Source organism: Sceloporus occidentalis, unplaced genomic scaffold (genome assembly GCF_023333645.1).
Source record: "Sceloporus occidentalis isolate IW3139 unplaced genomic scaffold, rSceOcc1.0.p SCAF_6, whole genome shotgun sequence".
Classification (NCBI taxonomy): domain Eukaryota; kingdom Metazoa; phylum Chordata; class Lepidosauria; order Squamata; family Phrynosomatidae; genus Sceloporus; species Sceloporus occidentalis.
The window spans coordinates 6,874,796-6,946,884 of NW_028316986.1; the positions used below are offsets into that span (position 1 = coordinate 6,874,796).

Sequence of the window (72,089 nt, forward strand, 5' to 3'; positions counted from 1 at the left end):
GGAAGTTGAATGGAATGTATAAAATAGATCTTGTCATCTTGCAAGGTTGGAGGATCTGCAGATTGTCCAATACCAGTGAGTGGTGGGTTTCCATATCAAGAAGATGGTAAATCCACTACAGGTTTGTGTTTGACTTTTAAAGGAACTATCCAAAGTGCACATCATAAGTACATTGGGAACAGCTCCAGTAAAGTTTGGACTCAAACCCAGAATGGATCCACATGAGCCTGGACAGCCGGCAGGGGTCTGGTGGCTTCCATGTCCACAGGGATGTTGAATCTGTTCTGGGTTTGAGTTTGAACTTCATGGGAGCATTCCAAGGACACCGTTCCAAATGTACCTGTGATGAGCACTTTGGGTATTTCCTTTAAAGTTCAAACTCAACTTTGTAGTGGATTTACCATCCCCCTGATATGGAAGCCACTACTCATTGGCATTGGACAGTCTGCAGATTATCCAACCTTGTAGGACAACAAAATCTATCTTATATATTATTTAATTTATATCCTACCTATCTCCTGGTATGGGATTCAAGGCAGCTTGCAACCATTTAAAAACACAGTTTGCTGTTGCTGTGTGCCTTCAAGTTGTTTTTCACTTATGGAGAACCTAAGATGAATCTATCATGGAGTTTTCTTGGCAAGTTTCTTCAGAGGGGTTTGCCAGTGCCATCCGCTGAGGCTGAAAGAGTGTGACTTGTCCAAGGTCACCCAGTGGGTTTACATGGCTGAGCCAGGATTAGAACCCTGATCTCCAGAGTCATAGTCCAATGCTCAAAGCACTACACCATGATGGGTCGAAAAACATAGCACCACTAAAAATGCAAAAACAGCTATTACTAAGTATTATTATTTTTTAAAACCCTCTTAATACAAAAGTTGAAACACAACACAATCTGAGTTAGAAAACTCATTTAAAACATAGAAACACAGCAAACACAGCAAACTTCAACCCCTCTTTAAAAGCTCTATTTGCCACAGCATATAGTTTAATAATAATAATAATAATAATAATAATAATAATTTGTTTTATTAATATACCGCTATTCCAAAGAGTTTCCCTTATCCTAAATGCTTGGGTCTGGATGTTTTTTAGATTTCTGATTTTTCCAGATTTTGTAATATTTGCTTATACATACTGTAATATCTTGGAGAAGGGACCCAAGTGTAAGCATGACACTCATTTATGTTTAATATGCACCTTTTAATCATAGCCTGGTGATAATTTTATGCATAACATTTAAAATAATTTTGTGCATGAAGCAAAGCTGCAGTATTTCAATATGTGTCAGGATCATGGGCCAGACATGATCTTGCCCTGCGTAATTGCTGTGCTTGGGCATATGTGTGCTAATGCAGGATGACAAGCTATACTATCTTATTGGTGATGCACGGAAAAGACTCTTTGCCTAAAGATGAGTCCATCAAAAGTAGAGAATTTGTACCCCCTTCTCCCATCTGTTGACAGCGTATGAAAATTGGAGACTCCAGGCTAGGCCTTGAAGTCTGACAAGTCTAACTGGCAGATATGCATTCTGTTCCCCCAATGTATTCAGCAGAAGAGTGGTTTAGTGCAACCACCTTGTAACTGCACTGAACACAGGTTTACACTTTGCAAACACAATGTAGGATGTCTATATTTGAGTATGCAAAACACAGGTTGCATGAAACCTTGATGAGGTTCTATAATGGTTTCCAAAAGCTAAACCCAGCCCACCCAGTGAAAGAGTGTGACTGGCCATAAACTGGACATCATTTAACAAGGGAACACAATGAGAGGGCATAAACCCAGCTGTGTCAGTTTGTTGGCACAATCTGTTCTGACCTTAAGGCCATGGTAGTTAAACAGATACAATTCACAGGGAAATTGGAGCAAGAGGCTGTGGGAGTGGAAGGTTTTAAGAAATGGGATTGCAGTTTCTCACGCTCAGATCTTGAGGGAGGGTGGTGGGGACTTCGTAATGGAAAATTCAATTGTTTCATTTTTAAATATGCAACAACCACGGATGTTCTGTGCTCAAATAACATATGAAACAACAGAGATTAGGAAACCTACTTTTTGGAGTAGTTGCTGGTGGCTCCCATTGCTTTCTCTCTTTCTCTGTTCTGGGTTTTACTCTAGACTTAAAGAGAGCTGTCCAAAGTGCTGAATCTGTTTTCAGTAAACAGATTCACTGTGTCATGACATGGATGCCATCAATCATTGCTGCTTTTTTTGTGTGGAAAGAAACAGCTGTTCTACAATTGCCTAATAGACATGGCTTACTAGCCATGCTAGCTGGGGACTGTAGGAGTTGTTGTCAAAAATGTAACTTTTCCAAGCTCCATAGAGCAAGGTGGCACATACAAATTTGTCTTTTGGGTAGTCCAGGGTATCCGTACAACTCTCCTCCAGCACCACATTTCAGATGAGTTGATTCTGTTCCTATCAGTTTTCTTCACTGTCCAGCTTTCACAACTATACATAGAAACTGGAAATACAATAGTGTGCACAATCCCTTTGGCATTCAATAGCTTTACACTTCAGAATCCTGTCTCATTCCTTCATAGCTATCCTTCCTAGTCTTCTGATTTCTTGACTGCAGTTTCCAGTTTGAATAATGAGTGAGCCAAGGTAAAGGAAATCTTTGACTTTCTCAATGTCTTCATTGGCTACTTTAAAGTTATGCAGATCATCTGTGATCATTATTTTTGTATTCTTAATGTTCAACTGTAAACCTGCCTTTGCATTTTTTTTACCTTGACTTTCTTCAGTAATCATTCCATTCATTTGCTGATTTCTGCTAGTTAGTAGTGTGGTGTCACCTGCATTTCTTTCATTGTTGATGTTCCTTCCTTCAGTTTTCATTCCTCCATCCTCAGAGTCTAATCCAGTTTTCCAAACTGACAGGGTGATAAAATGCAGCTTTTTCTGACTCCCTTGCTAATTGCAAACCACTCTTTTTCTCTATATTCTCTCCTAACAGTGGTCTTTTGTCCTGAGTACAGGCTACACATTAGAACAATCAAATGTTGTGATACACTGGTTCCTTTAAGAGTGAGCCATAGTTTTTCATGATCTAAATAATTAAACGCTTTGCTATAATCCATTAAGCACAGTCTGATTTTCTTCTAATATTCTTTGGTCCATTCTTTTATATAACTCATGTTTGCAATATGATCCCTTATACCTCTTCCTCTTCTGAATCTAGCTTGGACATCTGACATTTCTTGCTCCACACATGGTAAAAGTCTTTGTTGGAGAATTTTGAGCACCACTTTGCTTGCAGGAGTTATTGTAATCTCTGGTGGCCCCTTTCTTGGGGGTTGGAATGTATATTACTGTATATACTCATCTACAAGTCTAAAAATATATGTCCAAAAATTGATCCAAAATTCCCAGGTCAACTTATTTATGGGTCAGTTTGGTAATGTGATAGCAGCTCTTTCAGATTTCCCCATGCAGTGACTTTCTCTCTTGAGCCAAGCAGAAAGAGTCCTGGGTGATTGATTGATATTGCTGTTTGTTTAAGAGTCCTTTTCCCACCCAAGAGCCTGGCTGAAATGAAAGCTGAAATGATGGAGCTTATTGCATGGACAAAAAACTCATCTGCACCCCAGTGGCATGCAGCGAGGTTGTGAGATGCAGGTGGGAATTATTGTATGTAATTCCACTGGGCAAATACAGCGCGGCTGCATCCCGGGTCCCAGGCGTGCTTTGGAGACCACGTTTTTAAGTCAGAAAGCTCCCAGCTTTGAAAAGCAGTCTCCGAAGCGTGCCTGGGATCCAGGATGCAGTCAGGCTGCACTCGCCCAATGAAACTGATGGTGAACTATGTGTGATAATTCCTGCCTGCATTCCACAACTCGGCTGCATCCTGTTAGGTGCAGTCAGTTTATTTGTCCATGCGATAAGCTTCAATGAAGCAAAAATCAGCAATAGAGTCTCTCTTGCCATATGCACACATACATACACTGAAGGAGCCTCCAAGTTTTGCCCTCAACCCATCCATGGGTCATGGCAAAATCCATAATTTTGGCCCCAAAACCTGACCTCGACTTATACATGAGGTCAGTTTATAGTTGAGTATATAGGGTAAATTAACCCAGTAGTTTTGCAAACTGAAATTTATCTCTGCTTAGTTTAAATCACCCCAGAACTGGCTAAGATGGCTGCCACTAGTATGACACAGCTCTTGCAACTCAAATAGACCCATGGATTCAACGGGCTCTACATAAATGTAAACTCACCATACAAAATTGATTCAGTAGGTCTGCTCTGGTTGGATCTATCAATAGGATCCTGGTGTAATTTTGGGGTGGGGTGTCAAAGAAAGTGGTGAACAGAAGTCAGCACAGAGAAGTTAAAAATAGCTGTGAACAGTTACAAAAGTTGTAAACATGAAAGCAGCTTGTTTTAGTCCATTGAGGCTTTGTGGGCATGCTTTGTTTTCCACTGAAGTGGCCACAAGTCTAACATTAGCTCAGAAGGAACTTGATTGCCAAGTTATTGGCCCCTGGACTCTAAGAGCAGACCAGCCCCTCTCCCAGTTTACTGTTCTGATGTTGTCGGCAGGAAACCACGAAGAGAAGTCAAACTGACAAAGCCGACATGCTTTATTAGAGCATTTCTGTAGGCGGGTAAGTTTGGCAGATTAAAACTCTTTATTGATACTGTCGCTCAAAGAACACTCCAAGTCTTTTTTCTTCTTTGGTAGCCCTGGAGGGCTTCTGAGATTTCAAGGGAGATGTTTTGACCCATATCTGCAAGGAATACTCCAAGGTGAGAAACTGAACTCAATGCAAAGTGGCAAACCATTAATGTTGGCTTTTCTCAAATGTGGTGCATGACAGCATCAAGCGAGGGCTAGCAACCGGGGACTTGGATTAAAGAGTAGATTCAGTATTCGGGAATCAGCTCAGCTATTGCCTTAATATATGACCTTGCCTCGGCCTTTTATTTTCTGTCTGTAGAAATGGAAATGATTGTTACAGCCGAAAGAGTCCCAAAATGTCTCTCTGTGTGTATATGCCTTCAAATCAACTGTCAACTTTTGGTGACCTCATTAATTTCATAGGGTTTTCTTAGGCAAGGGATACTCAGAGGTGGTTTTGCTGATTTCTTTCTCTGAAATGTAACCTACAGCACTTGAGATTCCTGGCTGATCTCCCATCCTAGTGCTAACTAGGTCTGCCCCTGCTTAACTTCCTAAATCAGGTGGGATCTGGTACTTTCAGTGTATTTAGACCAAGTACTTGGGGAAAGAGCCAGTGTGTCATGTAAAAAAGGAGGAAAGGAGAGGGAGAAAAAAAAGGAATGTGGCAGCACCTTTAAGACTAGCTGGTTTTTATTTTAGCATGAACTTGGATGTAAACCCAATTCTTCAGCTGCAGTACAAAATGATATTTCAGCCTCAGGTATAAAGTGTATTTATACAGTTCTGGGAGTGGGACAGAATGTAATAGGAGCCAGAATGATGCACATGATATTCCTTGCTTTACATTTTCAAAGGGCTGAGTAAGATAATACATGTTTTTCATTTCTTTACAATGTTTGGTAGTTTGAGTACTGAACTAGGATTTCAAGGGACAAAGAATCCCTGTGGCTATGCAAACCCACTGGGTGACATTGAGAAATAATAATTATTATTATTTATTATTATTATTATTATTAGCCTGCCTCTCCCTGCGGATCAAGGCGGGTTACAATAAAAATAATAAAAATACACAATACAGTAGGTCATAAAATTTCACAATCCCCAACCCATTCCCAACATAAAGTATAACACTTAAATTACAAATTCAAGAAAAGGACAGTCAAATTACAAATTCAAGTTAAAATTAATTAAAACAGTTAAAAGATAGGGCAAGTCACACTTTCTCAGCCCCAGAGTGAAGCAAAGGCAGCACCCCTCTCTGAACAAATCTTGCCAAGAAAACCCTGTAATACGTTTGCCTTAGGGTCACAATAAGTTGGAAACAACGTGAAGATACATGATAACGACAATGTAGATACGTCCTCTGCTAACCATAAGAATCAGATAACTATTGGAGTGCCAAATTAGAAATGACTTGAAGGTACACAACAGTGACAATGACAACAAACCTAGAAACAATTCACTTCCAATAAAGTTGCATTGAATTCCATCTGTATACATTCTTCCATCTCTTGAACATATTTTGGGACTTTGAACTTCATCAGCAGGTAATGTAAATTCATTCATTCTTTCTCTTCTACTCTCTCTTTCTCTCTCTCCTCTTACGTCTTTTAGAAACATGTATTCCTATTAGTAATGGAGTTTTGGGTTACTACAATGTTACAAATGTGGGGACTGGAGGAAAATTTCATTTGTGTTGTTTTGTATTTTCAAGTCATTTTTGATTTGTGGCAAAGTTATCACAAAGTTTTCTTGGCATGATTTATTTGCAAGGGGTTTGTCATTGCCTTCCTCTAAGGCTGACAGAGTATAACTAGTCCAAGGCCATCCACTGGGTTTCCAAGGCTGACCAGGATTCAAACCCTGGTCTTCCAAAGTCCCAGCCTCAAACCACTACAGCATGCTGTCTCTCTAACATTTCACTGAAGGGCAACCGTTGTTGTTGTTGTTGTTGTTATTATTATTATTATTATTATTATTTAGGAGGCAATGCTCATGGCTACCCCTACATTTGTCCATTTTATGGAGATAATTCTGGCTAACTTGGCTTCTGTTGCAGAGTCAGCCTTACCATTAGCCACAGTGTGGCATCTGCCTAAGGTGGCAGGTATTGGCTGTCTTGAAAGAGAAGCATAAGGCTCATTAACTGAATTGTGATTACTCAGTTTTTACTGTAGACATGCTTTTGGAGTTAGGGTTAAGACGAAAATTTTCTTTTCTTTTTTAATTTGTTTTTCTTTTCTATATGGTAATTTTATCTATTCCTCTTTTAATTGTTGTTATCTTAGAATGTACGCCTTGGGCAGGCTTTTATATACTCTTTAATTTTACCGAGCCTGTACAGCGCTTTAGAAATAAAGTTTAATAATAATAATAATAATAATAATAATAATAATATTGGTGGGCCCTGGTTATTATGCATCTTGATTTTGTGGTGGAAGGGGCTGCAATTTGGACTGCAAAATATCTTAGATGGGCTTTGATCTAGCATAGAAGAATAGAATCATAGAATCATAGAATCGTAGAGTTGAAAGAGACCACAAAGACCATCCAGTCCAACCCCATTCTGCCATGCAGAAAATCTCAATCAAAGCATCCCCGACAGATGGCCATCCAGACTCTGCTTAAAGACCTCCAAGGAAGGAGACTCCACCAGACTCCATGGGAGTGTGTTCCACTGTCAAACAGCTCTTACTATCAAGAAGTTCCTCCTAATGTTGATGTGGAATCTCTGTTTCTAGAGCTTGCATCCATTGTTCCGGGTCCTGTTCTCTGGAGCAGCAGAAAACAAGCTTGCTCTCTCCTCAATGTGACATCCCTTCAAATATGGCTAGCCCAAGGCCATCCAAGGCCATCCACTGGCTATCATATCTTAACCGTATCTTCTCTGGGCTAAACATCCCCAGCCCCCTGAGTCGTTCCTCATAGAGCATGGTTTCAAGACCCTTCACCATTTTAGTGTCCCTCCTTTGGACACACTCCGGTTTCTCAACATTCTTTTTGAATTGTGGTGCCCAGAACTGGACACAATATTCCAGGTTGGAAGAGACCCAGTCCAACCTTATTTTGCCTTTCAGAAATACACAATCAAAGCCTTCCTGACAGATGGCTATCCAGCATCTGTTTAAAAACCTCCAAAAAGGAGACTCCACCATTCTCTGAGGCAGCATATTCTACAGTTGAACAGCTCTTGCCATCAGAAAGTTCTTCCTAATGTTTAAGTGGAATCTCTTTTCCTGTAGTTTGCATCCATTGCTCTGTGTCCTAGTCTCTGGGGCAGCAGAAAACAAGCTTGCTCCTTCTTCAATATTTAAACATGGCTTAATTTTAATATTTAAAATTATTTATTTAAACCTTTCAAATATTTAAACATGGCTATCATGTCCCCTCTTAACCTTCTCCGTTCTCCAGGCAAAACATATCCAGCTCCCTAAGGCATTCCTCATAAGGCATGTTTTTCAGTTTGATAACCTAAAGAGCCTACACCGATAATTTTAAACATCTAAAACTGGTGAATAATTGATGATCCTAGATAGATCTTGGGAATGTCAAGAACCCAAGTCAAGGATATCCTAAAGGATAAAATATCAAGGATAATATAAATATGAGTATTCCAGGAGACAGCCATTTTAGTCTGTTTTAGCATAAAAAGACGCAAAGAAGTTCAATAGCACCTTTGAACATAACTGAGAAGAAGGCATTTTAAGGATACGCTTCCTGGAATTAATCATTTAATCAGACACAGAGAAAGTTTATGCTAAAAATTACTAATTGTGAATGTTAACAATTCGTTTATTCACATTCAGAAATTATATATCTCTTTTTAGCATAACATTCATGAATACCTCATGGAGTGTGTCATTCTTCGCCATTCTCATTAACATATAAAAAATGTACCACATTCTGGATGTTTGGCTTGAGCTTCACTTAATACAAGATTGTGCAACTTGCAGCTAGTGCTTCCAAAATATTTTTTTTTAAGGAGCATACATGGTAGATCATTATAAGAAACTTGGCCAGCAAAACAAGGAAAGGATGTATTTGTGGGTGTATTATTAGTAGGACGAATTGTGGATTCTATTTGTGTGTTGTTGTTTTTTAAAAAAAATCTGTAAGGCCTGAAAAACAGAATTAAAAAATTAAAACAGCTAAAAAATGGCAATTCTATTTTTTGTACAACTTTACAGTAGTTAGTGAATGAACTATATATTCTAGAATATCTCAGCCAGCATGAACACTGAGGAATTTGGAGATTTCTAGTTTTTAAAAACCTCAAAAAAACCAAACATAGAGAGAGAATGACTTTTAGCATTTTGATGACTCTTCTGCTGGTTGTTGTACGAAGAACCAGTTACATTTTATTCTGGTATATCAAGGCTGATGTCTGTGTGTTTCTTTTCTTTGCTATATATATTAATGAGAGATTACAGCTGCTGTCACATGGAAGAATTAATGCAGTTTGACACTGCTTTAACTGCCATGGCTCCATCCTATGGAATCCTGGGATTTGTAGTGTGTTGTGACACCAGCGCTTGCTGACATTGAAGGCTAAATAGCTCACAGAATGACGAATCCTAGAATCCCATAGCACTGAGCAATGGCAGCTGAAGCAGTGCCAAGCTGTGTCCATTCTGCAGTGCAGATGCAGCCTACAAGTATACCTCAGGAAAAGAAGTAAGCGTGCTCCTGGGCATTACTTTTTTAAAATGCAAAAGCTGGCAACCCTAAATGATACTAACCTGGCAGCCCTACTGAGGGAGAATCAAGGGGGTATCCAAAAAGGACCATCAAGGTCTTAGTGGATCTTGGCTGATTGATAATAAGAAAGGCAATAAAAGGAAGTCAATAGCTCCTATCCATGGTGTGTGTGTGTGTGTGGGGGGTGCCTTCAAGTCGTTTCCAACTTATGGAGCCTCCTTCTTTGGAGGTCTTTAAACAGAGTCTGGATGGCCATCTGTCAGGGATGCTTTGATTGGGATTTCCTGCATGGCAGAAGTGGGTTGGACTGGATGGCTTTGGTGGTCTCTTCCAACTCTATGATTCTATGATTCTATCACAGGGTTTCTTCAGAGGGAGTTTGCCATTTCCATCTTCTGAGGTTGAGAGAGTGTGACTGGCCCAAGGTTACCCAGTGGGTTTTCATGTCAGAGCAGGGATTCGAACCCTGGTCCCCGGAGTCATTGCACAATGTTCAAACAACTATACCACACTGGCTCTCCCATCAAGGTTACTTCTTTGCTTTTCTAGCTGGGTCACCCAGTCACCTGATTTTGGTTTGCACAAAATCCTGCAGATAGCAGTATCTGTTCTTTTCCTTCTTTTTACGAAACCAGGCTGGAGTTATCTGATGATCAAACCGGGTGGTTTTTTAATTTTCTTTCCCATCAACAACAAAAAATCTCATATGCCCAGCCCCCTAATTGATACACAAGTGGAAAATGTTGTGACGCTAGTTGATGCGATGGCAAATCCGAGAGCGCTTGTTTTATTATAGCAAAAGGCAGAAATACCTCAGCTCCTCATGGGACACCTCAAAGTCAGGTTTGTTTGGTGGTATGTGAAGCCTATTTAGAGAGCCAGCATAGTGTAGTGGTTTGAGTGTTGACTCTGGAGGCCAGGGTTCGAATCCTCGCTTGGCCATGGAAACTCACTGGGTGACCCTGGGCAAGTCAACCTATCTCATCCTCAGAGGATGGCAATGGCAAACCTCCTCTGAAGAAACCTGCCAAGAAAACCTCATGATAGGCTCAACTTAAGGTTTCTGAAAGTCGGAACCAAATTGGAACAAGAATAACAACAAACCTCATTTAGATCCAGGATGGTGCAATGGTTTCAGAGTTGCAGAATTAATGCAATTTTACACCATTTTAATTGTCATGGCTCAATGTTATGGAATCCTAGGATTTGTAGCTTGTTTGAGCTCCAGAGCTATCTGACAGAGAAGATGCTAAATAACTCACAAAACTACAAATCCCAGAATTCCACAGCTAAAGAGGTATCAAACTGCATTAATCATAGGACTCCGGAAAACCAGGCTTCAAATCCCTGCTCAGCCATGGAAAGGCACTGACTGACATTGAGCACTTCCCACTCTCAGCCTAAGAGGAATAATAATAATAATAATAATAATAATAATAATAATAATTTGTATTCTGCTTAATCTCAAGGAATCCAAGCAGTAAAAAAAGATACAGTTAAAAGAGAAATGCTTTATAAATTCCAAGAGCCCCATCGCTCCCTGCTGTCATAAAAACATAAAGAGGGGGAAAAGAGGGAAGGGGAGGCAGGTCAACAAGGACGTGGGGTTAGTTGGTTTGGTTGCTGCGTGCTCCCTCTGGAGCAAAAACGGGTGTCTCCAGCCCGCCCTCTCCATCCAGTCCTTTTGTCTCCCATTGACCATCATTAAATCTGAATTTGTCATCTCATCTCCATACCCACAAATGTTGCATTTCTATTGCTTTTCTCACATACAGCCTGCTTATATAAGTCTGTCCCTGGATCCTCCACTCCATGCATCTGAGAAAGTAGACTGAAGTATACAAAAGCTTGTGCTGCCAGCTTCTTTCTTTCAGTTAGTCTCAAAGGTGCTACAAAATCCAGTTATGAGATTGTACTTACTTACTTTTGTTTTATTTATATACCACTATTCCAAAGATCATAGCGGTGAACAGCAAGTAAGCTAATTAGCAAGTAAGCTAATTTCCCCCAACAGTCTGGGTACTCATTTTAGCTCCCTCCTCGGAAGGATGCAAGCCTGAGTCGAGCTTGGGCCCTTTTGCTGGTCTTGAACTCGCAACCTTGTGGTTTTGAGTGAATGGCTGCAGTACAGGCATTTAACCACTGCGCCACCAGGGCTCCATTGTAAGTCTAATGTACAACATCATCGTGGATTACCAGGATGCCTGGCAAGTTTAGCCACCCTACTAGATATTTCCTTTCAAGTTCCAACTATAGCCCAGAGTGAATTAAATTGCCCAAGTAATATAGAAGCCACCAGCTACTACTGAGAACTTTTCCCCGTCTACTTTATTTTACCTTTGACAGTAAGCAATTTAGAAAAGTTCAGAACTGACATCCAACAAAAATAAGACTAAATAAAGAGAAAGGGTTAGTATTTTGAAGTACAATGTCATGTGTTAAATTTGAATGGCAAAATGTGACATTTTCTGAAACATCTGTTTTAGCTGAGAAAAAGCACACGTCTAAATAGCCATGCCTAGCAAACTCGTCACAGAAGTCTGTTCTAAAGCAATCTTGTTTGCCTTTCTTTCAGGGCAGGATGGGTCTATGCGGAAGCAAAACCAGCACCATTCAGAGGCCGAAGAACAGTTCAATATATAAGATGAAACCTCAGATACACCTGAGAAAGAAGTTTCCTCCACCTGTCCCACCAGTAAGGAATCTTCTCCAAGACCAATAGACCAGACATGGGGAAACCTCTAGATGTAGTGGGATTCTAATTCCCATTAGCCCCTGCTAGTAGCGATCCTTTCAGAGCCTGGCCCTGAGCCTAAGGGTTGGGACTCCATTCTCAAGTTCTCATGGTAAAGGGAAGAAATCTCAGGAGCATCCCCTTCAACATTAACTATGTATTACTTATTAAATTCATAATAACATTTGAAAAGTATTTAAATGGTTTCTGAAAATAGAGACAGAAGATGAATCTGTAAAAGGGCACGTGATAAGATGAGCCCAAAATTTTGGACATAATGTTCATATGGGGGAAAAAATAGGGGGAAATGTGGTCTAAAGACATAAAATTTACTTTGGGCAATGATTTAAAACAAAACCTGCATAAGATGATCTATAGGCGGTATCTAACTCCAAGTAAGTTGTTGAAAATGTTTAAAACCAATATTGCAAATGTCAAGATAAGGAGAGCTAGTTTTTTGATATGTGGTGAATTTGTAAGAAGGCAAAAAGTTACTGGTCTAAAATTTATATATTAATCCCCAAAAGTTTTAAAGGTAGATTTTAAAGGTACTGTTACCAGAAATATTTTTGCTGGGTATTATGGACAAAGAACTGAGGAGAAAATATGGATCACTTCTTTACTCTGATGTGCCTTGGCACTCCCTAGACCAATGTATAGTGGGACTGAAGACATTGATTCTGATGTGTATCGGACCCACTGTGTACTGGTCCCAATATGCATCAGTCACTTCATTGGCTCTCCTACTTAGTACATAATAGCAGCCACTACAGACCTTCCCAATTCTAATTCCCACAGAAATAAATCCCCAACAGGATTCCAGACTTAATTTTCAAGTAGAGAAATATGTTCTTTTTAAGGTCCAAAACACACTGCAGCAATAATCCAGTCTGAGACCGCTTTAACTGCCCTGGGTTAATGCAAGGGAATTCTGGGAACCATAGTTTTGTGAGACATTTAGCCTTCTCTGTCAGAGAGCTCTGGTGCCACACTATACCGTTCCCAAGATTCCCTAGCACTGAGCCAGGGCAGTTAAAGCAGCCTCAAACTGGACTATTGCTGCAGTGTGTTTTGAACCTTAGACTTGAGCTGGCATCCTGTGCATGACACTGTTGTTGTGTGCCTTTGGGCCAGTACAGACAGCCCTTTAAGACACTCTCGTCACTTGCTAGGGTTGCCTTGGGGCAGTGCTTCCAGATGCCCCTCAAGCCTAGCATGTGATGAGGGCGTCAAAATGGCAGCCACGGCGTAGCAAGAACCTGCTTTTCATGGGTTCTTTTTACTCCGCAGGGAAGCCACACGGTTTGGGGGCTGCAGCTTCCCTGCGGAGAGAAAACAGGCGCCAGCAGGGCACTGTTTTTAGGTGCTCTGTACCATGCCTTCATCATTTCCAACTTATGGCAACCCTAAGGTGAACCTATCCTGTTGTTTTTCTAGAGCTGAGAGTGTATGACATGCCCAAGGTCATCCAGTGGGTTTCCATGGCTGAGTAGGAATAGAACCCTTGTCTCCAGGGTCATCGTCCAATGCTCAAACCACTATGCTGGCTATAGCAGGCTGGTATATTTGTGATATGCATCAGCATAATGTTGGCATATGTGTTTATTTTATTTTATTTTTTGGTCATTCTGCTGAAGGCTGGTCATTGTGGTAGAAGGAATTCACTGCCTCTCTCATGCAGCCCTCCCCCACTCCCTTAAAACTTACCTGTCTTTTGTTGGCTCCTGCTGCACCCCCCCCCCCAATATAGTCATGTAGTTGCTGGTGGAAATCAGGGGGTAGGTGAAAAGTGTTTGCCTATCATCCCATGGCCAGATCAACATCATAGAATCATTGGAAAGGGCCACAAGGGCCATCTGTTCCAAACCCCTGCCATGCAGGGAGACACAACTATAGCATTCCTGAAAGATGTCCATTCAACCTTGGTTTAAAGAACTCTGGGAATGAAGAGATATCATTTTCTTAGGCCTCCTGGGGAGAGATATTGGAGGATAATGTCATCATTGTGTATCTGTCTATAGAAACATAGTGCTGTCATGAACTGGGGTGTCACCTGGGAAGGGTTCACATTTACCCCTGTTGCTCTGTCATCAGGCTTCCTCCCCAGGGATAAAGCCCAGTGACGGAGCAGCCAGGAGGTCCTCATGTTCACCACTCCTGCATCAAAGGGAGAGCAGGACTTACCTGGGAGTCACCCCTCCTCTGGAGTGTCTTCCAATGCAGTTTGCACCCCCTGTACACACCTCAGTGATGCCACTGGACATACACATATGCTTTTGGCTGCCCCTGATCTCTACTGGCCAAAATATGGCCAGTGAGGAGTGGCAGCAAAACACAAGTGGGTGTTAAGGGAGTGAGAGGACAGACAGGTATAAGTCCACTTGGGTGGAACATTAATACCCCACCACCCTCTGCAGGATTGTGGCCTAGGTCTCTATTATTTGAAAGATATGTTCTGAGATATTGTCATTGATATTTAATGATATTACACTACTTTAAGTATAGTTGGTATTAGTATATAGTAGTATGTAGTAACAGTAGTAGTATGATAGAATTATAGACTCCTAGAGATTGAAGAGACCACAAGGGCCATTCAGTCCACCCCCTGCCATGCAGGACCTCACCATGAAAGCACACCTGATAGATGGCCATTCAGCCTCTGTTTAAAAACCTCCAAAGAAGGAGACTTTACCACACCCAAGGAGTGTCCCAATGTTGAACAACTCTTACTGTCAGGAAGTTCCTCTTAATGTTGAGGTGGAAACTCGTTTCTTGTAGCTTGCATCTCTTATTCCATGTCCTGTTCGCTGGAGCAGAAGCAAACAAGCTTGATCCATCCTCAGTATGACAGGGCTATCATATATTAACTGTCTCTTCTCCATGCTAGTAATAGTAGTATTTGGTAGTAGTGGTAGTAGTATTTTACATATAATATTATATTGATATTATTTTCACCAGGGCCTGTCACAGGGTTTTCTCTCCATATGGCAGAAACAACCTGAAAGATGCACCAAAATATATGAATGAGCAATGAAGTCCCAATAGCTTTACAGAAGCTTTTCTTGTGGTAGAAAGAATCTCACTTGTTGATAGAGATCTGCTCAGTGGACTTCAGTTTTGGACTCGCTCTGAATATTGTCATGATAGAGCATCCTAGCATTGGAAGGGGCTTCATGGGCCATTGAGTCCAACCCCCTGTTGAGTGAAGGATCTTCAGGTAGAGCATCCCCAGCAGGTAACTGTCCAGCCATTTGCCTTTTATAAGTCACCATCAGGTCATAACTTAGGCCCTTTCCAGACAGGTCTTACGGGACGTCCTTGTTACATGCTAGGGTTGCCTCAGGGTGCTCCGCCCACATGAGGCCTAACCCTAGCATGTGACAAAGGCACAATCATGGTGGCCTCCCATCCACACGGGGGCCACCATGATTACGACACACATGCGCACTGCCTCCAAATGGAGCAGCACGAATGTGATGCCCTTGCGCCATCCCAGGCCACTTATGGTGACCTAGGTACGGTACGGGAAGGAACTCCAAAATGGAGCACCTTCTAGGGGAATGCCTCGTTCTCACAGCCACCAAACCAAATGGCTGTGGGAATGAAGCCAGGAGAAAGGGGCCGAGTGGCCCCTTTCCCTCCTGGCAGCAGCTCCCAGGCAGCTCCCAGGGTGTTCAGGGGCATGAAACTGTGGCTGCCCTGGCCCCAATCCGTGCTTCAATGGAGCGGCTGCAGGTTGCCCCAAATGGGCGGTCTGTATCCCGCCAGTGTGCCCAGGAGCTAGAGATACAAACTGTATCTTTAGCCATGATCACCACCATCTTCACAGTCAGGGCAGGGACTGGGGTCTCCCAAATAGCAGCAGGAGTGTGAAAGTTCTTTATGGTCCTGCTGAGCTGGATGGGACCTCTTGAAACCACAACTTGCTGCCACCAAAACAACTTGCTGCCACCACCCAATGATTAACCAGTTGCACCTCTGTAATGCATTGGGGCATTGCTGGGATTTCTACTGGTATTTGCCAACCCAGCGAGGAACTAGCCAAGCCACGGTCCAGGAACAAGGAGTGCCAAAAGGCAGAGTACCTAAGGGAAATTTTTATTCTGGGAAGACAACCCTGATAAATGGAAGGACTCCCATTTATCACAATGAGGTTTCCCATTGGCCAGAGATCCAGGATGGCAGCCATATGACTTTAGGTCCAAAGGTAGCTGTGCTTCTGGTTATCTCTATACCAGGGCCATACCTTCCAATTGTCCCAGTTTGGCAGGGACAGTCCTAATTAATCCTCAGTCATCCCACTTTGTTCAACTGCTTTAAAAATGTGCCAGTTTGGGGCAGGTGGGAATAATCCAACATCATTTGTAGGGTTATAAGTTTCCAGCCCTAATAAATAATAATATGGCATTTGCTAAAGGTGAATACAGAGAGCCTATGAGATGTAATTGTTTGAGCATTGGACTAGGACTCTGGAGTCCAGGGTTCAGATCCCTACTCGGCCATGAAACCCACTGGGAGACCTTGGGCAAGTCACACTCTCTCAGCCTCAGAGGATGGGAATGGCAAACGCCCTCTGAAACTTGCCAAGAAAAGCCTGTCACAGGACTTTTTCTTCAGACTGTGGAATGACCTGTTGGAAGAGATTCAACAGCTGAATACACTGTCCGAATTCAAAACAGCATTGAAGACCAGTCTCTTCCAGCAGGCATAGCCAGATGATTTTAAGTGGTGAATTTGGAAGTTGGATTTTAAATGTGCACTGCTTTAAAATGTGTTCCTTTTATTTGTCTTTTTAAAGGGTTGCATGATTTATGTACTTTGATAGGTGTTGTTCCTTGTTGATTTGTTGTTGTTCTCCACCTTGATCCGTGGGGAGAGGCAGAAAAGAAATTATTATTATTATTATTATTATTATTATTATTATTAAGTCAAAGGCTTTCTCTGAAGATGCCAGCCACAGATGCTGGTGAAATGTCAGGAATAAACTCTTCTAGAACATGGCCACATAGCCCAAAAAACCCACAAAAATGTATTATTATTATTGTTGTTGTTGTTGTTGTTGTTGTTGCTTTTCCGCCTCTCCCCATGGATCAAGGTCGTTGTTGCTGTTGTTGTTATTGGTTCACCTTAGGATCAGCATAAGTTGGAAACAACTTGAAGGCACACAACAACAGCAATTTAAATACAGCTTCTGCTAATCATGGGAATCAGATAATTATTGGAGTGCTAAATTATGCTCCCAATACAGCATTTAGCAATGAAGTGATATCCAGATAGCTTCATGGTTATGGGACAGAAGCGAAGGGACAAAGTCTAAAGCACTGATGTCACATGGCATCTGTTGTTTCTTTCTTTCTTCTAAAGGGCAAACCACGCACAGTTGCCAGTCCTGCTGACCATCCTTCAGGCAACGGTGAGAACCCTTTTTTAATTTACCAATTTACTTATGGGTCCTAGTGGCTCCCTGCCTTGCCCCCAAATAAACAGTGAAGCAAAGGAAAGAAAATAGAACACAATGAAATGGAATGTTGAAAGAAAACTGGGGGAGGGAGAAATGATATAAAAACTATGCTGTTATTTTTGGGTTGGTGTTATTCTGTTTTGGGTTGGTGTGTTCTGTTAAACACACAGTTCCAGGGTGAAGCATCTCAACATACTCCCCGAAATTTCATAGATAAAAACCAAGACAAGTGGCCAAGCAGCATCAGAGTGTAGTCCAGACGGCGTATGTTATTAATGAAGAAGAACACACAAGCTAGGAGAGGATGCAGCAGTTTACTTTTGCCTGAGTCTACTGGGAATGTCAAGTTTCTGCCTTGTCCTCTTTTGTCTTTAGAAATCAGTTTGCAGAAATTGAAATAAACTGAGAACAAAGGGGGAAAGCAGGAGGAGGAGAGACAAAGTAGCACATTTTAACAGCAGCTGAAAAAGTGGGAAGACAGAGGATTAATTGGGACTTCCCTGTCCAAACTGGGACAGTTTGATGGCCATGATCTTATTCAAATCTTTATTTATTTTTCTATTGAAAAAATACAGTTATTTTGGATACTTTTGTAACAGCTTTGCTGTCAGGGAATAGGGGACTATACCTGTGTTTGTCTGTCAATTTTTGTCCACAAATATCTTCCAGAGAGTGTAAGGGATTTTCACTATGTTTTGGGTTCTCTTTGGGTCATTTTAGGCCCAACAGGAAATGATCTAGGCTGCATCTGTACCTGCAGACACAATGCAATGTGACATCACTTTATCCATCATAAATATGGGATCTGTAGTTTGTTGTGGCACTAGAGCCCACTGACAAAGAAGACTAAATATCCTGCAAAACTATGAATCCCAGGATTCCACAGCACTGAACCATGGTAGTTATAGTGGGGTCAAGATATATTAATTCTGCAGTGTAGATGCCATGGAAGAAAGAGGGAAAAAACCAGGACATTTTAAAAGTAGCTGAGAATGTGGGATAGCAGAGGATTTAATGCTCTCTTTTGTATGTTTTAAATTGTGTTATTCTTTTAAACTGTGAGCCACTTTGAGTCCCAGTTCTGGAGAAAAGTGACATGATGATGATGAGGAGGAGGATTTTCCTGCCAATCTGGAGCAGTTGGAGGGTATGTGATTCAGGTTTAACTGCCATGGCTACATCCTATGCAATCCTGGAATCAATAGTTTGGTGAAACACTACAACTCTGGCTGAGAAGTCTAAATTCCTCTCTTTAAACTCCAAATTCCAGGATTCTTTAAGATGTTGCCATGGCAGTTAAAGTGGAATCATAGTGCTATAATTGTATAATCTGAAAGGTCCTCTGGAGAGCTGCATGATTTTCACCTTTGTTGGAGGGAATGAAACCAAAGTAGCCTATTCTTGAGTTCTTGGCTTGAAAAAACAAACCTTTGCACTTTTCTGGCATGATTCCTCCAATAAATCCAAAGGAAATAATAGCCAAATTCTGTTCTCACAAAACCACACATTGTTCCTGAGACATGTGACCTTGTGATGAAAAGGAGGAAGCTTGCTGGTGGCTTTATTTGAAAAGGTCAGACGGAGTGAGATTTAAAACTATCTGTCTCATGGGTGTCTATATTTAGATGGTCTCTTGCTGCGCATTCATTAAATGCTAAACGCTCATGCTACATAAATGCTCTTTTCCCTGAGTGTGTGTATGTGTATGTGTGTGTGTTCTGCTAGAGACATGCCTAATGGGATCGCATTTGCATTTGCCCCCTGAAGCCTTGGGGCTGGAAGAAACATTTGCTGTGGCTTTTGTGATTCCACATTGACAAGACAACCTATAAGATGTGGGAATAGAGACCAAACCACTTGATTCTTATGCAGCCTTTCCCGACCTGAGTCCTTGCTGATATATTGGACAACAATTCCCACCAAGTTGCAAGAAGAATGAAAGTATTTCAGCATGATGTCGAAGGCTTTCATGGCTGGCATCCATAGTTTCCTGTGGGTTTTTCAGGCTATGGGGCTGTGTTCTAGTAGAGTTTATTCTTGATGTTTCATCATCAGCTGTGGCTGGCATCTTCAGAGAATGCTGGAATGGAAGAGAGTGGCTTCCTGTTGGTTGAGAGGAAGCGATTTACATGTTAATCTGTGTATTGTTCTGTTGTTGAATGGAGTCACAGGAGTTACAGACAGAATAGGGAAACTAGTGACGAAACACAACTTCCTCACACAACTGGTAAGGAAATACAAAACTCCAAATTCCAGCATTCTTTAAGATGTTGCCATGGCAGTTAAAGTGGAATCATAGTGCTATAATTGTATAATGTGAAAGGTCCCCTGAAGAGCTGCATTTCAAAGCTCCTGACTTTGAAAAATGGCTTCTAAAATGTGTTAAGAGACGCAGGCTGCAGCTGGGCTGCTCTCGGATGGTGGATTGGGGGACAAAAGCCATGCGATAGGACCAGGATGCAGCCCAAATTAGGTTTCAATTCAGGAGCAGTAAGTTGTGTTATAAAAGCTGTGTGATAAGCTTCCCAAGTTTGGCTACCAGTCCTGAGAAACACCAAAAACAAGCCCCAGCCCATGCAAATACAAACCACCAAGGGTGGGGGGGGGGTTCCTAGCAGACAACAGAACATTAATTAAATAGACACCCTGTAGGCCTTGTCATTCAACAACAGAACAATACGCAGATTATATGCAAATTACTTCCCCTCAACCAACAGTATGTATACCCCACTCTCTTCCATGCCAGCATTCTCTGAAGATGCCAGCCACAGATGCTGGTGAAATGTCAGGAATAAATTTTTCTAGAACATGGCTTCATAGCCTGAAAAATCCACAAAAAACTAAAGCATCTCACCCTTCAATGAGGAACTGGCCAAATAAGGGCTGAAGGAACAGAAAGAACAGAAGGCCTATACTAAGGATACACACCAGACACAACCTTGTCCCAGTGTGATCTGTCCAGATGATATAGGACCACATCCACAGCAAAACTACCATTTTAATCTGGTTTAAGATAACCCACTGTTTGCTCTGGAGCTTCCTGGGCGGCTGGATTGGGTCCAATTCAGCCAGTTCTCCAGACAGCAAATGTGGCACCATACCCCTTACTCTGCACTGCATAGGACAGGGAATGGAATAGGTCTTCTTTGGTGCTGTTGCTGGCTCACCAGCCAAGCAGATCCTGCAAGACCCTGGCCATTGCTGACACTTCAACTCTAGACAGAATGGGGGACCTGTGCAAGAAGCAACAGCCGCAGCCAGGCTCTCATAGGGATTTGTTTGGCTGGGAAAGTGGCAGCACCGATGCAGTCCCACTGGCTGGTGTGCACAACTACATAGTATCACACTGGATTCGGCCTGCTGCGTGTGACCATCATTGTGGTCAGTCTGGGGAATAATGCTCTGGACTTGCCCCAGATTAAGCAGCCAGTGTAGACATGCCCTATGTCAGTCCAGTCCCCAAATGTGGCTTTGCTTGACAAGGGATGAGAATGGGCAAGCTATTCTTACAACAGCAACGATTCTGGCTGTAGGATGAGATCTTCAGATGAAGGAGAGGATATCAATGTTTTCAAACATTTCATAGCTGTTTTTTATTTCATTTCACAGCCACTTTGAGTTCCATTCAGGAGAAAAGCAGTTTATGAATCAAATAATACATACATACATACCAGAGTACATTATTTACTCAACGGTTTTTTTCATGCTACAGGCAAACACTGTGTAGTTGCGCAGCACGAGTTTAACCCTACAAGTGAGTGCGACCTGCCGTTGACAGTAGGCGAAATATTTGAAGTCCTTTACAGGTAAGCAACCTTGTTCAGCTTTCTGATGGTAGAATTCAAAGATATAGCCATGTTAGTCTGTAAAATCAGTATGTAGAGAGCACCAACTAAAGAAGTTGGCAGCATAGGTCTACTTAAGTCTATGAAAGGTGATGCTGCCAACTTCTTTCTTTCAGTTAGTCTCAAAGATGCTACAAGAGCTCTCTCCATAGAGCTTTTTGATAGGTTCCCATATACTCTGATTTGGCTTTCACTATAAATTCAGGAAAATAATGTTCAGATTTGAAGTGTGCCAAATTAGAACTCATCCCTTGGTCTCCTCATGAGCAACCATCAGATCACATTTTGCAGAGGTCATTAAATGACTATGCCTCTTTCTGTTGGGAGTGGAATGAACACAGCTTAGTTTCCCCCCCCCCGCCCCCAGTGTACATTGTGTATTTTTGTACTTATTTTGTTACTGTGCTTTGTTCACAGCAATGGGGACTGGTGGCTAGCAAAATCACTTACCACCGGGAAGAAAGGCTACATTCCTAGTAATTTTGTGGCCCGTGTCAACAGCCTAGAAGAAGAGAAGTAAGTCTGAAAAGAAGGTATAGCAAGCTCCTCATGTTTATCACATCATACCAAAGTCTGTCATATTCACTTGATGCTTTTGGGAAATCTGTCCAATATTTTAAATCAGGTTTCTGGCCCTCATGGTTTTACAGTATGACATTTGGAAACAGGCACCGAAGACAGAAAAATAGTTAAAGATATGTTGCCTCAGTCATTAATCAAAATGGAGACTGCAGGCAAGAAATTAGAAGAAATTAGAAGACTTGGAAAGACACATTGGCTCTTACCAAACTACAAACCCCAGAACTCTGTAGAATGGAACCATCACCACTGAAATAGTAGTCACACTGCTATATTTTTGGGAGCCAGTAGTTTGAGTGTTGGACTACAACTCTGGAAACCAGAGTCCAATTCCATGCTTGACCATGAAGCCCACTAGGTGACTTTGGGCAAGTCACACACTCTCAGCCTCAGAGGAAAGCAATGGCAAACCCCCTATGAACAAATCTTGTCAAGAAAACCCCATGATAGCTTTGCTTAGGATCACCATAAGTCGGAAACAACCTGAAGGCACATAACAACAACAATAACAACTCTTCAATACACTCCATGCATCTGAGGAAGTAGGCCAAGGCCCGGTACAGACTGCCCAAAAAGGGCGGTCTGCCAGCGCCCTGGTTTGCTCTGTGAGGAAGCCACAGTGGACAAACCGCGCAGCTTCCTTGTGCAGCAAAAAGAACCCATGAAAAGCAAGTCCTTTTTGCGGTGTCAAATTGATGCCACAGTGCGCCAATGGCGCACTCACAATGTCATTATGGTGTCATGACGTGCAGACGCTAGGCATCCATTGCGTCAAAATGTTGGCACCCATCTGTACAAGGCACCACCATTTTGATGTACGGAAGACATGCTAGGGTTGCGAGGTGTGTGAAAGCGCGGCGCCGAGGCAACCCTAGCACGTATTCAGGATGTGCCAAAGGGCCCATCTGTACCTGGCCCTAGTCTACAAAATCTGATCTTTGAAGCTAAGGAAGTTCAGCTATATGTGTGTGTTTGTGTGTGCATGCACCTTCAAATCACCTGTCAATTTATGGCAATGCCATGCATTTCATAGGGTTTCCTTCCTTCCTCTGATATATAGCCTACAACACTTGGTATTCATTGGTGGCTTCCCATTCATGTGCCTGCTGCTTAGTTTCCAAAATCAGATAGGACCTGGTGCCTTTAGGGTATTTAGGCCCTAATGTATAGAATAAAAGTAATAGTAAGACTGAAGGTTATAAACCAGAAGCCAAAGTATAAAAGTTTACACTTCCATAAATTAAAAAACCCTATACTCCACCAAATCCCTCACCTTTGGTTACATTGGTTTATGGAACTTACACTAGGGTTGATGGGACTTGCATTCCAACAGTTTGAGGCTACTAAATTCCCATCGCTGAGCTAATAATTTCTGAAATATTGATCTCCCCCCAAATTATTATTATCATTTTAGACAAGTCTCTATTCCACCTGAGGTGCTTTAGTGAAAAATATTTCTGTCTTCTTTCTCAGATGGTTTTTTAAAGGCCTGAGCAGAAAAGAAACTGAACGTCTCCTGATGGCACCACGCAATGCAGTGGGTTCATTCCTGATCAGGGAAAGTGAGACAACTCCTGGTAAGGAGTTAGGAAAATCCCTTCGCAAATTGGACAGGTTTCTTTTGGGGCATTATAATTCCCAGAATTCTCCTGTTGTTATGGCCATTGCCTTAGGCATCCTGGGAGTCAGACTCACCACCACCATCACGAAAGTAACCTTTCAAAGCTCTGAATGTTTTGCCTATGAAGATGAGAAGGTTTTATGGAGCTTTCCACAGGGATTAGTGACCTTGGCTGCATGCAGCTTGACACCGCTTTAACTGCCATTGCTCAATGCTATGGAATTCTGGGATGTGTAGTTTTGTGAGATATTTAGCCTGCTCTGTCTGAGAACTCTGGTGACACAACAAACTACAGATCCCAGGATTCCATAGGAAAGAGCCATGGCAATTAAAGTGATGTCAAACTGCAGATGCAGCCTTGCTGACTGTGTGACTTCACAGTCACCCACCCTTTGCTAGCCAGGTGAATCACTCTGGAAATTTGTGTGTGTGTTTTCTTAATTTTAATGTTCCATATACAATATCAGCTCCTTAAGAATGTAGATGTGGGATTGATTGGTTCTAGCCTCCAAAGAATTCTGCGGGTAGGGAAGAGAGCCCAATCCCACAACATCTTCCATCCCTGATTTAGGAATTGGTGTTACACTAAACTTACTTGCTAATTAGCTTACTTGCTGTTCACCGCTATGATCTTTGGAATAGCGGTATATAAATAAAACAAATTATTATTATTATTATTATTATTATTATTATTAAACATTTTTTCTTCAGCATATATCCATATTGCTACACACACAGCCTTCAACACACACACACACACACACACACACGCTCTTTTAGAGGAAACCACTCCCATGTCTCTCTGAAAGGACTAAAGTCCCATGCTTTCTCTATTGCCTTTGCTTGCTAAGAGCTGGTCTAGAGATTGCTTATTTATCTGTTTGCCATAATACACAATTGCAGTGCTTTCCTGTCCTGTAGAGCTCATCAAAGAATTACTGAGGATTTTTAGAGAAATTGTTCCTTTAGTTAAAGCTTCCTGTGTTCAGCTTCTGGGAGTTTTATTTCCTCTTACCAAAGATAATTGGATGATTAGTGATTAATTTTTCTCCTTTTTAAGATTGCATTTCCACTCCATGGAGATGCATGTGCGTCTTTGTGAAATTCCCTGTTCCATTGTCTCTTTCTCTCCTCTGATTATTTTGCTATAGTGAGAAGATAGGGTCAGGAAATAATGAAAAGAGGTGTATAATTTGACACTTGCAGCTTTTGAATTCAGTACAGTCACATTGTGTGCTAAGGAGTTGTTATACATTTTATATTTTTAACATTGGCAGGCCACTGAAGAAGATGTCAGTCAAAACGCGTCTGGCCTTTGGTTTTTATTATTAGAATTGTTACATTTTCTATAATTGCCAAAGATAAAGGGAGGTTTTTTTTCTACCCTTTCTGTTGTTTTATTGGCTATTCTCCAGGGTTTAGTTTCTCTGGTTTTGAAATTTGGATATTTTATCATTAATATATATTCACCCTTAGCATTTACAGATTTTTCAGTGGGGTATTTATACCCTTTAAGATACTATATGGTTTTTTTGCTCCAGGGTGCTGTTATTTCCTTATATATTTTTTTGCCAGAACCCTTCGGTTGCTTAATTTGACACTTGCCCATATCTATGGGGCATAAAAACTTGACTAAAATAAGAAGCAATTCAAGGACAATGAAGAAATCCGCCAGATCTGCTAAGATGAAAATAATGAAATGCTAAAACCTTCATACTTTATTCCCACACCAATATCACACAGATTTCCCCCGTCGAGTTTGGAGGTGGCTTTCTAGGATTACAGCTCCCAGAAGCTGTATTCTATGATCAGCATTCCAAATAAACAAAAAGGTCACTTTTCTGAGTGCAACTCTCTATTACCCATGACAGAATCTGTTGCGATGGCAAAAAGTGTGGTCAGCCCTGTATCTCCATGGATTCCAGCATGCACGGCTTGAAAATATTTGTGTGTGTGTGTGCATAAAAATTCCAAAAAGCAAATGTTGATTTTGCCATTATATATAAGGGACACAATTTTACTATACGTTGTATTTAATGGGACTTGAATATCCACAGATTTTGCTATCCACGATGGAGCCCTGGAACCAAACTCCAGCAGATACTAAAGGCCCACTCTAATCTGATTTCTCTTTTTTTTTTCCCTCCGCCCCATTCTAGATGCCTTTTCCCTGTCCATTAGAGACAGCTCATCTCAAGGGGATGTCATCAAACATTACAAGATCCAGAAGATGGATGATGGGAGATACTATATTTGCCCTAGGATCATATTCATTTCACTCCAAGAGCTTGTCAAGCATTATTCTGGTGAGCAAAGATATGTAGCTTAGTTAGGGACTGGCAGTCCAGGGGGAAGAAGTAGAAAGGGGGTCCCCTTCTCTGTGCTTTTGCTTCCAGCCTCCCAAAAGGACTTGTTATTTATAAAAGAGCAGCCATTACAATATAGATGGGCAATGATTGGGGGCTAAGGGCTGCACTGACCCCTCCATGGGACTTAATGGGCCACACTCTCTGGCCACACACTCTCAAATAATTTTTTTTAAAAAAATACTTTTACCTCCAAATATCCCCCATAGGGAGCATGGAGGCAATTGGCACCATAGTCTGGCCCCTTTCTGGGCCATATTAGGCCAGAAAAGACTTTTTCTTTCCAACATGAAGTCACCCAGCCACAGACAGGGGAGATTATTGGGAAAGTAAAGAAAGGATAATGATGGGCATGAAGCATAATGCTCCCGTCCTTATGGCGCGATTCCAAGGAAGATTATCAGACATATTACACTTATCCCATCATTATCCAGTCAGTAAAGTGGCATTATCCCATCACTTTGGTATTAACGAGATAATCCTCTAATGTGAAATGAAGGTAAATGACGGGACAATTCATTAATAGGATTTATGATGAGATAAGTGTGATGTCATCTGATAATCTTCACACAATCGCACCTTAAGGACCGGAGCATCACACTTCGCTCCCAACCTTGCCCTCAGTATGATAATCTCCAGTGTGACCAGATGTTATAACCGCAAAACAGAACAATGCACCACAAACTGTAGGACATTATAGGAAAATGTACAACATTGCAAAATAAAAGCTAAAAACTGTCACATCAATATAAACTCATGCTTCTTAGTCATGCTGAAAATGGAGGACATTTTGGAATTCATCCTGGGTGAAATGTAAGACATGTCCAGGAAAAAGAGGACCATCTGGTCACCCTAGGCTGCACAGCTACCTGCTGAGGATGCTCTAGCTGGAGATCCTGTATGGAGCATGGGGTTAATTTGAAGGTACATTTTTAATTTTGCTGGTTGATTTGGTCACAACTAGTGTCATTATATTCAGTGATATAAGGGAATTATGATTTATGAATAATGCCCATACAAAAACATTACTAAGGATTCTGTATGGTATGATATGGGAGGAAGTCAATGCGGGGGTGACACCATGAATTACCGTACTGGGTGACAGCAACTCTAGTGATGCCACTGGTTGCAGCTTCTCTTTTATGGTGGTGCTGCCCCCACAAATGTGCACATATGAACTCTCTCTCTTTCTTTCTCTCTCTCTCACACACATTCCTCTGTATACCCCCAACATTTCACAGATGAAAATTTGGACATGTGTGGCCAAGTAACAGCTCAACTCCCATGTCAGTGGGACAGTAAATCCATTCTGTGTTTTGAATAACATTATAGAAACAGATCTTGCCAACAAAATGACCGCCTTAGGGTGGTCATAAATCAGAAATGACTTGAATGCACACAGTAACAGCAAAGGAGTTCTCCAAGGGGCTCTAGGCTTTAAAAATTGTTTCTTTCTTTCTTTCTTTCTTTTCTTTTCTTTTCTTTTCTTTTCTTTTTTCTTTTCTTTCTTTCTTTCTTTCTTTTTTTTTTTTTTGGAGGGAGAATACAGTTCAGCATCTTTGATAATGCTTGCAAAGTCTGAACTAAATGCTGGGGTGGATTCACAGCCCCACCAACATGTGTCAGCCACTTGCTGTCGCTGATACTTCCACAACAGGGTCTCACAGCTGCTTTTCCTTCAAAATAAAAACAGTCAGAGTATGTTTTTAAAGAGAGGAAATGAGTAATGCAATGTGTGATTTGGCTTTGACAGGCAATAAAGAAAATTGCCATTGAGTTTTAACAGGAGGTAGATGTTGCCCAAAATAGCTGCCTTCAGGGCCCCCTGGATTATCACTAGAGATAATGCTTAGAAGTTACTCACTTGCTGGAGAGGATCCAAACCAAGTACTCTCACCTAAAATAGAGCAGTTGTTCACATCACTTCTGAAGGGAGACTAGATGTCAATGTGTATGGTACAGGATAACCAGATGTCCTCCTTTTCCAGGACATGTCCTACACTTCAGCCTTCTGTCTAGGAGGAATTCCAAAATGTCCTCCATTTTGAGCATGATTTAAGAAGCATGAACTTATATGAGTGTTTTTAGATTTTATTTTGTAATGTCCTGTATTTTTCTTGAATATTCTACATTGTGCGGTGCATTTTGTGGTCCAGCCAAATGCCATGAGTTCTAAAAGTTCAAGGATATGGGCAAGGGTATGGCTATTTGGGAAGTGGAATGAGTGCACTGCCCATCTAAACAAGAATTCTCATAAAGTTGTTCTTTGGTCCCCAAATTTCTAGCATTGCATAGAGTCAAACACTGAAAACAATTTATCCCAAGAACTCTTACATTTGTTGTATTCCTATCCCCTTGGGACCTTGGCTTGCTCCTTTTTCTTGTGATGATTGAACTGTTTTGTTTTGTTTTTTTAATTCAACTGAAATTAATTCAACTGAAATTTTAAGTTACTGCAATAATAGGAATTTGGGTATTGAAAAAAAATTCAGCTGGAGGGAGAATTCTTGGTTTGGATGGTGATACCCTCATTTGGTCCCACATGGCAGATAAATCCCTGGATCTACAAGCTCTTTCCTTGCCTTTTCTTTACTAAAGTGGTTCTCTAAAATAATGCTTGGCAAAGTTACTGGCCATGCTAAGCTGGGAGATTCTGGGCATTGGTCCAAACAAGTGACTTTCCAAGCTCCTATGCTCTGGAAAATATAATTGCAAGCTAGTCCATGGGGGGAGACATAATAATGTTTTGTGGCAACCTCTGAAAACCAACCTCTTCTTCTTTCCTGTGGGTTGCACAACCCATGCTCAGCTCAGCAGGATGGCCTGTGCCAGAAGCTTAGGGAGCCCTGTATATCTCTGACTCCAGAAAGGCCCTGGACCACCGATGAGTGGGAGATTCCAAGGGAAACCCTGAAGCTGGTCAAGAGATTGGGATCTGGCCAGTTTGGAGAGGTGTGGATGGGTAAGTGGTAGAGCATGGCACTGCAGGGAAGTTCGCTGAAAACTCTGCCACAGGTAGCTGGGAAACTAGGATGCAAAAATAAGCTGGATGACCTCCCAGATAATTTCTGGAGTCCTATCTTCAGTTCTGGGCACCTCATTTTAAGAAGGATATGAGAGCTAGTGGGGCATAATGGTTTGGGTGTTGGACTATGACTCTGAAGGTCAGGGTTCGATTCTTCACTCAGCCATGAACCCTGGCCAAATCACATGCTCTCAGCCTCAGGAGAAGGCAATGGCAAACCTCCTCTGGGGCAAAATTCAAGAAATTGACATAATCCAATTAAAGCAAATTAAAACAGTAACAAATGCATTTAAACAGGCTTGAGAACATATTAAGCAAGTTTAACAACAAGGCAGCTTAAATCAGTCAAAACACTTTGAGACGATTTAAAAAGCAAATACATGGGGAGATTTGGATGAAATCAAATATGTGACTCAACAGTCATGTTTTTACTCCATGCCAGTATGAGATCAGAGTTGGCACCAACTGGGCATTGAAAGATTAAAGAAAAATAAAAGGAAAACACTTAATTTAATGTGGATAGTATTGATGCTTAACAGCATGGTTGGGCAACTGGGGAGGTGAAGAGACCATTTTGACTCCCAGTAGATTGCACTGTTGTGTCTCAGTGTGCTAAAAGTGACACTTTGACTGATTTTTGGCCTTTGGGTGCTCTGCTGTGAAAAAAGCAGGCTGCTACATTTGCAGGCAGTTTTGGTGCGGTTTGGCCAGCTTTTGGACGAAAAAAATCACCTAAAACTTGACATGATTTTTTTTTAAATTGAAGTATGTGTGACCCTGGGCAAGTCACATTCTCTCAGCCTCAGGGGATGTCAGTGGCAAACCAAGATTCCATAGTATAGGGTGGGATAGAAATAGTGAAAGAAACTAAGGAATAGGCAACAACAATAACAACAACAGCAGCAGCAATAATAACAATAATATTTATTTCTGACTTGCCTTTCCCCATGTGTCAAGTCGGGGACAACAACAGACTAATATACAACACAGAGCATCTGTTAATAACATAACATCAGTTACAAAAACGTAAACCACTAAAACACCAAACATCAATTTAAATGTTTAGATAAGACCAGTACATATTAAAACAATCAATCCACAGTTTAGAATTATTGAACCTTAGAATTCTAGAATTGGAAGATACGCCAATGGTCATCCAGTCCAACACGAAAGTAAAAAAAGCTGCCATTTTTCTCTGCTTTGCGTTCGGATTAACTATGCGTTATTTCACTTGGGCAGCCCCCTAGTGTAATAAACTTCCCGAATTTGCAAGTTTTGTTTAAATTTGGATCTTGTTTAATTCCCGTTAAATGCCTGTTTTCCTGCAGGATCTCCCTAGTGTGATAAACTCCCAGGGGCGGCTGAAGAAAAAGTCCTCAGCGTGGCAGTTGCCAACTTAGTCCTTGCTGACTGCAATAAATGTTCCCTAGAGGTCCTGCATGTATAGGGAGAATTACATGGGAAGAGGTGATCCCATAGGTAACCTGGACCCAAACTTAGTAGGACTTTAAAGGTAACAACGAATACATAGCTCAGTTGCAGAGCAGTGCTTTGCATGTAGAACAGAACAGCTTCCCTCCCTTGTGTTTCTTACTCTCCCCCCCCCCCCAAAAAAAGGGTCAGATGGCAGGGGAAAAGCTTTATTATGACCCTGGGGGTCTAGAATTGTAGGTCTAGAATTGACAGCGTCTATCTCTGAAGGGTTCCCATTTTGCCTGTAACCTTTTTCTATGGTTAGATCTAATTAATGATTGGAGATAAGAGGCTATTTAATACCCAGGAATTGTGGAGCTGTGCTTTGCAGCCAGGGAAGCTGTTGCACTAGGAGTTTAGAATCCTAGAATCGTAGAGTTGGGAGTTTATCACACGGGAGGAATTTCTCTTAATTTTGAATGAAAAGAAAGTGGGGCCAGAATGCATTCATGTGAATTCGCTAGTTCAGTGAATTTATGTGAATTCGAATTGCATTTGAACTGACTTCCCATTGCCCAAAAATAGCTTGCCATTGCCCGAATTTGCATGTGGTAGTCTATCACGCAATAACGTGAAACCCCATGATTGTGCTCAGACTGACTTTCCATTGCCTGAATTTGCGTGTGATAGTCTATCACACAATAACGTTAAACCCCATGATTGCGTTTGGATTGCCATTGAATTATACTTCCAATTTCCCTTGTCTGATAAACTCCTTGGAGACCCCCAAGGGCCATCCATTCCAATTGCCTGCCATGCAGGAAGACACAGTTAAAGCACCCCCAACAGACAGCCATCCAGCCTCTGTTTAAAAGCCTCCAAAGAAGGAGACTCCACCACCCTCCAAGACAGGCTGTTCCACTGTTGAACAGCTCTTACCATCAAGAAGTCCTTCCTAATGTTTAGGCAGAATCTCTTTTTCTGTAGTTTGAATTCACTGCTCCTACCCAGATTTATTCCTGTGTAGACAAGTTTAGAAATGAGGTATGCTTTGCAAGCCAAAAAATTGCTACACTGGGACTTATTCTTGAATGAATGTGCCTGGAATGGAGTTGTGCCTTGTGTAGATGGTCAGAAAGCTTCCAAGTTGGCAAGAATTATATCTGGCCCTGCTCACTTGGCTTTGGTCTGGCCTTGTGCCCTTGGCCCTTTCAGCTCCTAGAAAAAACACACACACCAGTATTTAAAAGTATATCTGTAACTGGAAGGATCTCAGTAGGTTTCTCAGCTGGGTTTCTGGAAAATGTCAAAGGAGATGGTGTTTAATTTATCCCCGCTGTTCTTCTGCAGGATATTACAAGAATAATGTGAAGGTGGCCATCAAGACTTTGAAAGAAGGCAGCATGCCTACAGATGCCTTTTTGGCTGAGGCCAACTTGATGAAGCAGCTTCAGCATAGCAAGCTGGTTCGACTGCATGCGGTGGTCACTCAAAAGCCCATTTATATTGTCACGGAATACATGGCCAACGGTAAAAATGATAATAAAACTATGCTTTGTTGATGCTTCTGGTGGGTCTGTGTAAACTGTATGGTTCTGTTCCAGTAATGCGGGGTTTGAGTTTCTGGAATTTTATTTCCTTGGGCCAAGGACTGGTTGCAACAACCAGAAATGTGAATTGCAAAATTCGCAGTTGTAAGGCTTATTAAGACATTGTAAATACTAAACAGGATGCTAGCCTCCAAGTCTCACAAATGAGATGTGTATACAGTGGATCCTTGTTATCTGCTGCAGTTGTCTTACTATAGTAATAGGAAAGATTTAAAGAAGTTACGTAGGAGGTAAAATATTTAGTTGAAGTTAGGTTCAGAAACCTTGCAAAGGACAATCTATCTGCATTGGTAGTATCAGAAACAATAAGGATAAGGATATAATGGTGTATAGAAGATTCTTCTTGCATATGTTATAATTAACTTATATTAATATATATATATTTTCGGTTTTTCATTTCTCATTTGCTGTACTTTGGGGTAAAACTGATAACTCACTTTTAATTGATTAATGATGCACAGAGGAACTATCTTCAAACATCCCAGCTACTTTATTTATAATGTTTTATTTTGTTGTATTGTTTTTTATGTATGATTTATAAATAGTCAATAAAAAGTTTTTTTAAAGAAAAAAATAGTTATATGAGAAGGGCACAATCGACCGCTGAATAATCTGGACTGTAACATCTAACTGATCAAACACCACAGATTGTTAAAAAGGGTTTTGCATAAAAGTGGAAAATTCTAGTCAAATGTTTCAAAATGCCCTTTGAAAAATTCACTTAATAATAACTAGAATATGTTGTACATTATGCCAAAGCAGGTAATATTATCCCTGGTCCTTACGTCTTTGAAATGATTTCATGCTGTTGCAAATTATAGGTAACAAACTTAATTGTTTTTAAATATCTGCATTATCAGATATTCTTTTTTGAAAACTGTATTGGTTTTTCAATTTCATTGTAAGCCGTCTTGGGTCCCTTGTTGGGACAACAGTGGGATATACATTTTATATTTTTAAAAGTAAAACACTCTATTTGTCTTCCCTTAAAGGATGCTTACTGGATTTCTTGAAAACAGAGGAAGGCACGAAGCTGAATCTTCCCAAACTCATTGATATGGCAGCTCAGGTATGCAATTTGATTGATATCAATAAGGGGGAGAGTTTGGTTCAGTTTTTTAAAAGAAGTTTCCAAAATGTCCAGGCGTTTCTGTAAAACAAGTTGAAAAAACTTGAGTGTTTAGAAATGTTTATGGTACGAGAAGGCACGAGATAGGGTGCATCTGCACTGTAGAAATAACGCACTGTAGAAATAATGCAGATGCAGCCAAAGGAAGGATGATGGTGATGGTGATGGTGATGATGATGAAAAAAGCAAAAACAAAGACACATTTTGAGGGCACCACAAATACAGTGAAGTCTGGCCTCCGAAACTGAGTCTGCTGTCAAATACAGTATTACTTGATGAATGTTGAATATCATGACTTCGTTCTTTTGATTCTGAGGTATTAAATGTTTGGATTTATGATAATATAGAATTGACCTTAAGAAGATAACAGATGGAGATTAGCGTTATCAAAATTTTTGGACGCTTTGGTATATAGTGACTGTACGAATAAGGTGAGAGCCAGCATGATTTGAGCATTGGACTAGGGCTCTGGAGCCAAGGGTTCAAATCCCAGCTCAGCCACTTAAACCTACCGGGTGATCGGAAACAACTTGAAAGGACACAACAACAGACTGAGAAGAGGCATAATTTGACAGGTAGAAGAATTTGTATACGCTGTCAGCCCTCCATATCCACAGATATTTTTTTATCCACGATTGAAGCATCCACAGCTTGACAATATTTTGAAAATACATGTTGATTTTGGCATTTTAAATAAGGGACACCATTTTATTCTGCCACTGTATTTAACAGGACTTGAGCATCCACAGATTTTGGTATCCATGAAGATGGGGGGGTGTCCTGGAATCAAACCCTAGCAATGCCATGGGTCCAAAGTCAGAAATGAAAACCTTTTTGATTTAATTATCACCAGATATTGGAAGGAAGGAAGGAAGGAAGGAAGGAAGGAAGGAAGGAAGGAAGGAAGGAATATTGAACCATGTATATGTAATTCAAGAAGATGATTTGCAAATGTTAACAATGAAATTAATTTTAAAATATTATATATCACATCACATCATTTATTATATTATATGTTCTTTCTTTCAGTTAGTTTAAAAGGGGTCAGCACACCATGCTGTTATGAAACTGCTGTGCACACAAGCACTGCCATACCCCCCCCCCTCTCTCTCTCTCTCTCTCTCTATATATATATATATATGGCTTTCACAGCCAGAATCCATAGTTTTTTGTGGGGGTTTTGGGTTATGTGGCTGTGTTTTGGAAGAGTTTTTTTCCTGATGTTTCACCAGCATTTATGGATGGCATCTTCAGAGAAAGATGCCAACCACAGATTCTGATGAAATGTCAGGAATAAATTCTTCCAGGACATGGCCACATAGCCCGAAAACCCCACAAAAAACTAAGTATGGCATTGCTTGTGTCCACAGCATTGTCATAACATCCTAGTGTCCTGACCTCTTTAGATGCAAACTTTGCGGCACAGGGTAAAATTAGAAATTTATCTGTGTGTATCTCAACGTGTGGTCACCCAAGCCAGTACACTCCTAGGTTTGTGTACATTCAGAGTAAACCAGCCATCGGCTGCTATCGCATTAATATCAGGGCAGGAAGTGACGCCCATCTCTCAATTTTCCACGGGGGTGAGAAATGTTCAAGCCGGAAGAGGGTCAGGCGTGAGCATATCATATACTTGTGGAAAGTTAGTTTTCATATCCTGTTTCAAAACCACATGAAAGTGACAAGATGGAAAAACCAACAAGCCCAAAACCAACAGCTCTTTGTGGAGTGGAAAATTCTCTGACCCCTTTTGCAGAGCAAATGCAAATGGAGGGGTGAGAATCTTTGGGTCATTCTGGTAACAGAGGCTGCTGCCATACTGCAGAAATAATAATGAAAATAATAATGATAGTGATGATGATGATGATGATGATGATGATGATGATGATGATGATAATTTCCTACCCACTTCTCCCCATGGATCGAGGTAGGGAACAACAACAATTAGCAGACAGACAACATCAGTTAAAACACTTCATTTAAAATACATATCAGTTTAAAAGGACAAATAAGATCTGCACATATTAAAACAATCCACATTTAAAATTTGCAATTTAATAATAATAATAATAATAATAATAATAATAAAATTATTTGTATCCCGCCCCTCTGAGAACAATCGGGGTGGCTAACAAAGTTAAAAATACAAAACATATAAAATCCCTGGTACCCTCCTTAAAAAAGTATTAAATCCAATGCAATATTTAAAAAACAGAACAAAAAAAACAACAAACAAACAAACATACAAGTTAAAAACTGACCAGAAGGTCAACAATATCATACCAACAAGCAACCAGTGGGAGCAGCAGTATCTTTCCCAGACGTTTTGCGATCTCTTCCAACTCTATTATTCTATGATTCTATGGCGCGTTACAGACGGGCGCAAGAAGCGCTGTCATCGTGCCGTGATTACGCGTGAGGGGCGGCGCTTCCGGACGCGCCTTGCCCTCGCGCGTAATCGATATGTCAAAATGGCAGCGCCCTATACAGATGGGCGCCGCCATCTTGACATAGCAGACGCTCTGCGTCCGCACATCCCAACCCGGAAGAGACATCGTGAGTGCGCGCTTTGGCACTTGCGACGTCTCTTCCGGGTTGCCGGAAGGAGCGCGATTTCCGCACTCCTTTTTTGCAGCGCGGAGGAGTCGCGCGGTTTGGCTGCTGCAGTTTCTCTGCGCTGCAACCGGCAGCAGCCCAAGACCACCCCTTTTGGGCAGTCTGTAACGGGCCTATGATTCTATGAATAAATTATTACAGAAGTATCTATGCATTTTCATACAGATTTTTAAATAAAGCATCATAAGCAGGATAACAGCTTGGGTACCATTCATCCTCAGAGATTGCCTGATAAGTCTTTGGAATGATTTACTTAAAGTATGGTCAATGCAATTTCATGTTGTTCTGTACCTTGAAGGTGACTCTGACTTATGGAAACCTTGTCACAGGGTCTTCTTGGCAAGGTTTTTTATTCAGAGGAGGTTTCCCGTTGCCTTTTTCTGAGGTAGAGAGAATGTGACTTGCTCAGGGTCTCAAGTTCGTTTCCATGAGCAAGGATTTGAACCCTAATCTCTCACAGTCTTAGGGTGCATCTACACTGTAAAAATAATGCAGTTTGACACCACTGTAAGTGCTGTAACTCTATGTATGGAATCCTTGGCTTTGGAGTTTTACAAGGTCTTTGGCTTTCTCTGCCAAAGATTGCTGGTGCCTTACAAAACTACAAATCCCAGGATGTTGTAGGATGGAGCCATGGCAGTTAAAGTAGTGTCAAATTGCATTAGTTCTACAGTGTAGATGCACCCTAAGTCCAACATTCAGCAGCTACACTATGCTAACGCTCTTTGGTCAGTGGAAAAACTCAGCAATTCCTGCCTTTCTTTGATATTCCTTTTGATCCTAGATGTATTGCTCTGTTCTTTGTTCTCATTTTTGGGTTCTTTAAATGCAATGTTATACATAATTTGTATGAGTTTATTATCTAAGAAGAAATATTTTCTGTACCAAAAAGAGTCAAAAACTCACGTGGAAATGATCAATTTAGAACTTGAAACACAAGAAAGAGAAATTGATACAGGTGTCCATACAAGGCAAAACTGCAGAAACATCCTTCCGTTGATGAGCAGAATTTTTTATGGTTCTATGCAGTTAAATTAGTTGCCCTTGTTTCTCGTAGGTTGCTGAAGGGATGGCATACATCGAGAGAATGAACTCCATCCACAGAGACCTCAGGGCAGCCAACATTTTGGTCTCGGAGAACCTCATTTGCAAAGTTGCAGACTTTGGCCTAGCTAGGATCATAGAGGATGAATACCTGGCACAAGAAGGTCAGTCCAGCATCACGGTTTGTGGTAAAAAAGCTATTCATGGGACATGATCTAGATGGGGACAAAAAGATGACCCTCTCAAAAGGTTGGTCTGCTCACCCTATATATTCTACTCTTAGAGGCTTTATCACACTGTTGAGGCCTTTATCACACAAGGCTATAAAACGGAAGGTTAACAGAATAAAAACATCTTTGGCTGGTACTTATCACACAACATAGTGTCTATCCTACTGCTGCCTTGCATGCCATTTGTTACTGTAGTGCTCAATAACAATAAACTCAATAACAAAGGAGAATCTCTACTGAAAGGTTACTCTGGATATCTGCATTGAACCATGGAAGCTAAAGTGGTGTCAAACTACATTAATTTAAATTAATTAAATTTACAGCGCTATATAAATAAAGGTTAATAATAATAATAATAATAATAATAATTCTATAGTGTAGGCGCAGCAAGAACTTTTCCAAAGCATGGGGCTATAACTATTCGAAACTCTCAGCTAGTATGGCCACTGGTCATGGATTCTGGAAACTGTTATCCTATTGGGGGGAAATACCCTGCAGAAATATATATCATAGAATAAATCTGTCTGAGCAGAGAAATGCAACTGAAAAACCCTATACATGTAAACAGACAGATACAGTGGGACCTTGTTATCCGCTGGGGTTTGGTTCCAGGATCCCCTGTGGATAACAAAATCCGTGGATGCTCAAGTCCCATTAAATATAATGGCAGAGCAAAATGGTGTCCCTTATATAAAATGGAAAATCAAGGTTTGCTATTTGGAATTTATACTTTTTAATGATATTTTCAAGCTGTGATTAACTTAAACTTAATATGGAATGAATGCCCATGCCAGAGAACAGATGCCCATTAATGAAGTTAGCATCTCTGCATTTCTTCCTTTTACCTTCCTTTACATTCATTCTGTGCCTGCTTCCATCTGCTTTTTTTCTATTTAATGGGACAAAAAAAATCCCTTTTTAAATGTACTTTTTGAAGTGGTGTAAATTTTAAAGGCTCTTCAATATATATATATATATATATATATATATATAGAATTATATATATATATAATGAAATTATATATATATATATAATGAATATATATTATATATATATTATATATTATATGAATATATAATATATATATATATATATATATATATATGAATATATATATTGCATAATTGTTGCTTACCATCTGATGTTCTTTTAGTGCCTGTTTATCAAACCATTTAGTGTATTGCTATGTATTGTATATGCATTATCCTACTTGAGAGTATGTATTTTCCCTGGAAAATGATTAACCATCCATTATGAAGCCAAGCCCTCCCTCCAGTCCATCTGCCTTGGTCCAGGCCTCGGAGGTAGAGAGGAACTGCTGGACCTCTTACCCTTTCCCTCCACCACTCCCTTCTCCTTCTGTGTCATGTCTTTTTAGATTGTAAGCCCGAGGGCAGGGAACCGTCTAACTAAAAAGATTGCATGTACAGCACTGTGTAAATTTACAGCGCTTCATAAATAAAGGTTAATAATAATAATAATAATAATAATAATAATAATAATAATATATTTAAAAATTCACATTGTTTACATGCATTTGCATTGTTTGCAAAGGAAACTGGGACTCCGTTTTTGCACAGCTTTGAGAAATGCTCCCCCCCCCCCGCCTTATGTTCTTTTTAGAGGTGTGTAAGTGTGTGTGCTTGACTGAATCTGCAGCCATCTGGTAATATGCAGATTCCAGGAAGCCAAACATATTCAGACTTGGAGGTGCAAGTCAGGAATAATCTGCATAAAAATATTAACAAATTAGATTTATTTATTTATTTATTTATTTATTTATTTCAATTAGTTCATCTCATTTCTATGCCACCTTTCCCAAACAAGGGGAAATTGTGGCACAAACAGCAGTAGTGAGGGGTCTAGCTTGAATCTGTCGGGGTTTGTGTTATTATTATTATTATTATTATTTTCTTATACTCAAGGCGGCGAACAACAAGTATTAATCAATACAATTTTAAAACAGTATGACAGTATTAAAATATATAAATATAAATTTTTAAAACCAGTTAAACAATTTTAAAAGGTAAAACAGTTATAAATTAAAATATAACATGTTTAAAATACAAACCATTAAAATTTATATAGCACAACATTAAAAACCCAGCGCTTATCAGCTTAAATGGCCTGACTGCACAAAAACGTCTTTACCTGCCACTGGAAGGATAGTAGGGATGACGCCATCCTGGCTTCTTTAGGAAGGAGTTCCAAAGCTTGGGAGCAACCACTGAGAAGGCCCTCTCTCTTGTTTCTGCCTGATTCCAAATGAGACCAAAGCGGGAGTGCACAAAATGGGCATATTTATGGGCCAAACTGTGTCTTGAGGCTGTTGGAGTTGATTTTCCAGGAATCACAGAAACAATGGGATTCCCAGCTGGGTGATGGTTTTAACTTCAAAGTTACAAAAAGAATATTTTTGGTTGACGGCAATGGCATTGATTTAATCAAGAAATGGTAACATCAGAACAATCCCAGGAAGTTTGGGACAGTATAAGGTGTTGGGAAATATGATGTGGGTTTGCAGAGAGATTAGTTTACTACTTTAGGATGACAGACTTCTTTATCTTTGATCTTCAAGAGGAAATGCACATGGCAGGGGGCTGGGGAACGGCAATACTCACAGCCATTAAGTCACAGAGGTCCTTTCCTCATGTTCTCAGATCTTATGTGAGCAGTCATGAGAAGTTCACTTAAAGAGCATTATGACCTTTCCAGGTCCATGCTTTTTAGCCTCTATGTAACTGCTGCTATAACAAAATGTTTGTACCCCAAAATACCGCGAGGAATGCAAGGTCTGCCAACACGGTTCACAAAAGTTTCTTTAAAACAGCAACAACAAAACTGTACAATATTAAAACACAATTAAAACCATACATTGATATAACAAGTCAAAAATGTAAAAAATACTAAATTAAAAACATAAAACCATTAAAAATCATTAAAAGCTTTACAATGCAACCATACAAGTTTCATTAGACCAAGGTATAGTAATCAGAGTGCAGTCCTGAACAGAAAGACTGGGGCAAATTTATACAGGAGAAAGCAGACTCTTATATAGCCTGGAGACTTGAGATGTACACTTAAATACTGAGTTCTTTTACCATTTTCTGTGTTAGCTTCTCATTCTGAACTGATCTGTTTCCAACAGGTGCCAAATTTCCTATCAAATGGACAGCGCCAGAGGCAATTAACTACGGGATTTTCACCATCAAATCTGATGTCTGGTCTTTTGGGATTCTTTTAACAGAAATCATCACTTATGGAAGGTGTCCTTATCCAGGTACAGTATACTTATGCTCTTTTGGGGAACTATGATTCCCAATATCTCCACTTTACTGTGCTGACTGGGGCTTTGGGCTGCTATGATCCCAAAAACGTAACATATCCAAGCTCTGGATCTCAGTAGGCAGTTTCTTCCTATGTTTATCTCAAACCTGAAGTTTTAATGCCAGACTAGGTTTGGTGCACTTATTAATTCAGAGACCACAGTGCACCAGCTGTGTTTGCAAAGATCTCATCAGCTTCGCATTGTCATTGGACCTTAGTGCATTGCCTGCTTTTCACAAGTCCATCACTCCTATCAAAAAGATCCTTTCTGTTGTTCATGAAACAGGTAGTGATGAGTATGAATTGACATGGGTAGACATGGCAGGAAATATTATTTCTTGAATAAATAGGTGCTGCCAACACCTCCCACCCCCATAAACCTGTGCATGCATGTGTGTTCATACACACATACACAACTGGCCATTTACTTCCTTTTCAGTGTAGAGAGACCAGCTAGTTCAGGAACAGAGATAGAATCACAGAATCATAGAATCGTAGAGTTGGAAGAGACCCCAAGGGCCATCCAGTCCAACCCCCTGCCATGCAGGAAATCCCAATCAAAGCTTACCCGACAGATGGCCATCCAGCCTCTGCTTAAAGACCTCCAAAGAAGGTATGTATGATCTCTAACAATCATGCTGGATAACAGTCTGGCTGTGGGCCATTTTCTAATCCCCTAACATAGAGGAATCCACAACTGCTGTTGCTGCTTCTCCTTCGCCTCTTTCACTTTATTTACACCTCACTTTCTACCAAATACCAGGACTCAATTGAGCTTATAAATTATAACAATATAGTTTGGCATCTGATTGGTGAATTACAATCGCGTAAGTGGGTCTTATGCTATTGCAGCTCACTATTTAAAATCACTGCAGAGGTTGGAATAGACTACAAATTCTACAACAACCCAAATCCGCCCCCCCCCCCCACGGAACCATCCAAAACTAGCAATTTTGTCTGTTACCTATGTGTTTTAACTAGTTTTAATCATATGAATAATTTGATTATATTTTTGACTTTTGAATTTGGTGTGTGTGTGTGTGTGTGTGTGTGTATGGAGGTATGCACACATGCACATTACATACATCCCATTTTAATTATTTTGGCAAAATATTCAAGAATAAACAAAAATGAGAAAAAATAGGGAAAAGAAAAATAGAAATAAAAAATAAAAAACAAATATCAGAATACATCTAATGATACACACACACATTAATTTAAAATTAACACTAATCTAATCGAACCTACCATACTTGGAATTTGGTTTATTTTTAGCTATATTTCTTTTAACTTTTTGTATGATAATACTTCTTATTGTTTCTACTATTATTGTAGGCCTCATTCCCACTACAGAATAAACTCGTTTTTGAGTCGAATGAGCGAAGCGACTTAGCACTGAATAGACATTCACAATATTCACGCAGCAATCAAACCTTATCCATTTCAATTTAATCCATTTTGCGTTCACATTCATCAGTGAATCGATTCAACATGGAGTCGCATAACAGGGCTGACTGTGCCACAGGGAACCGATTCAGATCCGCAGCTTGTTCACACTAGCACTGAACTGATTCATTGCAAAAGACGCAAGGAATTCAGTGGATCCAGAAGAAGCGCTTTAAATGGGTTTAGTGCTGGGGGTCCCTTCACAAACTGTGTCAGGGAATCAGTCCAAGTGCAAACAAGGGTCATTTAAACCGTTTCAGATCTGTTTGCAAACTGGTTTATTATATAGTGGGGATGAGGCCCCAGTTGTATAACTATAGTAGTAACAGTGTGGTGCAATGGTTTATTTGTTTATTTATTTATTTATTTATTTATTTATTTATTTATTTTATATACCGCTATTCCAAAGATCATAGCGGTGAACAGCAAGTAAGCTAATTATCAAGTAAGCTAATTATCAAGTAAGCTAATTTCCCCCAACAGTCTGGGTACTCATTTTAGCGACCTCGGAAGGATGCAAGCCTGAGTCGAGCTTGGGCCCTTTTGCTGGTCTTGAACTCGCAACCTTGTGGTTTTGAGTGAATGGCTGCAGTACAGGCATTTAACCACTGCGCCACCAGGGTTTGACTGTTGGACTTTGGGTGGCCAGGCTTCAAATCTCCACTCAATCATGGCAAGTCACCATTTGGAAAGTCACACTCTCTCAGTCTTAGAGGAAAGCAAAGTCTAACCACCTCTGAACAAATCTTGCCAATAGAACCCTGTGATAAACTGGAAATGACTTCCATAAACTGGAAATGACTTGAAGGCACACAACGCACAGTCACTCACTCAGTCAATCAACAAGTCAGTCAGTCTGTCAATTACATGTCAACTTTTTTCCATTTTGGGACTCAAAGTGGCCTGCATAAAACAAACATTAACAATTAACAGCATACGAAAGTTTTTTAAAAAGGAATGAAACCATTAAAAGATATAATACTGTTTAAAATAAGTTTAAACAAAAACAACATCAGATCAACATATTATACAAGGCCTGTTTCCCCTAAAAAAACCAAATCAATTCTCAAAAGCCTGCTGGATGGTCTGGAGGATGCCCATCTAAGCCTTTCTCGGAAGGGAATTTCAGAGTCTGGGAGCATCCATTGAGAAGGCGCTCAATAAAGTAGAAGAGAATTATCCAGCTCCTCCTATGGCTGGATGAAAAGCAATGGCATCACATGCAGAGACCTCTGGAGGATGCCTGTCACTGTCTGTCTATCTGTAGCAGAGGTGGGAAAACTGAGGACCACATGAGGCCCTTGACATCCCTTGTGTGGCCATGAAAGCCCCCTAGAAGCCCCTCAAAGGCCCCAGACTCAATTCTCCCCTCCTCAAAACCACCTGAAACGTGCCCAAACCACAGTGGTTTGTTTCCCTGACATGTAGCAAAATCCTCCATTACCCTGCCACCAAAGATTGCCCATCAGCTTATGGAAACCCCATGAATTTCCTAAGGCTTTCTTAAGCAAGGACTACTCAGAGGTGGTTTTTCCATATCCTTCCTCTGAAATACATCCTGCAGCACCTGATATTCTTTAGCCATCTCCCATGCAAGTACTAACCAGGGCTGCTCCTGCTTAGCATCCAAGATCAGACGGGATGAATGGCTTCCTGATATCTGCTTTAAAAGTCTTCAAAGAAGGAGAGTCCACTACCTTCTGAAGCAGTCTGTTCCATCATCACATAATTCTTATTGTCAGTAGGTTCTTCTTAATGTTCAGGTAGGATCTTTGGTTTTACAGACGGAATTGATTAAATTGTGTCTTAGTCTGGAGCAGGAGAAAACAAGCTTGTTCCATTTTCTGTGTGAAATCCCTTCAGATATTTAAACATAGTTATTGTATCACCTCTCCATTTTCTCTTCTCCAAGCTAAACATAGCCAACTATTTCATCTGTTTCTCATAGGGCTTTGGTGGTTTCCAGAGTTTTCATCATCTTGGTTGTCCTCCTTTGGACACATTCCAGCTTGTCAATGTTCTTCTTGAACTGTGGTGCTGCCCATAAGCGGACACAAGTTATAAGTCTTTCTTTCTTTTCCACAGCTATGACCAATCCTGAAGTTATCCAGAATCTAGACCGGGGATATCGAATGCCCTGCCCGGACTCTTGCCCACCTGAACTTTATGCAATAATGATGAAATGCTGGAAGCAGAATCCAGATGAAAGGCCAACATTTGAACACCTCCAGACTACCCTTGAAGACTTTTACACATCCACAGAAAGGCAATACCAGCCAGAGCCTGATGTATCTTGAGCACTGACTGCTTGAGGAAATGGCAGATTTAAAAAAGAAAATTCCAGAACACTAGTGGGAAGGGCGCATGGGATTTTTGATGAATTGGACGTTGGCATGTCTTTGGGCATCAAGTATGTGTGCAGAGCATATGATTGGCCTGGCCATATGCATACAAGTCCTTGGAGTCACAAACAAGATGTCCCATGCCAAGCAGAAGGAGAACATTTATGAAAGGAAGACACACTTTCCAATTGATTAAATAAATAATTTAAATTGTTAAAGCTGAGTCAATAATCAAGCCAAAGAGAAAGAAAAACATGTGAGGAATAGGTAGGTTTAACTATCTGGACATGTCCCAGGCCCACACAATTCACTGGTGCTGTGTTTTGCACTAAAGACAAAGGGCCTAGATATGTAGATTATTCTTCCTTATGATCCAGAACCCTGATTGGCCTGGCTGTATTCACAAAGGGTCCTTGCTCATTGCTAGGCATTTAGATTGGTATGGCCCTATGCATAGTGGGTCTTGCTCATAACATGGCACCCTCATTGGCCGGGCCATATGCATACAGGGTTGTTGTTGATAACTGGGCATCCTGATTCACATGCTGGTAAGCTTACAAGGTTATTGCTCATAACAGGGCACCCTGATTTGCTTAGCTGTATGCAGTGAGAGTTCTTACTTATAACTAGGCACCATGCTTAACTGGGTCATATGTATACAGGATTGTTGTTCATAACTAGGCATCCCGATTGGCCTGGCTGTAAACGTAGAGGGTTCTTACATATTAGTAACCATCCTGATCGGCCTGGTGATTTGCATAGAGGGTTGTTGCACATAGACATCCTCCTTGGCCTGCCTGTATGTTTAGAGTGTTCTTCTTTATTACCAGGCACCATGATTGGCCTGGCCATATGCATACAAGTTTGTTATTCATAACTAGGCACCTTGATTGGCCTGGCTCTATACACAGAGGGTTCTGACTTATTGCAGAAGCATCTGACTATTTCACTGCAGCCAGGTGCAAAGAGATTACATAGTCTGCTGAGGTCCATTGGTAGCATCTGAGCATTTGAGGTAATCATTTTGCATCTGGCCAAGTCCCCATAACCAGACCCATCTGTGATCCTTCCCAGTCTCTACCAGGCACAGAATAGACAGATCAGTAGCTGTATGCTAGGGATGCGGTGGCTCAAGTGGTTAAGATGCTGACTCTGTTCATTGGAACATTGGCAGGTTGGCAGTTCAAGGCCCGAGTGCCACATGATGGGGTGAGCTCCCATCACTAGTCCCAGCTTCTGCCATCCTAGCAGTTCGAAAACACGCAAATGCAAGTAGATAGATAGTTATCACTTCGGTGGGAAGGTAACAGCGTTCAGTGCAGTCATGCTGGTCACATGACCACCAGAGCAGTCTTCGGACAATCCTGGCTCTTTAGCTTAGAAACAGACATGAGCACCACCCCTTACAGTCGCTTATGACTCGACATTCATGTCAAGGGATTACTTTAACCTTTACCTTTATGGTAGGTCTAGGGGTGGTAAATGGCTCGACAGAGTGTAGTTTCTCATGATTGCATCCATGGAGTTATAGAACAGTTGTGCATCACTGACTAGAGGGCAAAATGGGTTGTTGCACAACCAAATATATATGGTCATCTGCATGGGTAATGCTTATCCATGTACCACATATGCAATGTGTATGTGTATTCATGTGCAATGCATATCCATGTCTCCTGGCACCACATATAAAACTCCATTTTGGCAACTTGAACTGAATGTGGATGTTCCCCATTGAGCAAAAGAGTCCAACTGCTTCTGTAGGGGAACTTACGCAAGTATAAGGTCTGGAAACCACCAAGAGAAGGTTAAGGGGTAAAATGATAGCTATGTTTAAATATTTGCAGGAATGTCATATTGAGGATAGAGCAAGATTGGTTTTTCCTGCTCCAGATAATAAGACCCGGAACAATGGATGCAAACTACAGGAAAAGAGATTTCACCTGAACATTAGGAAGAACTTCTTGACAGGAAGAGCTGTTTGGCAGTGGAAGATGCTGCCTCAGAGGAGTGTGGTGGAGTCTCTTTCTTTGTAGCTTTTTAAACAGAGGATGGATGGTCATCTATTGGGAGTGCTTTGGTTCTACCTTCCTACACAGTGAGGAGTTGGACTGGATGGCCCCTGGGTTCTCTTCCAGCTTTATGATAATATTATTTGAAGACACTAATAGGATTCTGGCTAAAAACAAAGATCACTAACAGTCTGCTGCCCTTTTGTGGTATCCAAAATGTGCTGCCTGAGGATGCCCAGCCCCAGCTAGTGGTGTCACTAGGGGAGTGCAGGGGATGCAGATTGCACCAGGTGACACTCTATTTGGGGGATGGCATCACTGCTCCCCAAACTTCTGCCTTTGGGCAGAAACATGCTGCAGTATTTGCCTGTATCCCTTTAAAATTCTGAAGAGATGGGGTGAATGGGATGAATGGGGTGAGGCTGAGTGGGAACAGAAAGGAGACGCCCCAGTTGGCTTGTTTTTTAAAAAATAAAATTTCAAAAATTAATTTTCACATTAGGCACATGAAACTATGGCCCAAAACACAATGCAGAAATAATCCATCTTGAGACTGCATTAACTGCCCCGGCTCAGTACAATGGAATTCTGGGAACTGTGGTTTTCTGTGACGTTTTGCCTTCCCTGTCAGAGAGCTCTGGTGCCACAACAAGAGACAATTCCCAGGATTCCCTAGCACTGACCCAGAGCAATTAAAGTGGTCTTAAAATGAACTATTTCTGCAGTGTGTTTTGGACCTATGTATATGTAAATATATTTAGACTGTGTGTATGGTATTGTAATTTAAAAGTGTAATTTTAAATGTGCTAGTAGTTTATGTCACAACTATTACCATGGGATTCAGTGATACCGGGAATTATGATTAATGAGTAACACGAGGATTCTGTATGGTGTGGTATGGAGGAGGCCAATGGTGGCGGGGTGACACCATGAGTTACCACACCAGGTGATGCCAACTCCAGTGATGCCACTGGCCCCAATCATTAGCTAACCATTGACTACAGCTTTAGTAGATATTTATAAGTCAATGCATCTTTGCAATTGGGCCATTATGACTCCCTGTTGCAGACTCCTGTTGCAGATTTTAGCATGGTGGGTATCAGGCTCAACACAAACCAAAAGGAGGCTTTTCAAGCAAGCATTCTTTTAATTGTCCACTAGGTGTCTGTCTCCCCTCACATATCATTGCAGCCCTTTAAAGATGGGCTCAGTTCTTTCTTTTCCAAAACAGTCAGAGAGCAATCAAAGGCCACCGCTGTTTTGGAAGAGAGGCACAATTTCTCTCCAAAGTGCAGGAATACATCTTTTGTAAATCTAAGAGAACAGGGTTCAGATTCCCTGCTCCGTTACAGAAACCTGTTGGGTGACCTTGGACAAGTCACACTCTCTCAGCCTCAGGGGAAGGGAGTGGCAACCTTCCTCTGAACTAACCATGCCAAGAAAATCCTATGATAGAGTTTGCCTTAGGATCGCCATAAGTCGGAAATGACTTGAGGACACGCATTATTATTATTATTATTAGTGTTTGCCTTAGGATCTCCATAGGTTGGAAATGACTTGCAGACATGCAATATTGTTGTTGTTGTTGTTTATTTATATAGTGACTTAAGTTTTACATGACGCTTTACATAGTAATCAAACAAGATACAGATAAAAACCTGCCTACAGTGTACAATCTAAAATCAGAAAGCAACAAAATTATAAAACAACTTAATATTAAATAACAATAAAACAGTCAGCTATAAAACTATACACGCTAATACACACTTATATAGCAACCGCAACTTTGTTCAAAGCCCTTGCTTTAAAAAGATACAGTTCTTGAAAAGCCTGTCTAACCATATACACACACAGACAGACACACAAACCCAAACAGTCTTTGCCTGTTGTCCTAAAGACAGCAAAGAGAGGAGCATTATAGGTTTTCTAGGATGGGAGTTCCAGAGCCTAGGAGCAGCCACCAAAGCCATATATGGCATCTCCACCAGAGATTCCTATTAAAATGGTGGAACTGAGAGAAGGGCTTATTTTGAGGAGCTTGGAGCTTTTGTTCTTGTGTGTGTTCAAGTTGTTTCCGGCTTATGGCAACCCTAAGGTGACTCTATTGCAGGGTTTTCTTGGCGAGTTTTCTTCAGAGGGGGCTTGCCATTGCCATTGACTGAGGCCGAGAGAGTGTGACTTGCCCAAGGTCCATGGCTAAGATGACACTCGAACCCTGGTCTCCAGAGTCATAGTCCATCACTCAAACAAATATCAGGCTTACAAGGGGAGATACAATCAAAAATCCACCAAACTGTGATACCTCCATGGGACCAACCAAAATGCACAACATACAGGTTGCAAGCTTTCGAAGCTTCACTGGCTTCTTCATCAGGCATGTTGTTACATACTAAACAGGAGAAAAAATATTGATGACGTTCGTCATAGGCCTGCATTTTGCTGTCTCTCTTCTAAGTTAAGATGGTGTGGAGGGGCATATCTTGCATGGCCTCCTTCTGGCCATGTGGTAACTGAGATATTCTCAAAGTCCAAAGAATTTAACATGCATTTGCATCACAACAAAGACATTTCCTTTGCAATCCAATAACCTGGGAGAAATGGGCATAAAACTAAGTAGATCTTATACCCGCACCAGCAATGGATCCACCTACTGCCTCTGCATCCTAATGTTTCCAGCAAGCAAGTATTCTTGGTATATGTGTGCATAGCCCCAAATGTGAGTTAGGAATCTCTCATTTTGAGGGAGAGGTGAGTGCCCACTTAAGAGTACTTTTGGAAAAATTGTTTGTCTTGGGCTACAGATGTGGCAAACTGGAGGTCTCTGGTCCATCAAGATGTCTCCTAGTATAGGGCAAAGTTTAGTCATAGCAGTCTGATGCAGCACAACCAACCATGGGTCTTGTTGCAACTTTTGTTGTTGTGTGCCTTCAAGTCATTTTCAATTTATGGTGACCCCAAGGAAAGACAACCCTATTATAGGGTTTTCTTGGCAAGTTTTTTCAGAGTGGGTTTACCATTGCCATCGTCAGAGGCTGAGAGAGTGTGATGTTCCCAAAGTCACTCAGTGAATTTCCATGGCTGAGCTGGGATTTGAACCCTGGTCTCCCAGTGCCCTAGTCCAACACTGTAACCATTACGCCTCACTGGGAGCCTTGTTGCACCTTAAAGACTGATAAATTATATTTGGTGCATGCTTTCATGAACTCTGTCCCACATGAATGTGATGAAACAAGCTGGAGTCTTTAAGAAATCTGGACAGGAATCTTTCGAGCATCTTATTACTGTTGTCATTGTGTGCCTTCATGTTGTTTCTGACTTATGGCGACTCTACCATAAAGTTTTCTTGGCAAGTTTCTTCAGAGGGGGTTTGCCATTGCCATCTTCTGAGGCTGAGAGAGTGTGACTCACCCCAGGTCACCCAGTGGTTTTCCATGGCCAAACAGGGATCCAAACCATGGTCTCCAAAGACATAGTCCAACGTTCAAACCATTATGCCACACTGGCTCTCTCATGTTACCTTATACGCCTTCACAATTTTGGCAGCCATTGCAAAGAGGTGATATGATAGTCCTTCTTAAATATTTGAAGCGATGTCATGTTGAAGACAGAGCAATCTTGTTTTCTGCTGCTCCAGAGAATAGGACATGGAGCAATGGCTTCAAGCTACAGGAAAAGAGATTCCACCTCAACAGGAAGAACGTCCTGATGGTAAGAGGTGTTTGACTGTGCAATACACTGATGGAGTCTCCTTCTTTGGAGGTTTTTAAATAGAGGCTAGATGGTCATCTGTCTGGAATTCTTTATGTGTTCCTGCATGGCAGACATGGCATGTGAGGCTCTGTGACGCTATGATTCTGTGATTCTAAACATCTCACCCTCCCTTAGTATCCCAGGGGCAGAAATTACCCCCCCCCCCCAGACTTGCCACAGTTGCCCATTACTGAGCTACACCATCAGTCACGCTATCCAAGTGTCTGCCTTTCGATTGACGTTGTTACATTGCCTTCCTTGGTGTCCTTCGGGTTACAGAGTAGGTGGTCCTCAGGCCCACCCCAGGGCTTGCTTCCCTTCTGATAAAACAGAGGTCAAATGGGGTCGCCTCCAGGTCAAAAAGTCTGGGCATGTATCAAGCATCCTTGGACATGATGCACTTCAGGAGTAGCCGTGTCCAAGGCTAGTTACCCTCTGATCTTTAATATCCCAGCGGCAGCTTATATAAACGGCCCTTGCCTTGATGTGACAGTGGCTTGGGGTGGATCATTTATTATCTCTCCCTCCCTCCCATGCCCTCCTTTCAGTTTTCGGAGAGCATCTCAGCAATGCCAAATTTCTAGTACAGAATCTATCAGATCAGGAAACATGGGGCAAAATGGATCCTAGCCTTTCTTGGGTGTAGACTTGCCATTATGTTCATGCCCAGGAAAGGGGGTCTGAGGTTTCACAAGGGATGGAAACCCTGGATGCCAAGAAGATTTACTTTATATGTAGCCAAGAGAGGGGTGGCCTCTGCCTGCACTGAGATCTCTCCAAACCAACTGAACTACGCCGTGTATTTTAGCTATGTTTTAATTCTTTGTATGTTTCTATGTTAATTTTATACTGCTTTCATTAGATGATTTTAACCATTTTGAAATTCTTACTGTAAAGTTTTTTAAAATGTTTTTATCCTGTGAGCCACCTTGGGTCCCTTTCTGGGAGAAAGGCGACATAAAAATAAAAAAATAATACAGTAGAGACATAATGCAGTACTGTACTGTAGAAATAATGCAGTTTGACACCACCTGAAATGCTGTACCTCCATCCTATTGTATCGTGGAATGTGTAGTTTTACCAGGTCTTGAGCTGTCTCTGCCAAAGAGTGCTAGTGCCTCACAAAACTGCAAATCCCAAAATTCTGTAGGATGGAGCCATGGTAGTTAAAGTGGTGCCAAATTGCATTATGTTTACAGTGTAGGAGTAATGTTTGTAAAGTGATATGTACATGGATAGCACTATATAGATGATGATGATGATGATGATGATGATGATGATGATGATGATGATATAGATGTACCCAACATGTATACAAAATGTTTGCCTGTGAATCCAGCACCTGCCACTTTGTCTTCTTTTGCCTGGTGAAGAAGCCGGTGGAACTTCAAAAATTTAAATTATGTGTTTTGTGCATTTTTTGGCAAGCCAATAAAGGTATCACTTGTTTGTGGATTTTGGATTCTGAATTTATTTTTCTGTATGGCTAACACAGCTAGCCTTGAATATGCATTCATACAAAAATGACATTGCACAATGCCTTCATGCTAAAATGAAATGAAATTACAGTTAAGGTAGGGTTCTCTGTGCTGGAATTTATATTCTCCTAATATAAATAGTTTATGCCATTGCTCCATATGTTTTGGTCTTCTAAGATAATCAACATGAGACAGAGTGTGTGTGTTCGGAAGAGGTTTTAAGATTCATGGAGTCCATTTATGATTTTTAGATGCTGGATTATCCTTTAGCAGAGATAATGTCTTCAAAAACCTATGGAAACAGAAATAGCCCTCACTGGATCAGATCAAGGGCTGGTGACATCTTTCATCCTGTTTCCCACCAGAGATAGGTAAAGTTACTTTGGGGGACTTAACTCATAGGATTCAATGGCCATGCTCATTGGGGATTCTGGAAGCTGTAGTCCAAAGCCTACATCCAGTTTGCTAGTGTCAACTAGACCAGACCACTGAATTAATGGAATTCTGATAAGAGTTGGTTCATCATTTACTCGAATTAGGACCCACAATCAGATTTAGGCTCCCAAAGTAACTTTTCCAAACTCTGCCTCCCACAAATGCTTCCATGAAGGCTAACCTGATGCCTCTGGGAAAACAGCAAAGGTCACCTGAATGTAGTAAGCCTTCCTCGTGATTTCTGCCAGAAATTAATATTCAGAGATAGATCTCCTTTTGACATGGAAGTTAAATTTAACTGCCACAGTGATTAGCCTTTGAGAAAATTCACCATGAATTTTACTTATTACCCTTGATATCCTTTTAATTTTATCCATACTGCAAAGTTACAACAGTTTGCTTACCGTGTTAACTGTCATGGCTCTGTCCCATGGAATCTGTGGGACTCAAGTTTGGTAAGAATCCTCTGCTAGGGAGCTTTATTGCACTACAGCACAAGAACTCTAGCACTGGACTCGAAACACTTCAGAAAACTATAAATCCCAAAATTCTACAAGAAGGTGCCATGACAGTTAAAATGGTATCAAACAGCTAAAACTGTGTAGTTTTGATACACTCTACGTTAGGATTGGCCATCTGTGGCCTTCCAGATGCTGTTGGGCTGCCATCACCCCTCACGATCAGCTGTACTAACTGAAATTGATGGAAATTATAGTCCATAAGTGTCTGGAAGGCCATATATTGCCCACTCCAAAACCTGAACATGGAGATTTTACTTTTAGGGACTACAGTCCAGATGTAGGATTCTGGGCAGAGGCAACTTCCATGTCAGCAGGCTGGTGAATCCACTCCAGGATTTAATCACATTTTGGAGGTGCTCTTCACGGTGTTGAACCTTAGACCTAAATAGGTTCAATGTTTATTTATAGTTCTGTATTGCCTCCCAATCCACAAGGGCTCCAGAGGGAATGAGATGAACAAATTAAAACAATACAAACATTAAAACACATTAAAATCTTCTTTAAAAACTGGAAGCTTAAAAGAAATGGGCCCAGCCTAACTTCCTTTGGCAGCAAGTTCCACAGTTGAGGCACTTCTATAGACTAAGACCTGTACATGTACCCGTCCACCTAATAACATGTCCATTTGCTGAAGGTTAAGTAAATAAGTTGTTCATTTAAGTAAACTGGGCTCATTTCACTCCAACCAAAATATGATCATAGAATTATAGACCTGTAGAGTTGGAAGAGACCTAAAGGGCCATCCAGTCTAACTCCATTCTGCCATGCAAGGATACGCCATCAAAGGACTCCAGACAGATGGCCATCCAGCCTCTTTTCAGAAACCCCCAAAGAAGGAGACTCCACTACTCTCTGAAGCAGCATGTTCCACTGTCGAACAGCTCTTACCATCAAGAAGTTCTTCCTAATGTTTAGGTGGAATCTCTTTTCCCATAGTTTGCATCCATTGCTCTGTGTCCTAGTCTCTGGAGTAGCAGAAAACAAGCTTGCTCCATCCTCAATATGACACCCCTTCAAATATTTAAACAGGGCTATCATGTCATACCTTAATTTTCTCTTCTCCAGGCTAAACCTACCCAGTTCCAAGACTTCCAAGGAGGGAGACTCCACTACACTCCAAAGGAGTCTGTTCCACTGTCAAACAGTTCTTATGTCAGGAAGTTCCTCCTAATGTTAAGGTGGATCACTTGCCTCTCCTAGAAACACCAGGGACCAGCAGAAAGACGCTGGAGGCACAGGAGCCCAGCTGTTTTTTTCTCCCCCTATGGTCCTAGATTGTAATGTTTTAAGATTATGTATTGCTTATATTGTTTTTAGGATTGGGATGGGGGATTGAGAATGGGGATTATTTTCTTTTTTACTTTTTTGCTTGTTTATTGCTATGTAATTTGCTTTGTTAATTATATTGCTGCTGTGAATTTCTATGTATTATTTTTTTTTGCTATTTATTGCTATTGTGAATTGCCTCGTTATTTTATTGTTATTGTTTATTTGCTTTCTTTATTGTTGTAACCTGGCCTGATTCATTTGATTGGGTGGGCTATAAATAAATACTTATTATTATTATTATTATTATTATTATTATTTTCCTGTAGCTTGTATCCATTGTTCTAGGTCCTGTTTTTTGGAGCAGCAGAAAACAAGCTTGCTCCTGACCTCCCTTCAAGTATTTAAACAGGGCTATCATATCATTGTTTAACCTTCTCTTCTCCAGGCTGAACATCTCCAGCTCCCTAAGGTGTTCCTCATAGGGCATGGCTTCCAGACCCTTCACCATTTTAGTCGCTCTCCTTTGGACACGCTCCAGTTTCTCAATGTCCTTTTTGAATTGTGTTGGCCAGAACTGGACACAGTATTCCAGGTGGGGCCTGACCAGAGCGGAATACAGTGGCACTATTACATGGATGGAAAAAGGGTAGATTGTGGTCTGCCTGTGGCTACCATGGGCCCAGAAGGGCCAGAAGTATCTCTTTCCTCCTGTCACTTTCCCCCTTTGACCTCATCTTACTTCAGTTGCTGAGATCTGAGTTGAAAGAGCAAAAGGAGTTTGTGCTCCATTAGCTCAAAAAGAGAGGAGAGCCTTTTCTGTCTTGTCTGTTCTTCCTCATTAATAACCTTATCCGTCTTGACCACACTTCTGTGTCATTTGACTACATGTCCTGGTTTTTATCTGTGAAATGGTGGAGGGTATGCCCTCAGATTAGCCCGTCTCTGGTCTTACGGATTCATTTTCTGTAAGCCTGCCCAATTCTGCTTTGCAATATGTGACTTTGTTATGTACAACTGTACAATGCCACAGCCAAACCAGTCCCAAGGCTGCTCTTTTCATTTCTTTCCAGTCCTGCTGCCGAGGTGAAGGCCATGGGATCCAGCCATCTGCATGCTCAGGGGCACCTGAGATCCTGCCCTCCCTTCTTTGCTTTCCCTCCTCCATCTCTTGGACAAAGTCCTGCATGTCTTTGCAGGCTGGAAAAAACAAGTTGCTTGCATGGAAATCATGAAAGGGAGAGGTTCATGCTCCCCAGCTCAAGGTGACAGTGAAGAACAGCTGCACCCAGTTCCAATGTCTGATCTCCCCTTCTGGAGAGAATGTCTTGTACCCAGGAGGACAGGAATGTAAAGGCAAGGAAGAGGGAGGAAGAGACAATGCCTGCTGAGGAGCCTTGACTTCTGCGCAGGAATGAGAAGGACAGGCAGGCTGCGCATGGAATGAAATGCATGTTGCAAAATCTGACAAGGAGTGGATGGATTTGTCAGGCATGGCATTGTGGTTTACGGTTTGGACTAGGACTCTGGGGACCAGGGCTCAAATCTCTGCTCCGGCATTGAGTGATCTTGGACAAGTCACATATTCTCACCTTTAAGGCAGGCCACCGAAAACTCCATCTGAACAAATCTTTCCAAGAAAACCCCATGATAGCTGTTCATCTTAGGGTCACCTTATTATTTATTTATTTATTCATTTATTTGTATCCTGCTCTTTTCCCAGAACTGGGACCCAGAGCAGCTCACAATATTAAAAGAACAGCACAATTAAAAACACAGAAAAGTGGTGCATTAAAATAGAATTAAATTGTTACAATATTAAAATGGATTGCTTATTAAAATTTACAAAGATAATTTTTTTAAACCCTTAAAATGATACATCATCCCAAGAAAGTCCTTTAAAAACATTCTGTTTTAAAAGCCTATCTGCATAAGAGGGTTTTAACCTGTCAGCAGAAGGACAACATGGAGGGGGCCATTCTGGCCAAATGACTTGAAGGCACACAACAAAAATCTTAGGAAAAATGGTTTTGCAGCACCTATTCTGGTTCCTTTCATTTCACAAATGAAAACCAGGGCACATGTGGCCAAGATGGCAGATGTTATTAATAAGGAAAAACATGTTTTAACTGCCATGGCTCAATGCTATGGAATCCTGCGATGTGTCGTTTGCTGTGGCACCAGAGCTCTCTGACAGAGGTGGCTGAATATCTCACCAAATTACAAGGCCCAGAATTCCATAGCACTGAGACATGGCAGTTAAGTGGCGTTAAAATGCATTATTGTGCTGTGTAGATGAAGCCTTTGTTACCCTTCCAGTAGAACCACTGATATCAATGAGACTGCGGTCAATTAGTTAGGCATCTTTGTGGTTTGTTTTTTAATGGAATGACTGGTAAATGTGACTAATTGTAGATCCATCAAGCCCCTGAAATTATGCAGTGAAGAGGCAAGAAAAGGTGGGTGGGAATGACAAATATTTAAAGGAGTATAAGAACAAGCAACAACTTAATAGGCTAGATTGCCCCTCTCCCCCATATAAAAATGAATTGCAACATCCAAAATGGGAAAAATTACCCATGAATAATCCTTTTTTAAATGTTTGGGGGGGGGATTATGAACAAGAAGCAAAACCTAGTAGCAATAGCAAGTACGTGCTTAATAACATAGTACTCTGGGAATGCATAAAACAACCTAACCAGCTGGATACAGATGTGTTGGACTATATACTGAGCTGAGAAAGTTCCTCAAAGGTTTTTGGACTACAGCTACCAGAATCCTTTGTGCCAACTGTGCTGGGTGGAGGATTCTGGATATTATTGTTGTTGTCATGTGGCTTTAAGTAGTTTCTTACTTATGGTGACCCTGCATGGCCTTGGAAACACACTGGGCGACCTTGGGCAAGTCACACTCTCTCAGCCTCAGAGGATAGTAATAGCAAACCCTGTTCTGAAGAAACTTTCCAAGAAAACCCCTTGATAGGGTTGCCTTAGGGTCACCATAAGTTGGAAAAAGTTGAAGGCATGCAACAAAGGGCAAAAAGAAACCTCTCCAAACTTTGGCAACAGTCTATGTTCTGGGGATTATGAGAGTTGTAATCCAAGCATATCTGGGAAGATGCCAAGCTGGGAAAGCAGCTTTAAAAAATGCCAAAGAGTTGATGCAACAGACCGATTTTGATTCAGGAAAATCAATTGGAAAAATCGGGGGGAAATAGGGGAAGAAAGTCAAGAGGTCTGTCGCCTGGTGGTCTGAGGACCATCTTCCAAAACACACAAAAATGCTGAGGCATGAGAGAGCTCAGGAGAACTTTGCTGGCCCTGGATTTCCTCCGATTGAGTGAAGTTGTTAAGGATTTCCCCTCAGAAGCCACTCCTGTGGTGAATTAATCTCCTCATTACGCTCTCCTGTCAAGAGGGAGGCCATTTGTCTCTTGGAGGGTGATGGAGGCCCTTTCCAATTTGTCTCACTCCTGTGACAGGAGGGCCAACACTTCATGGAGAAGAGAGAAATGAGAAGGAAACCCAACCATCCATGCTCCTCACAAGGGAGGGAAGAGGAGGAAGCCTGTTTCTTTTTCAGTTCAGTTCTATTTTAATTGTTTATCACCATAGGGCGTCACAATATAGAACAAAGAGACTGTACAAAATTTCAAACAACAGTTAAATTATAAAATATATGCGGCATACTATACAAGAAAGCCCAGTGATAGGATTACCAGATGTCAGAAATGACCTGGAGGCACACAACAACTAAATTATACAGTCAGTCATCCACATTTGCAGTTTTGACATTTGCCCATTTGGTTATTCATGGATTTGATTCATACATTCTCTCTATGAATGTCTAGGTCCTCCAGTATGATTCTATGGTCAAGGTCTGCCAGAAGTTGTGTTGGAGGACATAGAGATTCCTAGAGAGGACAATGCTCTAGGCCATTGATGGCAAACCTTTTAGAGACCGTGGTAGCCAAAGTGCATTTTTCTGAATTTTGGTGTGTGTGTGGTATTCCACTTGACCCCAGATGGACCCTGCCAGGCAGTCTGCCATAATCCCCAGAGTGGCGGGACCCCAGAGGGGCAGGACTTAGGTGAACCTTATGGGACCTTTTGGGAACAATTCCCCCTAGGACTAGCCCAGCAGGTAGTTTGGGAGTCACTGAATGGATCATCATCACTGCCATAATCAGAAGAAAGGATGATGATTCCCTAGATGTCTCACCTGATAAGCTAACAACTTAACTCCCTTCCCATTACCCTTGAATATTGCTAGCCCAGATTACCTCACCCCTGCAAATCTCCCCTCAGTGTGCTAGTTTGGAGTTCATGGGGACACTACATCACTGTGATCTCTAGCCTAGCTCCGTCACTTCCGTTCAACCAACACTCTCAGAATGGTCCTGTCTCACCCTACTTCACCCCATTGGACTCCAGAAGCAAGCCCCATCTATAGTAAGTATCGCCTGTAGTTTTGCCTCAAACCTATTCAAAGCTAACCCTTGATTTCCTGAGCCTTGAATGATGAGTGTGTGATAGTGATCTTCAGATTCTCTGAAGATGCCAGCCACAGATGCTGGCAAAACGTCAGGAAGAAACATTTCTAGAACATGGTCACATTGCCCGAAAAACCCACAAAAAACTATGGATGCCGGCCATGAAAGCCTTCGACTTGACCAAAAAAAATTAGTGTTTTTTTTTAATTTTCCATTTTCCCACTTTCATGGGGGTCCTGCCCTCTAATCCCAGCGAGCGTGGAGGGCCTACCATAAAATTTCTAATATCATTTCTAATTTGACTAAACTTATCAGTAAGAATGAAACCAACAAGATTTACAAAATAAAGGCATAAGCAATAAATTCAGACTTTGGGAAATGCCTCATAATAACTTGCAATAACTTAACTAATGCCACTAAAAAGTTGCGGCTCTTCTAGTAATACCAGAATCTTTATTGTAAAGCAAAAAAAAATAAAAAAAAATTCGTGGGTGGACCCATTATTTTGATTAGATAACAGCCCTTGAAGCTATTTTTCTCTAATTCCCTTTGACAACGGATAGCTAAGCAAATAGTGATAGTTTCTTTTTATATATTTATAGCCTTCTTATTTCACCCATTAATGACAAGTAATCTGGACAGTATATCCCAGGATAGCCATATTCGCCATACAGCAAAAGTATAATTACATCCAAAATTCTACAAAATAGAGATACCTTTATTGGCCAACCAATAAGTATCGCTGTTTTGTGGAATTTGGATGTAATTGTATTCTGGGCAGGGAATAAATGAAAACCAGATGACTATAACAATGCAAAATAGACACACTTTTAAAAAGTATACAACAAAGACAAATGCAAAAGACTGTCTGCATAAAAGCAGCAGTGTGGTAACATCATCATGGTTATAAAGGCACTGTCAATGATGGTTGGGGGATTTTGGGAGTTGCAGTTGAAAAAAGGAATGTTTCCCAAACCCCATAATAATAATAAACTTTATTTATATTTCCCGCCTCTCCCAATGATCGAGGTGGGATTACATCAATAAAAATGATACAATACTACAAAAATACGATCAATAAAACACTAGTACTGAATTATCCAACATTCCTATTAGTTCTCTAATAAACAATTCATCAATAGCCAACAATCATAGTCAGGAGTGGAGTGATCATCATAACCTTTTAAATGGAGTCCGGTGGATAAGCCCACAGAAAGAGATCCATCTTAAGTGCCTTCTTAAAGGCCTCTAAGGTATATTGATGAGACAGATCTCTTCTGGTAGGCTATTCCATAATTTTGGAACCGCAGCAGTAAATGCCCTATGGGAAGTTTTCATTAACCTAGTGTTATGATGTTCCAATAAATACTCCCTAGATGTTCTAAGTGTGTGGGGCGGATTGTGTAGGGAGTAACTCAGGCCCGAGCCATGTAGGGCTTTAAAGGTAATAACCAACACCTTATACTGCGCCCGGAAGCTAATTGGCAGCCAGTGAATGCTGATTGTAACATGCAATCGTCTTCTTTTGTGATTCTTTGACAGAATAATCTTCCATTGGCTGGGTTAAAACATTGGCACCGAAAACCCCAAATTCCAACTAGTTTCTTTGGATTGCCAAATTTGAAATAATGCTTTGAAATTCTTTTCTAAGAGACAGCGCATTCAGCTGTTTCAGTATTAAAAACATAGCATGGAAAACTAAATGGTTATCATTCACATGTGGTCACAGGAAGGGCAGTGAACGGATGGAATAAACAAGGGGGAAAAGAGGATGTTGAAAATGCAGAGATGTCAAAAGAAAAAGAAAAGGCGTCCAGTTGTCAGGGGGTAAGGGTCAGATCATGCTAGGCAGTTGGGAGATGAGATTGGAGCTCAGAAAAGTTACTGCTCAGGACTACCACTCCCAGACACCAATTAGGAGGAGTAGCTAATGCCCCAGCAGACAGGATCAAAATTCAAGAAATGAAAGGTAGTGCACACGGGGCAGAAAAATGAAATGCATAGATATAGGATGGGGGACACTAGCCTTAACAAGACTTCACGTGAAAGGGACCTAGGAGTCCTAGTTAGACCACAGGTTGAACATGAGTCATCAGTATGATGCAACAACTAAAAAGGCCAATGAGATTTTAGGTTGCATCAATAGAAGTATAGTATCTCGAACAAGGGAAGTAATAGTGCCACTGTATTCTGCTTTGGTCATGCCTCAGCTGGAATACTGCATCCATTTCTGGGCACCACAATTCAAAAAGGATGTTGACAAGTAGGAGCGTGTCCAGAGGAGGGCCACCAAAATGGTGAAGGATCTGGAAACCATACCTTTATGAGGAAAGGCTTAGGGAGCTGGGTGTGCTTAGCCTGGAGAAGTGACAGTTAAGAGGTGATATAATAGCCCTGTTTAAGTATTTGAAGAGGTGACACACTGAGTATGGAGCAAGCTTGTTTTCTGCTGCTCCAGGGAGTAGACTATGTCAGTATGAAACAGTTAGAAGGTATGACAAACCTTCAGAAACCTGCCTTGCAGAAAGAGAGATTCCCAGAGCAAAAGACCTCCTTCCAAAATTCCCTGCTCCCTTTTTCTCTCCTCCCTCCTCCTGAGTCACTTCCAAGCCTTCTTTGACAGTAACCATGCCTCTCCAAGTGTGTCAATCAAAGCAAACTTGGCCAGTGTCAGCCACAGTTCCCTGTAATCTCCCAGGAGGTACAGTGGTGCCAGAAGTGACAGAACCCTTTATCCACATCTCTAGGATATAAACAATATTCCCCATTCATGACAGGCGCTGCATTAGCAAGCAAGACCCTTTAACCGCTTTGGCTGGGACCACGTTAAGGGAAACCCTGCCTCATTAATACCTGCAGCTTTGACATATCTTTCTCCTTTCTCCTTATCTGTCATAGCAAAGTACACTAGCAAACGGCAAATGTGGGGCCAGTGTGAGTTTCTGGATGGAAAGGTTGTTTTGTTTTGAAGCAGGAAAGGTTTTCTGCAGACATCAAGGAAAGAAAAGATCAAATACTCCTCAGGGTTTATAATGGAAAATCTGGACCTGAATTTATTTGGCACATCAAATTTTAGCAAACGGACTTTCACAAAGTACAGTTGGCCCTCCATATCCGCAGATTTTTTTATCCACAGATTCAAGCATCCATGGCTTGAAAATATCTTTAAAATTTATCAATTTCAAAAAGCAAACTTTGATTTTGACATTTTATATAATGCAAACCATTTTATTATGCCATTGTATTCAATAGGATTTGAGCATCCATGGATTTTGGTATCCATGGGGGTCCTGGAACCAAACCCAACCAGATATTTTTGCTTTGTTTTTAGAAAAGGTAAATCTTAATAATGTTGTTGTTGTTGTGTGCCTTCAAGTTGTTTCCGAATTATGGCGATTCTAAGGCAACCCTATCATGAGTTTTTCTTGGCAAGGTTTGTTCAGAAGGGGTTTGCTTTTGCCATCCTCTGAGGCTGAGAGAATGTGACTTGCCCAAAATCAACCAATGGATTTCCATGCCTGAGCCGGGATTTGAATCCTGGTCTGCAGAATCATTGTCCAACACTCAAACCAGTACACCACACTTGCTCTCATCTTAATATATATCATTTTAATAGACCACCTTGTTTTTAGTCTGTGAATATCACACCTCAGCATTCCTGGGCATGACTTCTCCAACAGGAAATTTGCCATCAGAGGCAGAAATAACAAGGAAAGAAGAGGGATAGGCTCCTACATCCTAAAAAAAGAAAAGCAGTTCAAAATGTTTCGGCAAACATTTTATTTAAAATTAACAATACACACATGTGAATGAAACAAGCAGGTCAGGTAAGCCTTGCATAGGGAAGGAAAACATTTTGAATAACCTAGAGACCATTTGAACATTTTTTTCCAATATGCATCTATATACAGTAATTTTTCTCATCAGTCTCGGTTTTTCCTATGATTTCCATTTTGGTGTCCAGAACTGTGCTCCTTTTCTTTCTTTTTAATATACTGGGGATAGTTGGTGATGCAGACTTATCTGCTTTCCCCCTTTGTCTCTGTTCTGCTGTTCACATGCGTTCAGTAATGGATTCTGGAGTCAGCTGCTGTTTACCTTACCTGTTGTAGCCAGGAACACAGAAATACACTAGAATCAACCTTACTGTTTCCATCACAAGCTTTATTGTTTACTACAGTCACACTGTTGCAATTTGGCCCTAAAAATGTTTTTATCCAGCTCTCTTTCATCTTCCTTTTAGTACTGATGCTACTAAAAGGTTTCCAGCTAGACAGAGGACACAGAAACTAGGTGGCTAAAAGACTGCAAAAAGAAATTTATTGTCAGAAGTTTTGTTACCTAAAGTATTCCTGAAATCCATTGAGAAAACTAGTGGGCATATAAAAGGTACTTAATGCTCATGGAGTTACATGGCAGTAGCGCAATGCTGCCTCATTAGTGAATAGTGAAGTTATGCAGAACACTACCAACTGCACATGTGTATCCGTATGCATAAAGAACAATATGCAACCATATGGACTGCATGGCCATTGCATTGCACACTTTCACTGTATGGAAATAATAATAATAATAATAATAATAATAATAATAATAATAATAATAATATATACCGCTTTTCCAAAAAGATCAAAGCGGTTTACATAGATTTTAAAACCAATTACAAAACACATCATAAAATAGATAAAACCAAGAGCACTAAATACAATATACAATCTAAAAACAATCATTCAATCAATCAATAAGGTGAGGTAGAGAGTCAATGGGATCAGAGTACAATGTGCACAATGTTCATGTGCAACCATGCACAATGGCACTGCATGCTCAACTCTGCTTCTGTTCCATTGAACTGAAAAAGCTATTCCACATTGGACAGAAATGTACAACTGCTTTTGTAGGGAAGTTGTACACATAAATCCACTTGCCCCATGGTACTCCACTGTTCATAAATTGTTGTAATCCTCTCCATTGTTCTCTTTGGTTTTGGGTTTTGCTTGTTAAGTTGCATTGTATCATATGCTTGAATATCATAAAGCTCTTGATCCTATTGTTCCAACTACCATAGACTTATTTAAAAAATGAAATTTATTTATGTGTTGACCTTATGTCCAACAATTGATTCAGTTGGTTTAACTGTAGCTGGAAATAGAAAACGAAAAAGGAGCCAGAGTTTTAAAGACTCATACCAAAGCATGATCTACACTGCAGAAATAACCACCACCACCACCACCACAACCACAACAACAACATTTCTTTCTCATTTCTCCTCAAGGCTCCAGATGGAGGTTGTGGTTTGTTGCTGTATGCTTTCAAGTCACTTCCAACTTATGGCAACCTTAAGTATCATGTGGTTTTCTTGGCAAGATTCTTCAGAGGCAGTTTGTCATTGCCATCCTCTAAGACTGAGAGAGTGTGACCTGCCCAAGATCACCCAGTGGGTTTCATGGTCAAGCCAGGATTTGAACCCTGGTCGCCAGAGTCTTAGTCCAATGCTCAAACTACTACACAGCATGTTAAAATAAAAAAAACCAAAATGTAAAATACATATATCCACAGTTAGAATACTATAAAATCATTAAAAAATATTAGAAAATAATAACATCACAGTTTGACACAGTTTTAACTGCCATGGCTCCATCCTATGGAATCACAGGATTGGTAGTTTGCTGCAGCACCCAGAGCTCTGAATAGCTCACAAACTACAAACCTGAGAATTCCAAAGCATTGAGCATGGCGCTGGAATCAGTGTCCAACTCTATTATTTTGCCATGCAGATGCAGCCCAAATAAAAAAATATGCCCACTTTTTGGGGGGCAAATGTTTATTTTCCAAGGCTCAGGAGAAAATATCCCCTAAATGATCATAGAATCAGACAGTTGGAAGAGGCCCTCTTTCAACCACCTGATCAATGAAGGATCTCCAACTAGAGCAATGATTCCCAAACTTTAGTCCTCCGCATGTGTTGGATTTCAGATCCCAGAAGCCCCAGCCATTGTGGTCAACAGTCTGGAATTCTGGAATCTGAACTCCAAAACATCTGGAGGACAAAAATTTGGAACCACTGAGCTAGAGCATCTGTCCACCAAGTCTCCTGGCAATTGTTTCCATTGCCAAACCACTGTCACTGTCAAGAAGTTTCTTCGAACATTCATTTAAAATCTATCCTCCTGTAACTTCAGACCTCTTTGCAGCTACCTTTGAAATATTTCAAGAGTATGATTGTGGCACCCTTCAATCCATGCCCAGCTCCTTCAGCGTCTCGTATGTCCTGTTCTCCAGACCTCTTATCATCCTTATTGTCCTTCTCAGAATTCCCTCCAGCTTATAGTGTTGCCTACTTTCTTTTGTTTGGATGGAGCTTATTAATTTTGCAAGGCCAACTTTTCCCCTGCACCTCATCTTCTCTATTTGCTTCGACCTCACTCCTCGAATTATCTATGTGCCAAATTTTTCTAGTCTCCAGTATTTAGCACAAGTCATCTAGGAGAAACAATAGATTTGAGACGCATAAAGTAGACCATTAAACTCCTTTGGAAGTTCAGTTGGAGTTAAAAGACGATAAGAAAGGTCCCAGTGTGAGTATGCAACATCTGTCTCTTGTCTGAAAAATTTGAATCTGCTCCTTTTCCTTGCCTTTGAAGCCCCTCAGAAATGGATTCTGTGGCTCAAGTTAGCCATGCAGTTCCTTGGGTGACCTTGGGTAAGTCTTGTCTTGGGGACTGCATCTACATTGCAGAATTAATGCAGTTTGACACCGCTTTAATTGCTATGGAATTCTAGTAATTGTAGTTTTGTGAGACATTTAGCCTTCTCTGTCAGAGAGCTCTGGTGCCACAACAATCTACAAATCCAAGGATTTCATAGGATGGAGCCTCCCCATTCACTTGCCTACAGCAACCCTATAGATTAGACTTAGACTGCTGCCACACTACAGAATTAATGCAGTTTGACAGTGCTTTAACTAGAATCATAGACTTCTATGATTCTATGATTCTAGTTAAAGCAGTCAAACTGCATTAATTCTGTAGTGTCACAGCTGCCTAAGCCTAATCTATAGGGTTGTTGTAGGGCAAGTGAATGGGGAGGCATGGCCCAATTTTCCACCCCTGAATCCCACCACAAACTGCATCCTTCCCATGCACAAAAATACATTATTTTCTCATGATTTCTTTGAAGGCAAAATGGAGGGGAGGGGAGATATTTGAGAAGGGGTAGGAGATTCGGGAAGAGTTTTTGTGTGTTTCCATGGATTTGGGAGGGCTTTGGACGATATCACACAACTGAAATTGGAAGTATAAATCCAGTGTCATCCTGAACAGAATCATGCATATTCATGTTATTGCGCAAAAGGTTACCACATGCAATCGCCGGCAGTCTGAACGCACTCCAAACGCAATCGCATGTCAATCCACAGTTAAGTAAATTCAGTGAACTAGCGAAGTCACAAACCCTGTTCCTAGGCAACTTCGCACTCAGTACTCTGTTGTTTGGTGTGATGTGCATGTCTCCTTTGATCCTGGTCCCCCCCCAAATTCAGAAGCAGGGGTTTTCCCATGAAGCCACGCTGCAGTTCCGTTTCAATTTTCCTTCTGCTTGTCCTTCAGCATTCCTGGGGGGGGGCTGCTGCCCGCTAATGAAGAGGCATGGACCCGGAGCTATTGGATAACCATTATATTCACATTTTAACGTGACAAGAGTGAATATATGCTCGTTTTAATGTGAATAGAGCATGTTCTTTCAACTATTCTTCCCGCCCCCCCCAACCTCTTTTGTAAATTGTGGGGTTCCTTGGTTCCTCTCTCTCACTCGCCTAATATGTATGCTCCAGTCATCTGGAGTGTCACTGAGCATGCACACGGGTGCCAATTCGCAATTAAGAACCCACCGATGTGATGGCTTACTTTGTACAGAATCTGGGTCACATTCAGGGAGGCCATTACAGTGAATTTAAGGTGTGGTAAGTAATCACGTAATTGTGTGAATTTTTGAATTGACTTTGCTATCTTCTCTTTCAAAATTGAGAGTCTCTCGTCCCATTTGATAAACTCCAAAGGAGTTTGTGTGCTTCATTTGAAAATTGTGCTTAGAGATATTAAAAGGGGGATTAGGAGGTTTGGGACACTGATGAGTTGATTAATGGTATAGATTTGTGACATTAAAAGAAAACATGGGTCCATGGGTTTATTTCCATCATAGCTACAAGACCAAGGCACCTGAGATGTTGCACTGATACTAAAGCAGACTCTAGAGATGAGCAGGGAATTGAACCATGATCTCCAGAGTTGTAGTCCAGCGCTCAAACCACTACGCCAGGCTGGCTCTTTTTAACACACATACCCATTTTTAAAAATTAAAATCCAGCAGCCTCCTCTCACACCTCTGCTGCAGAAATGGAAATGAAATGGAGTCAATCAAAATACAGTATTTATCAGAGGCTGGTTTGTCAGAAGTGCTTTGGCGCAGCCCTGGATGCTGGATGCCAGCCAGGGCCCAGCCAAGGATAACAAAAACACTTTCATTCAAGTATTCCGAGCCAATTAAAAAAGACAAATTAGCCGGGGCCCTTATCTCTGCCTCCTTCTCCCCTTCCCACTCGAATGGAGAGGAGGGCTTGGCGTGGAAGGAATGTTTCTCATCGGGAACAGCTGGGCCCCTCCAAACTCCTCCATAGATCGTGATGGATGGACATCCATCCGCCTGGCCTGCCTCAAATGTCAGATGGCTGCCTTCAGACAGAAATGGCAGTCAAGGTGGAGAGCTGTGGAGCTATGAAGGCCATGAGAGATGAAGATGGATCCTATGAGTTCCCCTGAAAAGAGGAAACCTAGGGTGGATTTTAAAGAACCTGGAAATAGGATCACCATGCTATGCCATCTCCAGTGGCAGCTGATGGCTCCCATATTCATGAGTGGTGGATTTATTTTGCAGTTCAACTTGAATATAATAATAATAATAATAATAATAATAATAATAATAATAATAATAATTCTTACCTGCCTCTCCCCATGGGTCAAGGCAGGGAACAACAAACAACAATTAATATGCAACACACTGTTGTGTATTATGTGCCTTCAAGTTGTTTCTGACTTGTGGTTGCTACATACCTTCATGTTGTTTCCATTTTATGGCAACCTTAAGGTTTTCTTGCCAAGATTTGTTCAGAGGTGGTTTGTCATTGCCTGCCCCTGAGGATGTGACTTGCCCAAGGTTACCCAGTGGATTTCATCATAGCCAAGCTAAGATTCAAACCCTGGCCTCCAGAGCTGTATCCCATCACTCAAAAAGGAGCAATGGAAGTTAAAGTGATGCCAAACTGCTTTCATTCTGCAATGTGACAACAGCCCAAGGCTTCTCAAAGGAAGCAGAAGCCAACCATTTCCAAACAAATAGATGGAAGAAACTCTCATGGCCTTGACAGAGCAGAAGCAGGCAGAAAGGAAAGTTTAGTCTGAATCCCAGCCTCTGCCAAAGCCTCCCCCAAGCCCAAATGCCTGAGACGGCCTTGGAGAATGGGGGAAGTAGCTGCTTTGTGGTTTGAGGTGGTCTGGTTGAATAATAGGAGGGGAGCGGTACATGTAAGACCTGGAGGATCTGCATCTTCCTGCTGATAAAGCATCAAGGTCAAGGCAGGTGGCAAGGTCTGCCCAGTGAAAGAGGCTTGGAGAAAACACAAAATCTTACTCATGCTCCCTTTCATCTCTGAAGGCTGATAAATCTGCCAGATCCCTTTCCAGATGACATAGAACTCCAAAGGGAGAACGTGGTCCAAACAAATATATATACTGGATGTACTGTATTCTCTTATCCCTCTACACTTACTTTTATCCATCAGTGGGCTATATTTCAGAGGAAGGGACTGGCAAAACCACCTCTGAGCATTCCTTACCTATGTCTGCGTTTGCACTGCAGAATTAATGCAGTTTGTCACCCTTTGACTGCCATGGATCAATGCTATGGAATGCTGGGTATTTGGGATATTTAGTCTTCTCGGTCAGAGAGCACTGAGGCATCCAGAAACTTCAGATCCAGGATTCCATAGCATTAAGCCATGGCAGTTAAAGCGGAGTCAGACTGAATTAATTCAGCAGTGTAGATGCAGCCTAAGAAAATCCCATGAAATTCAGGGGGTTGCCTTAAGAGTTGACAGGGACTTGAAGGTACACACACAGATATTTTGGATTGGATAATTTTAAAATAAATTATTACTGTGTGTCTATTCTTCCATTTGAAAGGTTCATGAGTGGATGCTTCTCAAATCTAACATTCAGATTGTGAAGATGATGATGATGATGATGATGATGATGATGATGATGATGATGATGGAAGTAGTAACATACCCTACCAACTGTCCTGATTAATCCTCTATCATCCCACATTTTAACTGCTTATAAAAAATCTCAGTTTCTTTCTCCTCTTCCCACTTTCCCCCGTTGTCCCCAGCTTTCTCCCATTGCTTCAAATTGAATTTAAAGCACAAAAATAGTTTGCCCTCAGATAACTCCATAAGGAAAAGAGGAGAGGAAAGGGCAGAGCCTTTTTCTTCCCAGGAGGCCTCTTCCAGCTTGTATATTCCTCCTCATTAATAATTTTTTGTCATCTTGACCACGCTCTGATGTTGCTAGGCCACATGATTCCTGGTTTACTTCTGTGAAATTTTGGAGGGCGTGAAGTCAATATAGAGCTGCAAATATAGTTACACACACCAGTATCCTAGCAATATTTATTATCCTGACCACCACCAGACAATATAGGAATTAAAAAGAAGGACAATTCCTTAAAAAAATCTCATCAAAGCTCAGAAAAATAATTTAAAACACCACCATCTCACTGATCTGGGATAACAAAAGATACATAATGGAAATTATTTTTATTTTTGGTATTCAGTAACCTGTGGAAGGCATTGAAAAGGCGGTAAGAAACATAGGCCCGAGACACACCAGCCAAAAGCAGCATGCTGGGACCAAAACTAGGGTTCTAGAGCACATGGCAACCGCACGCTCCAGAACCCTAGTCTGTATGCTTGGCAGCATCATGGTATCTTGTCCACATGGGCTCTACCACGATTATACCGCCGCCACACGTTGCTGAGCATTGTGTACATCACGAGTGCACCAATGGCGTACTCGTGACATACACAATGCGCCACAAAAAGAACTTTGAAGAACTGGGTTCTTTTTACTGCGGAGGGATGCTGCGTGGTTTGGCGGCTACAGCGTCCTTCCTTAAAACAGGTGACTTCAGCCCACCATTCTGTACTGCCCCATAGATTAGATGAAACTGAGTCACAGCAGGTCCTTGGTATTTGCTGGAGTTTGGTTCCAGGACCTCCCATGGATAGCAAAATCCATGGATGCTCTAGTCCCATTGAATATAATGGCAAAGTAAAACAGTGCCCCTTATATAAAATGGAAAAATCAAGGTTTGCTTTTTGGAATTTATATATTTTGGGAATATTTTCGAATCGTGGGTTGTTGAATCCATGTATACAGAATCTGTAGATACAGAGGGCTGACTTTACATAAATTGTGAGAAATTCTAAATTTATAGAAGTTAATAAATATTTATTGTTGTTATTGTTGCATGCCTCCAAGTCATTATGGACCTTTTCAGAAAGAACCTTAAGACCTTTTTCTTTCACCAAGCTTTCCCCCCATGAGATGTGATATTATGCCCTCTCCCCCTATTGTGTAACGATTTTCGCAATGTTTTTGGATCAATTCAACCAAGCTGGCTGTGTAATAGCTTTTAATGTGATATTTTTTACATTGTTTTTATCAATATGTATGTATTTTTATGTTGAAATTTTAATCTATATGCCGCTTTGATCATCGCGGAAAAGCGGGATAAAAAATAAATAAATCTATTATTATTATTATGGTGATCCTAAAGTGAACTTATCATAGGGTTTTCTTAGCAAGTTTTGTCATCGCCATCCTCTGAAGCTGAGAGAATGTGACTTGCTCAAGGTAACCCAGTGGGTAGTTATGCTCGAGTAGGGAATCGAACCCTGATCTCCAGAGTTGTAATCCTACACTCAAACCACTACAGCATGCTGCTCTCATTAATTAATTAATTAATTAATTAATAAAACAATAATAAAATTGTATTCCTATCCCACCTCTCCAATAGAATCGAGGCGGCTTTGTCGACATCATCTTTATTCGAATATTTGCACATGTGAGCAACCAAACTTGCAGAGATGCACACTGATGCAGTTCCATAGTGTGAATAACACTCCCAGAATTTGTGAGTGCAATGATTCTCATCGTGGCATAAAAAAACCCCAACATCTGTATGACCCCTAAGATAGCAGTTAGAGATGCACATTTACAGAGACAGAGAGAGATGCAGAAAGGAAAATGAGAGGCAAAGGAGGCAAAGGAAATGTCCAATTTGTTAAAGGCTTGTTTAGTTTTTGTCTCCTTGATGGAGGAAGAAGATGGGGAACTGTAGAAGAAGAGGGAGAAAGAAGACTCCTTCCTTCTCCGGCTCAGGAGAGGACCCAACAAAGGGCAGATAAGAAAGGAAATGATGACAGAGACAAAAATAAAAATCAAATGGAATCAAATGGTAGATCCAAGCTGCAAGCAGACAACTGCTCATATATGTGGAATGATATTTCAGAACCAGTTTGCATGCTCCACTTCTTGTGCCAGGCACATGCATCCCTTGGCAAAGGCTGCACTGCACATCATGCAGGAGGGCATGCTGATATGTGGGGCAGTTTAAGAACAAGATCCTGCATCACGCTGGTGGAATGTAAATGTGAGGTATTAAATACGGCTAGAAATCTAGATCAGTTATTTAGGCTGTATCCGCACTGCAGAAATAATCCAGTTTGACACCACTTTAACTGTCATGGCTCCATGTTACGGAATTTTGGGAATGATAGTTTGTTGTGGCACTAGAGCTCTACTCAACAAAAAGAAATGGAAAGATCTGAAAATCATGCCCTATGAAGAGTGGCTTAGGAAGTTGGCTATGTTTAGCCTGGAGAAGAGAAGGTCAAGTGGAGGCATAATAGCCACATTAAAATATTTGAAGAGATGTCATATTGAGGATGCAGCAAGCTTGTTTTCTGCTGCTCCAGAGACTAGGGTCTAATCTGGAAAGCAGAAATAATGCAGTTTGATACTGCTTTGGCTTGAGTCCCTAGATTGGAAGAAAGGTGGGATATAAGTATATAATAATGGCTCAGTGCTACAGAATTCAGGGATTTGTAGTTTTGTGAGATACTTAGTTTTCTCTGTCAGAGAGCTGTGGTGCCACAACAAACTATAAATCCTAGAATGCCATAGGGTGGATCCATAGCAGTTAAAGTGGTATCAAATGGCATTATTTTTGCAATGCAGGTTAGACCCTGGAAAGGAGCAATGGATTCAAGTTACATGAAAAGTGATTCCACCTCAACATTAGGAAGAACATCCTGACAGTAAGAGCTGTTCAACACTGGAACACGTGGCCTTGGAGGTTTTTAAATAGAGGCTGCATAGTCATTTGTCAGGAGTGCTTGGATTATGTCCTCCTGCATGGCAGGGAGTTGGACTGGATGACCCTTGTATCTTCCAGCTCTAGGATTCTACAATTGTCATGTATGTATGCAAGAGCCAGCATGGTGGACTAGTTTGAGTGTTGGACTATGACTTTGCAGACCAAGGTTTGATTCCCAGTTCTATCAGGAAACCCACTGGGTGACCTTGGGTAAGTCACATGCTCTCAGCCTCAGGGGAAGCCAATGACAAATCTCCTCTGAAGAAATCTTGCCAAGAAAAACCATATGTTGGAAAAAACTTGAAGGCACACAACAACAACAACAACAACAACAACAACAACAACAACAACAACAAGTGTGGATGTTTAGGGAGCTGGTTATGTATTACTTGGAGACTGAGAGTTTACATGACAGCCATCTTTAAATATCTGAAAAACTGTCATGTTGAAGAAGGAGCAAACTTGTTTTCTGCTGCTCCAGAGACTAGAATAGTCTCCAAAAAGATGCCAACTAGCACCGATCT

The 72,089-nt window shown here is 41.1% G+C and overlaps 1 protein-coding gene across 1 annotated transcript; it reads left to right on the plus strand.

Annotated features, from left to right (window-relative positions):
- The first annotated feature begins 11,915 nt into the window (after positions 1 to 11,915).
- Positions 11,916 to 44,292, plus strand: LOC149310372 (tyrosine-protein kinase Blk-like). The gene is made up of 12 exons (XM_089528273.1): positions 11,916 to 12,029; positions 17,433 to 17,481; positions 21,242 to 21,335; positions 21,792 to 21,890; positions 23,427 to 23,530; positions 25,734 to 25,880; positions 28,750 to 28,902; positions 31,729 to 31,908; positions 32,981 to 33,057; positions 36,791 to 36,941; positions 40,157 to 40,288; positions 43,867 to 44,292. Exons 1-12 carry the CDS (start codon positions 11,916 to 11,918, stop codon positions 44,076 to 44,078), a joined length of 1,512 nt encoding a protein of 503 aa, XP_089384399.1. The 3' UTR covers positions 44,079 to 44,292.
- The last annotated feature ends 27,797 nt before the right edge of the window (positions 44,293 to 72,089 follow it).

Coding starts and splice junctions, on each gene's coding strand:
- LOC149310372 (XM_089528273.1), top strand. CDS start 11,916: ATGGGTCTATGCGGAAGCAAAACCAGCACCATTCAGAGGCCGAAGAAC. Junction 21,891..23,426: donor AACAGCCTAGAAGAAGAGAA/GTAAGTCTGAAA, acceptor CTTCTTTCTCAG/ATGGTTTTTTAAAGGCCTGA. Junction 28,903..31,728: donor GTTTGGAGAGGTGTGGATGG/GTAAGTGGTAGA, acceptor GTTCTTCTGCAG/GATATTACAAGAATAATGTG.